This window comes from Dermochelys coriacea, chromosome 13, assembly GCF_009764565.3.
Source record: "Dermochelys coriacea isolate rDerCor1 chromosome 13, rDerCor1.pri.v4, whole genome shotgun sequence".
Classification (NCBI taxonomy): Eukaryota; Metazoa; Chordata; order Testudines; family Dermochelyidae; genus Dermochelys; species Dermochelys coriacea.
In genome coordinates this window covers 34,760,565-34,823,844 of record NC_050080.1, presented here as the reverse complement: position 1 = coordinate 34,823,844, position 63,280 = coordinate 34,760,565, and the positions used below count along the sequence as shown (strand labels likewise).

The 63,280-nt window shown below is 45.6% G+C and overlaps 2 protein-coding genes and 1 pseudogene across 2 annotated transcripts; 2 read left to right on the top strand and 1 right to left on the bottom strand.

Moving 5' to 3' along the window:
* Positions 1 to 4,057: 4,057 nt before the first annotated feature.
* LOC119842223 (cytosolic phospholipase A2 gamma-like) lies at positions 4,058 to 29,449 on the bottom strand. Its single transcript, XM_043496155.1, is given in 14 exon segments — positions 4,058 to 6,014; positions 8,744 to 8,912; positions 10,107 to 10,351; positions 12,809 to 12,931; positions 13,333 to 13,458; positions 14,134 to 14,172; positions 16,814 to 16,873; positions 18,891 to 18,944; positions 22,497 to 22,637; positions 23,520 to 23,637; positions 25,100 to 25,298; positions 26,920 to 27,062; positions 28,844 to 28,951; positions 29,296 to 29,449. Coding segments are annotated over 14 exon segments (1,716 nt in total). The 5' UTR covers positions 29,320 to 29,449; the 3' UTR covers positions 4,058 to 5,847.
* An 18,695-nt stretch (positions 29,450 to 48,144) lies between these two features.
* LOC119841868 (olfactory receptor 10A4-like) lies at positions 48,145 to 53,884 on the top strand. The gene is given in 4 exon segments (XM_043495776.1): positions 48,145 to 48,445; positions 52,109 to 52,510; positions 52,513 to 52,704; positions 53,859 to 53,884. Coding segments are annotated over 4 exon segments (870 nt in total). The 5' UTR covers positions 48,145 to 48,195.
* A 2,171-nt stretch (positions 53,885 to 56,055) lies between these two features.
* Positions 56,056 to 56,701, top strand: LOC122456546 (annotated as a pseudogene).
* Positions 56,702 to 63,280: the final 6,579 nt, after the last annotated feature.

Here is a 63,280-nt window from a genome sequence, read left to right as displayed (position 1 = left end):
CGAACGCTAGCCTTGCCTTGCCTTGCCTAGGCTAGGCTAGCCTTGCCTTGCCTAGGCTAGGCTAGCCTTGCCTTGCCTAGGCTAGGCTAGGCTAGCCTTGCCCTGCCTTGCCTTGCCTAGGCTAGCCTTGCCTTGCCTTGCCTTGCCTTGCCTAGGCTAGGCTAGGCTAGCCTTGCCTTGCCTAGATAGGCTAGGCTAGGCTAACCTGCCTTGCCTAGCCTTGCCTTGCCTTGCCTTGCCTAGGCTAGGCTAGCCTTGCCTTGCCTTGCTTGCCTAGGCTAGGCTAGCCTTGCCTTGCTTGCCTTGCCTTGCCTAGGCTAGGCTAGCCTGGCCTAGGCTAGCCTGGCCTTGCCTTGCCTTGCCTAGGCTAGGGTAGGCTAGCCTTGCCTTGCCTTGCCTTGCCCAGGCTAGCCTTGCCTTGCCTTGCCTTGCCTTGCCTTGCCTAGGCTAGGCTAGGCTAGCCTTTCCTTTCCTTGCCTTGCCTAGGCTAAGCTAGCCTTGCCTTGCCTTGCCTAGGATAGGCTAGACTAGCCTTTCCCTTGCCTTGCCTAGGCTAGGCTAGCCTTGCCTTGCCTTGCCTTGCCTTGCCTTGCCTAGGCTCGGATAGCCTTGCCTTGCCTTGCCTTGCCTAGGCTAGGCTAGCCTTGCCTTGGCGAGCCTTGCCTTGCCTGCCTTGCCTAGGCTAGCCTTGCCTTGCCTTGCCTTGCCTTGCCTTGCCTTGCCTAGGCTAACCTTGCCTTGCCTAGGCTAGGCTAGCCTTTGCCTGCCTTGCCTTGCCTTTGCCTTGCCTAGGCCAGGCTAGGCTAGCCTTGCCTTGCCTTGCCTTGCTTTGCCTTGCCTTGCCTTGCCTAGGCTAGGCTAGGCTAGCCTTGCCTTGCCTAGGCTAGGCTAGGCTAACCTTGCCTTGCCTTGCCTAGCCTTGCCTTGCCTTGCCTTGCCTAGGCTAGGCTAGGCTAGCCTTGCCTTGCCTTGCCTAGCCTTGCCTTGCCTTGCCTTGCCTGCCTTGCCTAGGCTAGGCTAGGCTAGCCTTGCCTTGCCTTGCCTTGCCTTGCCTTGCCCAGGCTAGCCTTGCCTTGCCTTGCCTTGCCTAGGCTAGGCTAGGCTAGGCTAGCCTTTCCTTTCCTTCCTTGCCTTGCCTTGCCTTGCCTTCCCTTTCCTAGGCTAGGTTAGGCTAGGCTAGCATTGCCTTGCCTGCCTTGCCTAGGCTAGGCTAGGCTAGGCTAGGCTAGCCTTGCCTTGCCTTGCCTTGCCTAGGCTAGCCTTGCCTTGCCTTGCATAGGCTAGCCTTGCCTTGCCTTGCCTTGCCTTGCCTGCCTTTGCCTTGCCTAGGCTAGCCTTGCCTTGCCTTGCCTAGGCTAGACTAGCCTTATTTTGCCTTGCCTTGCCTTGCCTTGCCTTGCCTAGGCTAGCCTTGCCTTGCCTTGCCTTGCCTTGCCTTGCCTAGGCTAGGCTAGACTAGGCTAGGCTAGCCTTGCCTTGCCTTGCCTTGCCTTGCCTTGCCTAGGCTAGGCTAGGCTAGCCTTGCCTTGCCTTGCCTTGCCTTGCCTTGGCTAGGCTTGCCTTGCCTTGCCTTGCCTTGCCTAGGCTAGCCTTGCCTTGCCTTGCCTTGCCTTGCCTTGCCTTGCCTAGGCTAGGCTAGGCTACCCTTGCCTTGCCTTGCCTTGCCTTGAAGAGGCTAGGCTAGCCTTGCCTTGCCTTGCCTTGCCTTGCCTAGGCTAGCCTTGCCTTGCCTAGGCTAGCCTTCCCTTGCCTAGGCTAGGCTAGGCTAGCCTTGCCTTGCCTTGCCTTCCCTTGCCTAGGCTAGCCTTGCCTTGCCTTGTCTAGGCTAGGCTAGCCTTGCCTAGGCTAGCCTTGCCTTGACTTGCCTTGACTTACCTTACCTTGCCTTGCCTAGGCTAGGCTAGGCTAGCCTTGCCTTGCCTTTGCCTTGCCTTTGCCTTGCCTTGCCTTGCCTAGGCTAGGCTAGCCTTGCCTTGCCTTGGCTAGGCTAGGCTAGGCTAGCCTTGCCTTGCCTTGCCTTGCCTAGGCTAGGCTAGGCTAGGCTAGCCTAGCCTTGCCTTGCCTTGGCTAGGCTAGGCTAGGCTAGGCTAGCCTTGCCTTGCCTTGCCTTGCCTTGCCTAGGCTAGCCTTGCCTTCCCTTGCCTTGCTTAGGCTAGCCTTGCCTTGCCTTGCCTAGGCTAGGCTAGCCTTGCCTTGCCTTGCCTTGCCTTGCCTTGCCTTGCCTTGCCTAGGCTAGGCTTGCCTTGCCTTGCCTTGCCTTGCTTTGCCTAGGCTAGGCTAGCCTTGCCTTGCCTTGCCTTGCCTAGGCTAGGCTAGCCTTGCCTTGCCTTGCCTTGCCTGGCTAGGCTAGCCTTGCCTTGCCTTGCCTAGGCTAGGCTAGCCTTGCCTTGCCTTGCCTTGCCTAGGCTAGCCTTGCCTTGCCTAGGCTAGGCTAGCCTTGCCTTGCCTTGCCTAGGCTAGGCTAGCCTTGCCTAGGCTAGCCTTGCCTTGCCTTGACTTGCCTTGCCTTGCCTTGCCTAGGCTAGGCTAGCCTTGCCTTGCCTTGCCTAGGCTAGCCTTGCCTTGCCTTGCCTTGCCTTGCCTTGCCTAGGCTAGGCTAGGCTAGGCTAGGCTAGGCTAGCCTTGCCTAGGCTAGGCTAGCCTTGCCTTGCCTTGCCTTGCCTTGCCTAGGCTAGGCTAGGCTAGCCTTGCCTTGCCTTGCCTAGGCTAGGCTAGCCTTGCCTTGCCTTGCCTTGCCTTGCCTTGCCTAGGCTAGGCTAGCCTTGCCTTGCCTTGCCTTGCCTTGCCTTGGCTAGGCTAGCCTTGCCTTGCCTTTCCTAGGCTAGGCTAGGCTAGCCTTGCCTAGGCTAGCCTTGCCTTGCCTTGCCTTGCCTAGGCTAGGCTAGGCTAGACTAGCCTTATCTTGCCTTGCCTTGCCTTGCTTAGCCTTGCCTAGGCTAGCCTTGCCTTGCCTTGACTTGCCTAGGCTAGGCTAGGCTAGCCTTGCCTTGCCTTGCCTTGCCTTGCCTTGCCTAGGCTAGGCTAGCCTTGCCTTGCCTTGCCTTGCCTTGCCTTGCCTTGCCTTGGCTAGGCTAGCCTTGCCTTGCCTTGCCTTGCCTTGGTTTGCCTAGGCTAGCCTTGCCTTGCCTTGCCTTGCCTAGGCTAGGCTAGCCTTGCCTTGCCTAGGCTAGGCTAGGCTAGTCTAGGCTTGCCTTGCCTTGCCTTGCCTTGCTTTGCCTAGGCTAGGCTAGCCTTGCCTTGCCTTGCCTTGCCTTTCCTAGGCTAGCCTTGCCTTGCCTTGCCTTGCCTAGGCTAGGCTAGGCTAGCCTTGCCTTGCCTTGCCTTGCCTAGGCTAGCCTTACCTTGCCTTGCCTAGGCCAAGTGCTCCACAAATAGTGCCATTGGAATGACTTACAGTGTAAAGTACAACTCAGTGTGAGCAAGAGAATCTGAATCTAGCCCTTACTCAGGCAAGTAATTTTTTCTCACAAAGAGGCAAGAGGGGCAGGGCTTAGCACACAGCTCTCTCCTTGGCATCTCCCATGGGCTAGCTTGGTCACCTCCCGGTAAGGGCTGGCTTTTATGGATCCCATTCTTAGGTGTCTATCCCTCTTCATTCATTGCATAGAAGCCTGGGCCCTCACTCAAGCTTTGTGGATCCCAGTGATTTTCTAAGCACCTAAGAGTTAGGAGTGGTGACGCTCAGCGCCTAAGGGGTGGGCTACACTGAAAACTTACATCAGCAGCGCTACGACTCTCAGGTGTAGCCATGCCGAGCTAATCCCTGGTGCAGACAGCACTAGATTGACAGAAGAATTCCTCCAGCGACCTAGCTACTGCCTCTGTGTGTGAGTTGGGGGAGAGGGGATAAATTACCTACAGAACCCCTCCCATCACTGCAGTGAGTGTCCTCACTGAAGCATTACAGCTGTGCCACCGTAGCATTTTAAGTGCAGACATATCCTACGTCCTTTTGTGAATTTAGTCCTTTGTGCACTCACTTACTGTGGAACAATCAGCCGGTGGTGGAACAAAGCTGGGCTATTTCTAGCACTGAGGCAGACGAGCTGAAATATGATGGGATATTATCGTTTATTTAATATTCATCACACAGAAGGAAAGAGTGTTGTAAAATGTTGTCACACACAGCAAGAAAAAAATGGTTTGGAAATTAATAAGCAATAAAAAATTCACTGTTAAAAATAACAGGCCAGATTCTAGCCTCCATGTAAATGGAAAGTAACATCATCAACTTCAGTAAAGTTACTCCACGTTTACCAGAGGTGTTAATGAGAATGTTTCATGGATCACAGCTCGGCACAAAATTCCTTTCTTACTTCCATTCCTTTTCTAAACTAGGAGAACCCACAGAGAAATCTTGCAGACACATTTGTGTGCCAGGCAGCTGTAATATTATCATTCTGCACAGTGTAAATTTCTGTGTGACAGTGGTGTAGGGTGACCAAATAGCAAGTGTGAAAAATCGGGACACTGTTTTTGGTGGGGTGGGGGTATAGTTGTGTATATAAGACAAAGCCCCTAATATCGGAATGGTCCCAAGAATATTGGGATGTCTGGTCAACCTAGAGTGCTGCCATGTGAGCACTGACAAACCAACATGTATGTAGGTATGATCTATCCCCATACACCCCATCTATCTATCAATCATAACCTATTATATATTAATCTATCTATCTATCACCACAAGCTATTGTGTATAAAATCTATCTAGTTATGTCATCATTATCTACCGTATATCTACTTATGTGTCTAACAATCATCACATACTATCTATCTAGGCATCTAGGAACATTTTACCAAATTCATTATTCCATAGCCAGAGCTACATTCACAAAAGGACTTGGCTCCTAGTGGCCATATTACACACCAGAAGCCCAGTATCAGGCCCCACTGGGAGTCACCAAACCCCCACTCAGCTGTCACTGAATCCTGTAGATGCCTTATCTCAGTCAAACCCCCATGTTTTGGCAGTAAGAGTTCCCTAGGTGCCTCTGGGCATGCACACGGCTGCCCTGCTCTAGGCATACAGATGCCTAAGCCCCACAGCAATGCACAAACTGCAGGAAGACAGGTGTTCCTCCACATAGCTCGTCTGTGGGGCCTACCACTGCGGACTGTAGAGCTGGGGGACTAGATCCCAGGTCTGTGATCTTAGAGGGGAGTGCTGCAGCCATCAGGCTTCTCACCCTTGCTCTCTCTCTCTCTCTCTCTCTCAAAGCACCATAACCATAACACTATCCCACTGCCCAGTGATGAGGGCCCTCACCTCAGAGGTAGAAGATGTCTCTTCTAATCCCTTTTCCCACTGAGGCAGTGAGGGGACTTGAGCTGGAGTCTCCTCTGTCCCAGCTAAGTACACTGACTACTGGGCTAACAGTTCTGAGTGGAAGCCATCTTCCTCCTTCTTGCACCACGGCTCAGGCCCCATAGGTGAGGTAGTCAGAGGAACACCTGTCTTTCCTGGGTTGAGAATCACTGTGGGGCTTAGACCCCTGGACATCAAGATGGCAGCTGCAGTGCACATGCCCCGAGGCTGAAACATAGACACCCAGGGAAACTTCACTGCAACAATTTAAATGCCAAGGGAGTTTAGACACTACAGGGTTCTGCGGCAGCTGAGCAAGAGTTTTGTGAATTCCAGGGGTGTGTAAATCTGGGACTCAGGCACCTACAGGGGCAGATAGTTGCCTAAATCCCTGTGTGAATCTTATCCAGGAAAACTAACTCCTCCCTGCTGTACTTAGCTTCTAAATGGTCACAGTAAAAAGCCTCGCTGGAAATGTGCGAGTCAGAGCCAGGCACAGTTTTTCCGCCTTTCATGAGCATGAGCCAAACCGAGATGTAGTTTTAAAACTCCTTGGTGGAGGAGGACACAATCTGCTGGATCTCTTTCAAAATCTTCTCCTTGTTGTTGGACACATTCATCTTTGCTCTTTTGAGGAGTTCTTTGACATCGTCTTCTGGGTAGGATGAAGTAAAGGTGGTAAACCTGTCTCTGAAGTGCTGTATTTCACCTAGAAAAAAAAAAGGGTGGGTAAGTGCCAAATAGAGGGAAACAGTGGTACTGCTTTTACAGTTTTACTGCTCCCAGAACCATAATACCTGAAGAGGCAGGGGAACAACATGGACAGCTGCTGAGGTTTTCATAGAATCACAGAAACATCAGGCTGAAAGGGACCTTGAGATGTCAGCACCTCCAGCTCCCTGTGCTGTGGCAGGACCACATGATCCTACTCCATCACTGACAGGTGTTTGTCCAAGCTGTTCCTAAAATCTTCAGATGGGGATTCCACTATGTGTCTTGGAAGCCTATTCCAGAGTGCAACTACTCTGAGGAGGGTAGAAATTGGTTTGAGTTTATCCTTTTAGCTTGGGATTTGTGTTGGAGGATTCCAGGGGAGAGCCCTGGCCCTGAAAGAAGGCTGAACCTACAGAGGCTGTGGAGGGAGAAGGTCTGTGAAAAAGAGTGGACCTTCACTGTTGTTTATAGGGTCCCTGGACTGGAACCCAGTGGAGTGTGAGGGCCAGGGTTCCCCTACCAGCTACAGGAGAAACTGGCATGAAGTCCTTAAGAAGGGGACAAGGATGACTGGAAGCCATGGGGCAAGGTTGTACAACATCCCTAGGACCTAGAGTTGGTGCCAGAGACCTTCTATAAGGACACTGGACTTTTATTTGTGGGACCCTGGTACACCGGAGTGGGTGGATTTACATTGTGACCTGGTCCGAGGGCTGAGTCTTGGGAAAAGGCGGTCCACCAGAGTGGCCATCAGCTGAGGGCTCCAGGTGGGGAGAGAGATGTTATGCCCACAACTGGCAACAAGGAGATGCTCTACTATTGAGTTCCCTCCCACCCCCCCATCTTCCTTACCCTCCTCAGTTTATCTATTTTATTTGCCTTCCTTTGCAAACTAGGAAAAACAAAGATCTTCCAGCCACTTTTCTTTGCTGGGCAGCTGGAAGATTGATGGGAGTTAGGTGCCCAAGTCCTTTCGAGGATCTGCATTTGCATTTACAGTGCAGCAGGTCAAAGCTGAATCTGTCCAATGAGTCCAAGAGAGTCTGTATCTCATGTAATTCACATGTCTACAGGCCAAGAGGAAGTGTAATTGACACCAGTTAGGTCCCCTTTCCACTCCCCACTGAAGGTAGCCTGTTCTGCTACATCACCTCTCAGTTATATAGGGTTGTAATCCAGAGAAATCCATTTGATTTGTGTAAATATATATTAAACAAACAATTTAAAACATTGATCAACAAGGATTTGCACTTTTGTCTTGATTAGCATGAACCAAAAGGCCTAGTTTCTGACCGTAGCATGACTCAAAATTAATTGAAAAGCAACACATTTAAAACACGTGATGGGGGAATATTTTGCAGAGCACACGAGTGTCCTGTGGAATTCATTGTCGCAGGGACCACCATGGGCCGGTCACAGTAGGATTGTAGGAAGGGTTGGATATTATGCAAACATCCATGGTTATATCAGACTGGATTAAAAGACAATGCAAGAGATATAAACCTGCCTGCATTAGCCCATACAAAAACTACTTTCCTGGGAAAGGTTTATTTATAATTGTTTATTATGGGGTTTTGTGTCCCTCCTTGTGAATCATGTGGTGATGGCAACTGTCAGAGACATGACAGAGGGCTAGATGGACCCTGCTCTGGTAGACAGTCACAATGCTTGAGCTCTTCTGCTCATTTTCACCAGTGTCACTCAGGAGTAGCTCCATTTCAATCAGCGAGCTCCGATTCAGACACATGGGGCGAGATTCACAGCGGAACTCAGGGGCTGGGTTACTGAGAGTCATGGCGCCTTTAGACCCCTGGAAAATCACTGGGATTCACAAAGGCTGAGTTAGGTGCCCAGGCTTCCTGTGCAATGAAAGAAGAGGGACAGGCTCCTGGGAAAGTGATCCACAAACACCAGTATGCTAGCCTGGGAACCACCTAAGCTAGCCCATGGGAGATGCCCAGGAGAGGGATGTGTGCTAACCGCTGAGGGAGTTCAGCGCCCAAATCCAGGCTAGAGGGAGGTGCCTGTCTCTGCATGGGGTTCTCAGCTGTGATGACAGACACTCTATAGCCTGGTGGTTACAGCACTTACACGGGCTGTGAGGGGCCTGGCATCCATTCCCCCTGTTCTGCTGACTCTCCAATTCTTTATCCAAAGTGAAACAGCTACAACATGAGATGCTGAGGGAATCCCACATCAGACTATCCCCTTGCCCAGTGGTTTTGGCATTTGCCTGAGGGATGGCACATCTCTCTTCAAATCCCTTCTCCCCCTTCAGGCTGAGAGGGAACTTGACCTGCCCCCCCATCCCAGGTGAGTGCCATAACCTTTGGGCTAAAAGTTATGAGGGAGGGCCTCCCTCTCTGCATTTGTCTGAGCGCACGTGCGGGGCCTGATCCTGCAGGCCATGCCTCAGCACGTCTGCCACAGCCAAGTGAGGCAGAGAAACGCCTCTCTTCGTGTATCTGGAAGCCTGGGATGGGGCAGCAGTGGACATGCCCAGAGACAGAAACTCAGGCACTGAGAGAACTTTTCTGCAAATCATAGGCCCTGAGCAAGTGTAGATTCCTATAGAGTCTGGTGGCAGCTGAGCAGGGGTTTTGTGATTCCCAGTGAGGCCTGGTTCTAACATTTCATTGGCTAAACTGGCAATGAGGCACCTAAGTCTGTTTGCGAATCTAGCCCGTAGAGTTTTAGAAGAGGAGTGGTGCACAATTAAGTTACCTGGACAATTTATGATGTTGAAGAGCGGGAAGTGTATGATGGTAGGAACACCTTTTCCTTTGAAGATGTAGCAATCAGAGGGGTTATCTGTGTCCTTAATCTCTTCTGGATTTATCTTGGGAAATGGGATGTTATTTGTCTTACAATAAATGGCAGTTTTCCTGACGGTCTGGGAAAGAGGGAAAAGTAATTTAAAAATAAATAAATAAATGACTGTCTCCATTAATAAAATGTGATGTCACTAATATGGCCAGGCTAGAGAGTTAAAAATACCCCTCACCTACAGTATACAAACATTCCAAGGAGTCTCTAAGGAACTGACTAATTGAAGGCCTCCATGGAAACCAGACGTGACCCTGTTGCCTTATCTGTGTAGCAGGAATCTCTGTATAACAATGCATATACTGGAGTACTTGTGGCACCTTAGAGACTAACAAATTTAGTCTAAATTTGGGTCAGAAAATTTAGACTAAATTTGTTAGTCTCTAAGGTGCCACAAGTACTCCTTTTCTTTTTGCGAATACAGACTAACACGGCTGCTACTCTGAAACAATGCATATACTGTGGCTGAGGTTTTCAAAAGCTCCTAAGGGATGTGGATGCCCAGTTCCCATTAAAATTAATCCCTTAGGTCCCTTAACCTCAGCCCAACATAATAAACAGAAATCAAAACCCAGACTTTCAGCTCCAAAAGCACAAGTTTGATTTTTGTTTTGTTTTTTTACAAATTCACCTATAGAAAAACTTGTTTGATGTAAACAAAAGTAGCAAAGTGTTATAGTAGCTGCGGCCACTAGAGGGAGACAATATCACCTATGGAGCACTGGTGATATGGGAGGCTGAGGTTAGCGAGTTTGCAAAGTTCTAACTGACTTATTGGAACTTAGTTCACATTTCTACTGACCCCATCTCCTCCTGCTAGAGCGCTCTTGGCTCGGTAGGTGCTAACAGAAATGAAAAGTGGTCAAACCTAATGACTGTCATTTAGCATGTCAGATAGGACTGTGATACACACACGGGCACATCAGTGGAGTAAGCAGTTGCCATTTTTACACAAAGTAAAACTGAATTTCAAGTTTTCTTCTTCTTCCATGACATCCACAGGGAAAGAGAGGTCATGACTGGTCACATGCCCACACCCCAATCCCAAGTGACCTTGCAGGGAATAAGGTAAATATTCCCAGTGGATCCTATACATCCACACATCTCAAATTGTGATCCCCATAGCACCTTCAGGGAATCCAAATTCCTGCTGCTAACAACAGTGTAACCCACTGGGTCATGGGCCAAGTCCTGGGTATCTTTGCAGTGCTTGATCCCGACTGGGGCATTGGGAGACATCACAATGAATAACAGAAGTTACCTTGAAAGGATCCCCGGCACTGAAGTCGAAGGAGAGGATCAGTCACACTTTCCTCTCTGGGCGCAGAACGAGGGGGTAGGCAGAATTTATGGCAATGCCGGCATCAATCAAGTAGATTAATTCATCGTTGGTCAAGCCAGTGGATTGGGCATCACCTGCGAAAGTGCATCCAAGTATTGTTTTAGGCTGTGATTTTTCCAGCGGGTCACAATGAGTGAGGTGCCCAAATCCCTCTGAATTCCATGTGCATTTTCAAAGGCATCTCAACTGGCAGATAAACTCCTAGTGGGATTTCCTAAGGCACCTAAAGAAAGTTAGGCACTCTCAGGAGAAGGGAGATGCAGCTAGCCCGCTTATGTGCTAGTTTAACCCCCCCACAGTCCAACGAGCACAGCTGGGCCCCAGCTGAGCTGCCTGATTAGCCCAAACACCCAATTGGCTGTGGGGAACTGCAAACTTGCTCTTATGACCAGTGGCAGTGCTCTGGCTGCTCAAAGAATTCACCCATGGCTGGAAGAGCTCCTTCTCCTGCCCTGTGCCCAGCCTTGTACCCACCTTGTCTTGCGCCAATAACCATCTCTGATTCCTGGCCTCTGACTCTGCCTTTGACCCTTGGCACCGGCCACTGGCCTCTGACTCTGGCACCTATTCTTGGCTCCAATTCCTGGCTACTGATGCCTGCTGTCATCACTCAGCATGACTCCTGCTCTAACCAGTAGGCATGACAAGCCCCATTCTGGTCACTGACAGGCACCTAATTCCATTTGAAACTAGTGGGAGTTAGATGCCTACCCTGCTTGGGTGCTTCTGCAGTTACCACAAGGGGCCAGACTCACAAAGATGGGTTGGTGCCTAAAGATACAGAGGCCCAGTGGGTATTCAAAGTGCCCAGGGCCCAGATTGATAAAGGTATTTAGGTACTTCTGCCCTCAGTGCCTAACAGATTTAGGAGCCCAATCTCAATTTTTAGGAGCTAAAAATCTCATTGGCAGTCCATAGTCCTAAATCAGTTTGGTGTTGTAATGCTGACCACATCAACTGCCTAAATACCTTTTATAATCTGGGCCTAGGTGTCTGAACCCTATTAATCCCAGATGTCTATCGGTATCTTTAGACACCAAAACCTTGCCCTGAGCTTCCTTGAAAAACCTAAGCTCTATTTTTGAGAAATTAGCATCTAAACCAGCTCAGTGACACATGATCTATAAACAGATATTTGAGCCAGCGTTTGGCAAGTCTCCATTTTACGAGAATCCCAGCTGCCTTATAAAGAAGTTCTGACTCAGGGCAAATTCTGAATCATATTAATACCCAGGACATTTACTGTTTGCTTTGACACTAGCTCACAACAGAGTGGGGCAAACACAGCAACAATGCGCTGACAATCATCTGTCCAAACAAAAGCACACAGTGCCTTCAGGTTTCATGTGAAGTCCCTTTTATTTACTTTCCATGAAGACCCAAAAAGGCAATTGGAGCTGGTCAAAAAAAATGAAGAATATCTGCTTCTTCCCCCTCACACCGCAAAAAGCATTGGAATTTCAAAATTGTTTCATTCCACAGGGATGGAAGCTGACTCAGAGAACAGGGCAACAGAAATGATTAGGGGTATGGGACAGCTTCCGTATGAAGAGAGATTAAAAAGACAGGGACTGTTCTGCTTGAAAAAGAGACGACTGAGGGGAGATATGACAGAGATCTATAAAATCATAAATTGTGCGGGAGAATATGAATAGGGAAGTGTTGTTTACCATTTCACATAGCACATGAACCAGGAGTCACTCAGTGAAATTAATTGGCAATAAGTTTAAAACCAACACAAGGAAATATTTCTTCAGACAATGCACAGTCAACCTGTGGAACTCATTCCCAGGGTTGTAAAGGCCAAAAGTGTAATCCGGTTCAAAAAAGATTTAGAACAGTTCATGGAGGCTAGGTCCATCAGTGGCTATTAGCCAAGATGGTCAGTAATACAGTCCAATGATCTGGGTGTCCCTAAAGCTCTGACTACTAGAAGCTGGGACTGGACGACAGGGGATAGACCAGTCAATGTGTGTGTGTATATAAATCTCTCCTCTGTTTTTTCCACCAAATGCATCCGATGAAGTGAGCTGTAGCTCACGAAAGCTTATGCTCTAATAAATTTGTTAGTCTCTAAGGTGCCACAAGTACTCCTTTTCTTTTTATCAACATTGAATTTCATCTGTAATTTTCTTGCCCTGTCACTCGGTTTTATAAGGTCCCTTTGTAACTCTTCCCAGTCTGATTTGGACCTAACTATCTTGAGTAGTTTTGTATCATCTGCAAGTTTTGCCATTATTTCCCTTTCTTCAGATTATTTATGAATATGTTGAACAGTCCTGGTCCCAGCACAGATCCCTGGGGCACCACACTATTTACCTCTCTCCATTGTGAAAAGTGACCATTTATTCCTAGTCTTTGATTCCTAACCTTTAACCAGAGACTGGTTATCATAACTTTTTGTTTTTTCCTCTTAATGTGAGGGGAGAAATAGTAGAAGAAAGAGATGACACACTTGAAATGATGAATTATGGAGGGAAATAGTTAAATGACAATTTTTCTTCCTTTTAGGGCACATCTGGTTCTTTGTTCCCACATCTGGAGCAATAATTTGGAAAGTCAATGGGCTTGATGGCTTTGAAAAACCCTGTCTAACTGAGAAAAGTTTCTATAAAACTTGCCTTCAAGTTCCTTTTCAAAAATCCATACGAGTTTAGCGAGCACCACCATTCTTTCTTTCCAGCTCAAATCCCAGGTCTCACTCACTTCACAGCACTTCAGGTAGGAATTCTTGCTGTTCTCCTCTGCATAAATATCTGGATGAAATGAGGTTAGATTTGGGACAAGCAATGGAAGGCTCATTAGATATGTTTAGAGTTTCAGGGACATTCAATGGGGGCTAAGGCATTTTTGGTGCCCAGGTCCATTGAAAAGCAATAGTATTTGGGGTCTTAATTCCCTCAGGCCCTTTTGAAAACCTCAGCCTGCGTGTATTGGAACAGCCCTGGGGATCTGTGAAAATATTGGCAAATACATGGATGTTTTCATGAAAATGAGCATGCCACAATTCATTCACAACAATTCATGAGAGCTGGCATTACCGAAGGCACCAAAGGAAGTAGACTTTGGACCTCATTTGAAAATCCAATTCTAAATGATTAGACACAGGGAGAGGCGTTAAATTTAGTCCTGCTGGTCCACTTGCCTTTCAGGACTTTCTTCAGCTGCCTGAAGATTCCCTCGCAGTCTTCCCCAGCTGAGGCATGAACGTGAAGCTCCTGGAGGAGGAGGAGGAGGACATCCTGACAGTGTTCACTAGTGTAATCAGTACCTGGGGAGGAAAGAGAACATAATATGTCCAGAAGGCAGCTGTCTACCCGGTGAGGCCCTGGGGGTGAAGAGATGAATGACTCATGTTCCCAGTGCCCAAAGTCTCTTGAGAGCAGAGATGCAACAGCCAGTGTAGGGTCAGAAACCTGGCTGCTGAATCTGTCTCTACCTGGTGTCCTAGAATGTCAGGCCCCACGTCAGTGGAAGGAGGAGTGCAATGGTTAGAACTCACCTCCCAGTGGCACCTGGCTTACGGTGTGAGCTACCTGGGGCTGATGAGGGTTTCTCACAATTTTAATTATTTATTTATTTAATGAAATATGGATGTTCAACCAAATTGGCAACCGGTTTGTGGTTTGAGCTGCTTAATGCTAACTAAGCTCTGAGGAGGTCATTTGGGCCTTCTGGTACAAATGCTCCCACCACTACCAAGCATCATCCTGTCTGGTCCTGGACCTACAGCTCTAAAGAAAAGTTCATCCCCATCTGTCAGGCAGCGGAGGTGGAGAAGTAACCACAGCCATACTGCCAAACCTGCAGTCACTGGACTCTCCAGAGGTTCAAACAGAAGGGTAGGGGGAAATTCCCCCCATGGTCAAGTGTTAGCTGGTTTGTGGTTTCATGCTGACTAAGCTCTGAGGAGGCAATTTGTGCCGACTGGGATAAGTCCACCTACCAATGACAGGCATAGAAACTGGCAGTCCTTGTAGACCTCCTATAAGAAGCAAACAAACAGCCCATTAGTACTGTAGAAATTCCCGTCTCCCCGACTACCACCTCACACATCCTACAGCCCATCAAAAATTCAGGCATCCTCATCTGTCCACCTGATTAGTTAAGCACCCTGTTTGGCCCCTCCTCTTAGCTCTCCCTTGCATCAAGTTTAAATTTCTCTTCCTCACCCATAACGCCACTCTGGCCAACTCCTAGAAGAGTTTCAGGATCCCAGTTTCAGAAACTTGATGTGGAGTTGGGTTGCAATGGAGGATGGAGCCCATAAGAAGTCACAGCTCAGACTACACTGCCAATCCTGCAGTTGCTGGATCTCGCTAGTGAATGGTTATTCCCCATTCATGTTCCAGTGCTCTCTGCTTTAGGGTATAGCTGCTTGGGGCTGGTGCATGCTAAGGAGACACCCAAAGCCCCCTATGGATCAATGGACACCTCTTCTGGACACTTAGTGCATCTAAGGAAATGTCTTCCATTGCATACAGCAAACGATTTGCAGGGTAGAAGTTAATAAATTGAACTTCGTGATTAGGGCTGGTCATGAGGTCTGGGAAGGAAACCTGTATGTCATGACTTCACAGTAGACCTGGTTTCAAATTTCCTAACAGCACATTATGCATCAGAAATCGCAACAGTGTCAAAATTTAAACTTTCCATGGAAATGTTGATTTTCACAAACTGGAACGTATCAGTTTTGGAACATATTGCTTTTGATGACATTTTTTTTTGGTGAAAAGAGAATTGAAACAAAGTGTTTTGATTTAGCCCCCAATATTTATTTTATATAGAATATAAAGTCACATTTTTAAAAAAGTCTAAATCACAACAAACCATGCCCACTTTATCAAAAGGGAGAGCTTTGATTGACCTGTAAAGATTCTTTTCCAAACATTTTGAAATTGTTTGGTTTCATTCTGATTAGATTTTGAAAAGTCAGAATTTTCCTTCTGCAGAAGATTCAACCAGCTGGACTTCACAGGGACACCTTTTAAATGCCTTCTGCTTGCAAACCTCCCACTGTGGGGAGGTTAGAAAAACACTTGGGCTCTTTTCCTGGCTCCCTTCTGATTCCCTGTCTGGCCTTGGGGTAATCATTTAGGGCCAGATTTTTAGAAGTATTTAGGCACCTAATGATATTTTCAGAAGTACCTAACTGCCTCAAAATCATTGATTTCAAAGGTAGATAATCACCTAGATGCTTTAGAAAAATCTCATTTGGTGCCTAAGTATCTTTTAAAAACTGGACTCTAGGCTGAGATTTACTACAAATACTAGGGGAGTTAGGTAGCCATAGAAGTCAGTGGCATTTGGGCACCTAACTCTCTTGATCTTCTCTGAAAATCTCAGCCAAATGACTTAAGATGAAGACTTTCAAAGGCATCAATGGGAATTGGACACTTGGCCACGATTTTTAAGGTATTGATTTGCCTAAATTTGAAAATAGGTGCCTAGTGTGATTTAAAATGTTTTTAACTTGCATTAAAATTCATTGTTGGCAGTATTGTTATATCCAGGATATGAGAGAGACAAGGTGGGTGAGGTAGTATCTGAAGGAGAGCAGGTCTCTTTCATTACAATTCATAACTTCTCAGGCCAGAAGTGTCATTGTGATAGTCTATTCTGACCTCCCATATAACATAGGCCATAAAATAACTTCTGGACACATCTGGGATTTGCTCCCCATGTAACTACTTATAGATATTTATAACAATATAACAAGATTCAATGGCTGGACGTAGAAGCTAGACAAATTCACATTGGAAATGAGGAATACATTTTTTTTTTTAAACAGTGAGAGTAATTAACCACTGGAAAAAAACTTACAAAGGGTCATGGTGGATTTTACATCTCTGGCAATTTTTAACTCAAGAGTGGATGTTTTTTTCTAAAAAGAACTGTTCTCGTAATTATTTTGGGGAAGTTCTTTGGTGTTTGTTATACTGGAGGTTGTACTACATGGTCTCAATTGTCCCTTTCTTGCCTTGTAATTTATTACTCTCTTGTGGATAGTTATTTCTGCCCTTTGTGGTTTAGCATATATCTCACTTGAAATGGTTTAAGCTAATGTGAGAAAGCCATGCTTACACCTGAACAAGAGTGTCCACATGAGGGTTATTCTGGTATACCTATACCTGGATAACTGGTAAAATTCCCCATGTAGAGAAGGTCACATATGAGCTTTCAGGGTGATTTTGTTCTGGGCAAACATTTGTCAAACAGAGACTATCAGTGTTAACATTCGTTGAGACCCATGAAAATCACATATGTCATTAATGAAAATGGCCTGATTCCCCTCTGGTTTGATCTATGCTTATAGGGCACACCTGTGTTGTTCACGGGAGTGAAAAAAAACCCCACACACATGGATATGCCAACTCCACTCTGCTCCCCGAAAACTCAGTATAGCTATGAAGATGGAAGAGTGCTTCTGTCAATATAGCTAATGTTGTTAGGGGAACTAGTGGTCATATACCACCAGAAAAACTCCTTCTGTCAGAGCAGACATAGCCTCTCCAAGTGGTACAGATCAGAAATAGCTCTCGTAATGTCAATGGAGTCATGTCAAGATAAACCCAGAGTGAGTTTAAAAAAAAAAAGCCCATGATTCCAGGAATATAATGACCCACCTGCTTCACCTACTGCATGCCAATGTTCTCTTAGTTTTTGGAGTATTTCCTTAAGAAGGTCTCAGCAATGGAAAACAGAACACAAGGGTTATGAATCAGATCTCACAGCTAAGGACACTAACCATATAATCTAGGAAATCACATTTGGGTCACGAAATTTAAAGATGAGTCATTGTTTTCTTTAAGGTTTGGTGCTCTTCGATCTAGGCATCAGGGACCTGATTTTGATATGATTTGCACTGGTGTAACTAAGAAGAAGAGTGGGTAAGAAAACTGAATTTATAACCTGTGGGATTTGTTTTCATCTCAAATTGGTTCAAAAAAGTCAAAACATCAAAATATCTTGGAGAACTGAAATTGTGAAATATTTCAATTTAGAATTGTCAAAATGACCTTACTAAAATGTTTTCTTTCAACAATGAATCATTATATAGGAAAAGAAAATGATATAAATATATAATATAAAATGTGATATTTTTAGCTACCTAGCTAAAAAAATAAATAAAAAAGTTGAAACCAAATGAAAAGATAAAGTTGAATAAAATGATAAAGTCAAAACAAAATACTCCATTTTGGTTTTTGTAGCATTTTGAAAATTTTCCATCAAATATTATATCAGAATTGACACATTCCCACAAATTTTTTTGATTGGTGGAAAACTGTTTAGACAAAATGTTTGATGTGGCTGTATTCAGAAGTAACTCCACTGACTTCACTGGCATAATTCCTGATTTATGGTAGTGTAAATTAAGACAATTTCTCACTGTGGAGTTAAACCAGTGTAAAACAAACCTGAAACCACAATCAAGCCTTTGAATTTATCATTATCTAGGTTTTATAATCTAGACATTGTCTGATCACTATTCTTTTCAAATCACCACCACAAATCTTGAGGCCAGTCCTTGAGTGTTTGCTTCCCTTTAAAATCATCAGTAACCATCATCTAATTTTGGATTTCCTCGACACCTCCATTCAATGAGTCTGATGTTACTTACACTGGTATGAAATGGAGGCAATTCCACCACTGGCTAATCATTTGCTCCTGATTTAAGCAGGTGTAAGTGAGGCCAGAATTTGCCCCAAAGGCTAAATCTTTGCAAAATGAGATTGAAGTTTGAAATCAGGATTTAATCTAAACTGAGAGTTTCAAAGATGCCTAAAGGAGTTGAATTTCATAATGTCATGGATTCGTAGAGTTTGAGACCAAGAGGCCACTAAATTTCACATAGATGTCACTGGCTGAGCCCAGTGACCTCAGTTAAACCAAGGCACTGTTCAGGAGACAGAACTGTTGGTGTGTCACAGGTAGAGAACAGGAAAGACTGAAGGGCACCTGAGGCAGAGGTCCTGGCAATGGCAGGGAATGACTAGGTGAGATTTGCCCATATAATCTCAGCAGCAGACCTGCACCCCATGTTTCTGAGAAATGTTAAGAAAACCCCATGGTTCCTGCCAATGTAAACTGGGGGAAAATTCTTTCCTGACCCCAAATCTGGTGATCAGTTGAACCCTGAACATGACTCACCAACTGGTCATCTAGAAAGAGGATTCTCAGTACCACATCAGAACATTGGCCTACCCCAGCTGTATCCCATCTCTAGTGGTGGTAAAATAAAATACAGATTACAATTATACATCTGGGAAGAAATTCCTTCCTGATTGCTGCCAGTGACTGGCTGAAGCTTTGAAGCATGAGATTAGATTATGCCCAACTCTTATTAACATTAAGGGAAATTAGCATCCAAATCCCCTCATCAGTTAAGAAAATCTCAGCCCTAGATATAATAATCTGGAAATTATCTGGAATGCTGGGATTATGAAAGGCAGAAAATGAGAGTTTGGTGCTCGATCTCCCTCATCCTTGAAAATCCAACCCATCCACAACTGGCAGACACCCATGGGCTACTTTAGGCTACTACTAAAACAGTGACTGTTTGACACATGACAGTGTCACTGTGATAAATAGTAGGGCATTGGAATCATTGCGACAGAATGGTGCAGTAGCTCCTCCATTGGGGACCTGTTCCGATTCCACTGACGACTCGACCCTACTTTCAACACACAGAAATGTCAGTACCTATAAAATAGTTTATGTTTTCCACCATGCTTCCAAGGGCACTTCCCCATAAACCTGAAAACAAGAAGGAAAAGACCTTATTTACCACAGTGGACCTAAGACAGCATCAAGGTCTTTCCCTTTAATATGATGTAAGGAGTTGCCTGGGCAGGAGCCCCATAGGTAGAAAAGTCAAGGGGGCACTGGCAGGCCAATCTCTCATGGGTTATGTGCTTTTGCAACTTGGGTCACACATTGATTCATAACTGAAAAAATTTATTGTAAGTAGAGGTGGTCAAAAATTTCTAATGTAATATACTTCGCATCAGCAAATACTCTTTTGTCAAAATGTGACCTTTCCATGGGAATTTGTTGATTTTTGACAACATTTGATTTTAAAAATAAATGTGAAATGAATCAGGTTGACCTTATCGGAGCAGAACGTTTCAATTTTTCATTTTAAAATGACCTTTCATTTCCAAATTGATTGGACTGTATAATACAGTGTAAATGAAACTATAACAGACAACACTTGAAGAGTAGAAACAGGAAGGCAACATTTTGATTTTTATAGAAATGGAACATTTCGATTGACCAAAATAGAAATCATTTTGTGGGAAAGGTTTAAATTATGTGTTTTATTTTTGATTTGGGATACAAACTAATGTCCAAATTTCCTGCGGAAAGGTAATACCACATTTCAATCAATCCTAATAATGAGTATTGGTAATTGTAGTATCATAATGCCTAGGTGACTTAGCCATGAAGAAGGACCCCATTGTGCTAAGTGCTGGACAGACACGAGACAGAAAGACAGTTCCTGCCCAGAGTGTTTGATAACTTTTGGAACATTCCTGCCCAGCAGTGAGCCGAGAGCTAGGTGAGGGCAGGGCAGGCTCAGAAGGCAGTGGTGGTCTTGTCAGTGGGTGTGTTAAATTTATTTGCTATGTTTACAATCCTGCTGGGTTTACTGTTATTCCAGGATCATAGAAATGTAGTGCTGGAAGGAACCTTGAGCTGTCATCTAGTCCATCCTCCCTCACTAAGGCATGACCAAGTAAAGCTAGACCATCCCTGACAGATGTTTGTCCAACTTCTTTAAAACCTTCAGTGCTAGGGGCTCCACAAACTCCCTTGGAAGCCTGTTCCAAAGTTTAATTACCCTTAGAGTTAGAAAAACAAACAAACATTCTAAGGATAATTAATTGCTGGATTTGTCTTACATTAGGAGATGTATGTTGAAGTATTGTCAAAGCTACCCAGAGCCTAGGATGGGCTGTGTTTGATTGGTATAGTACAAATTTGAATTAATTAATGAAGCTGCAATTTTTGAAGGGAATAAGGGAGTTAGACCCCCAGGATGGGATGTGCAAAAGTACCTAACTGACTTAGGAGCACAAATCACCCATTGACTTCAAATGATCCTTATGATCCTAAAGCACTTATGCCCTTTCAGCAAATCACAACTCTAAAACCCATGGAATTTTCCTGGGAATTGGGTACATAATTACCCTTTGTAAATCTCCCACCCCACCCTCCCACCACACACACACTTACCTAACCCTTTTAGACCCTTTGGAAATTCCCAGTCCAAATAAATATAAAATATAAAAGGCCAAGACATGCAAATACTGGATATTAACTAATAGAAAAGTGAATGTTCCTTTCTAGGATTTTCAAAGGACACTCTGTAGGAGTTAGATGTCCGAACACCACTGGAATTCAATGCAAAATTGGACTTCCTAACTCACCTAGGTTCCTCAGAAAAATCACAGCACTAGTGCCAGAGAAGTAGCATAGACATTGGAAACCTGACTTCTATTCCTTTACCTCCCATTCCCAACATTTATGATCTTAGAATAGCCATTTTCCAGTGACTCAGACTCCTTCTTTGTAAAATGGGTATGTTGATGCTCACCAAACTTTTGAAAACCGTGTTTAGATCTGTGGATAGGATCGCTATCTATACAAAAGCTAACCATGTTTCAGGAGAAGGCAATTGGGTTGAAGAATGGATGAGATGGAGGCTAAGGGTGAGCAAAAGGAGTTACATGTGAGCGAATGTCATGAGTGAGGTGGAAATAGGGGTGGGGGTACAGAAGGAAGATTGAGTTGTGGGAGGGAAGAAAAGCTGGGTAGATACAAGCAGCTGGGAAGAGAGCTCTGAGACTGGGATGAGACCTACAGGGTTGAGTGGCTGGAAACATTCCAAGCAGGTCTATAAAATGATGCATTAGAACAACATGGTGGACCTGCAATATCTATCCCCATACACCCCCTATCTATCTATCAGCAAGGAATAAATGGGCTCTCCCCTGGCAGCTAGTGATAAGATGGGGGGAAAAGGCTCCAGGACCAGACTGTATTTACATGAACACACCTAATCTGCGGAGGCATCCTGCCCAAGTGACCAGTTTTGTCTGGCATTGGGTTACAAATCACTTCAATATTGAATGCAGGGATCATGAAATGTTGTTATCCTTATTATACGAGTAAAGGGGAGCAGAACTGTGCTTAGCCTGCCCTTATGGGGTGGGGGGGGTGTCAAGCCCAAAATGAACTGAACTGTACTTGCTAAGCAGGGGGTTCTGATGCCAGATCCCAGTGGGGAGAGAGTGGGGGACGGGAACAAGTGGTTCTGCCAAGAGGGATGGGCTCTGTCTAAGAGTCATAAGCACCATTTGACCTGCTCCTCTCCTCTGTTTAAATGTAGAGCTGATTAGGCTCAGTTGAGAGCTTATTGTTTTGGCAAGTGATCACTAGAGCTAAATCACTGATAATCAAGTGCTCAGCCTTAGAGTTGATGCGGGACAGTGTTGGGGGAAGAGACTGCCCAGTCCACACTAGCAGGGAGGTTCCCCCACTAGCGGCTGAAGTCACAGAGCTGGGTGGAACCCCAAGAGACTGACTTACAGGGGTCACAGTGGGGAGGCAGGGGGCAGCAGGAGGTGAAGGCACAGGGCCATTGGTGACAGAGCAGACAATGGCGCAGCGCAGTGAACTGTGGCATGACGAATGACAGCAGCGACACAGAGTGAACAGCAGCAACTGTGAGCCCGTTGCAGTGATAGCAGCAGGTGAGTCATTGCTCCATATTCCCCACCCCGGACCCTCCCCGACCAGGATGCGAGTTCACCTGAACAGATCTCTGAACTCTGGGTCTCCATTAACCAAGGAGAGCAGCTGTGAGTGGCGTGCAGTGGAAGGAGAGGGCAGTGGTGTGTTAAAGGGACCATCAGTTTGTTGGACTTTCACATGGCAAGGTGAGAAATGGAGGCCCAGGACACTGCCCAACATGCTCTGGAACAGGAGTTTTGCTCATGGTCAGATGTGTTCGAATCACAGTGGTGGTGTTTTCTCAAATTAATGCTGGGCTTCTTTCCCCTTTTACTAAAAGTTTTCTCTGCTAGACACAGGCTCAGAGCCAGCAGGAGGGAAAGTTTTGCCTCTTAGAAGCACCCAGCAGTGGGGTAATTTGCCCAGATTGCTGGGTGGGGCTGGTTTCTGTGTTATATTGTTAAGAGGGACACCTGGATATTGAACCCAGCCCTTGCTGCTGCCGACTCCACCTGGCAGAAGGGTTACATATCTATTGATCAGCTAAGAATAAGGGGCTTCATTGCTTACCTTGCAGGTAGAAGATATTTTTCTCTTTCCTCTTTTCTTTCAGAGTCCCATCCTTGAATTTGCTTCCCAAGTCTTTTGTGCCCACAAATGCCCCCAAACCAGGAAAGCCAGATTCATGGGGGGTGAATTCGAACCAGGTCCCTGTTAAATATAGATAGTTTCTTGTTGTCCCTTTCTTGGCTGATGGCAATAATTTCTCAATTCCCATCCCCTCAATTTGTTTGCTCCACCAGTGAATCCCACCTAATTTTTTACTCTGTTCCTTCCCCCATGGTCATTTTCATGCCATTTTCTATGGTGACCTCCTTCATCTGGTGTTTCCCTCCTAAGCCAGCATCTGCTGTCCGTGGATACCCCAGAATTCCTCTTGTGGTGATCACAGCCCCTATCCACCCACCCTCCACCCATCCATCCCTAAGTCGAACCCAAAAGTATAAAGAAAAAATGAGTCATAATGAGTCAGAGCTAAAAGTGATAAATTTAACTGTAGAGCTAATCAAAAAGGCAAACAATTTCACAACATTTTCTGAAGTTTTCCAAGTTCTTTTCATTTTCAAAACTGATCCTTTTACAAATCATTGAGAAATCTATCACAAACTTATATGATAGACACTTGTATTGAAAACAGAAAAGGAGTACTTGTGGCACCTTAGAGACTAACAAATTTATTTGAGCATAAGCTTTTATGAGCTACAGCTCCCTTCATCAGATGCATTTGAGCTGTAGCTCACAAAAGCTTATGCTCAAATAAATTTGTTAGTCTCTAACAAAGTGCCACAAGTACTTCTTTTCTTTTTGTGAATACAGACTAACACGGCTGCTACTCTGAAACCTTGTATTGAAAACGTTTTCAAAGTCACTACTGAAACAATTATGGGATTCTCATTTATTGACAAACCTGGGTTTTTTTGAAAATGAAGAACATCAATAACTATTTTGGTAAAGTCATTGATAAAAAAATCAATTGAAAATGAGAGCGAGAGAGAGATTTGACAGGTTTATGCAAAACAATTTTTTTTTTACCTGGGCTGTTTTCACCTGCTTTACCCAATTGGTTTGCTTCTATTGCTGCATAGATGGGGTAAGGATTTTTCCCATTTCTGGAGGCATCGTCATGTTCAGATAATTTGGTTTCATCATACTGGAAAGGCAAGAATTGATGAGCGCAGAAAGACACAAGTTTTGGTCATGTTCCCAGCAATTCGTCCCTGACTAATTAGTTCGGGCTAGGAATTACAAAGACCCTTTTTGTTGAGACCATCATCATCTTTGTCACTGCTCCCTCATTCTAGTGTACACTGTATGGACAAACACAGTATTTACAGTCCATGGTAGAGACTTTCAAATGGGACTAAGGGAATTAGGCCCAGATTTTCAAAAATATTTAGGCATTTAAAGATGCAGATTGGCACATAAAGGACTTTTCAAAGCACCTAAGCAAGGCAAGAGCCTTCGGATATAGCTATCCTGGAGAACAAAGGTCAGATTACCAGCTCAAGGAGACATAACCACATTAGCACGGTAAGAATATCAGTGTAGCTGCAGCTGCAGCAGCAGAAGCAGAGGGAGGGTATAACCCCACTGGGTTCGTACCTAGGGTCTCCATCAGAATTTATGTGGGTGTGTCTCCTCCAGCTGGGAATTACACTTCCAGCTCCAGTGGAGACAGAGCCTGAGATCCATCAAAATGAATAGCAATTAGGGAGCAGTAAAGCCAGGCAAAAAACATTTTATGAAAAAAATTCAATGAAAAATTCATTTGCAGAGTGTTGAAATTTGTGAATTCACATCAAATTTGGTGAATTCTTTCATCTGAGAATAAATTGTGAAAAAGTTTAAATTGTTTATTTCAGCTACATTGAAGTGAAACATTTCAGCTTTGTTTTGAAATGATATTTCATCTGAAAATTTAGCTAAATTAAAAGTTAAAAAGCAAACCCAACAACTTCAAAAATGACCTGAAACCTACCAAAAATAGTTTTGGATTGAATAATCTTTTAGAAAAACATCCAATAATTATTTTAAAATGGTCAGCAATGAAGAATCTACTGCAACCCTTGGTAAGTTGTTCCAATAGTTAATTACTCTCAGTGTCAAAAATGTACACCTTCTTTCCAGTCTGAATTTCTCCAACTTCAACTTCCAGCCATTGGATCGGGTTAGACCTTTTCTCTAATAGATTGAAGACCCATTATTAAAAATTCAAGACCATGACTGAGATTTTGATGCCTTCAATTTTGGGATCAGATGCTCGGTTGAGATTTTCAAAACAATCTAAGGGATTTGGAGGCCACATTTCCACTAGTTTTAATGGAAAAAGGGTATCCAAATCCCTTAAACAGCTTTGAAGGCCTCACTTTAGAAATGTTCAGATACCACAGTGATTTTTGAGAGCTCATGGTAAGAGGCTGAGATTTATAAAGTTGCCAAAGGGTTTAGATAGCTTTAAAATATTAGCAGGAGTCAATATCCTTCCACTCTTTTGCTCCTGAATCCCAAGTACTGCGGAGACAGAGAGACAGAGAGAGAAACAACAAAGGAATATATTAAGTAAATCCAGTGATTTTTCAGTGGAACCACTCTGGATTTATACAGCAACCCACCTGCTTCAATGTTTCATAGACAAAGAAAGAGGCCCAGACATCAGTCAGACAGAAGAGTTCATCTTCAGCCGCCTTTATTGCAATAGCTAACTTCTCTAGAAAACCAACTGAAGGTTTGGAAAGTGTATCACATAGGCATTCTTCCAAGACCTGCACTTTCTCTGTCCAGTCCTTCTCTTGGTAGAGGAAAGACATGCACCTTTCAATGAACCAGAACAGATATGGCTGAGACTGAGGGAATAGGATGGGAAATTCCCCCTCCCCCTTTTAATCTTCATACCTTTTATTTTTCATGCAGGGGATTCTAATCATCCTGACGTTTTAACAAATCTATGACTTTACAAGGACTTCATCCATGGCTGTCTGTCACCGTGGCCACTGGGAAATTTATGTCAATAGCAGAGATAGAACTAAGATCTCCTGCAGAAAGCCAAGGCCCCTGCTGCTCTGAGCTATGGAGTAACTCCATTAGCTGCTTCTCTAGGACCTATGATGCATGCTAAGCAATTCTGACTCTTCCCAACAGAGGGCAGTGGTGAGCACACTAATCCAGCTATTATAAGCATGACCAGCCCCCAGGGTCCTTCTGAGCCAATGGGGAAACTACATTGGCAATACAGGGTGTATGACATGGGGAGAAGCAATTAAGATTTCACCCAGTAGAGAGAAATGGTAGCACACACATACACAGCCAATTTCACTAGGCCACCCACGCTCACCCATCTCATTTTCTGCCCCCCTCATTCACCCTGTTGGGGTGACTCTCCGAATGAGGTGCTATGCAGCAGGCACAGAGACTGATTCTGGGCCTGGGTGATCAGCTAGAAGCGCCCAAAGATTTTCCTTTCCGATCTCTTTCTCCATGGACAACTCGACTCTTCTTCCTTCTTCCCAAACCCCAATACTGAAGACCCGCTTGACTCTTCCTTCTCCTTCCCTCTGTGTATCTTCCATCTCTTGGTAAACCCCAATGAACCGCAAACACTTAACAACCCCCACAGATTGCCCTTTTCTCACTGTTCCCACTGCTGGAAGCCTGTCTTCTGTCACCTTGGTTGCTGTAAACATCACTTCTCTCATCTCCACTGAGCCTAGCTTCTCCAGCTCTCAAGTCTTCCCAGAATGTCCCTTCTAACCATGTCATCCAGTACCCTGGGTCCCCAGCATCAGATCTCCATGCCTGGCCAGGAGGCAGATGTCCAGTGAGCAGGCACTGGGTTAAGGCTCAAGACACCTACGTTCTAGTCCTAGTTCTACCACTGACCTGCTGTTTGACCTTGCATGTGTCACTTCACCTGTTTTATTTTGCATCTATTTTCTGTCATGTCTACTAAAAGGTGGGATTTCCAAAAGTGACTTAGGAGCACAAATCTCATTGCAAGTCAAGGGGTGAGTCATTTAGGGTGTGTCTGCGCTGCACTCAGAGGTGTGACAGCAGCAGGTGTAGACAGACCTGCGCTAGCTTTGATCAAGGTAGCTCGAGTGCTCATTGAAGTGAAGCTGAAGCAGCATGGATGTCAACTGTGGGTGAGCTGCATGAGAACATACTCAGGGTCCAAAACAGGCTGGTACAGCCCATGTTGTAGCATCAGATCTTCACAACTATTGGTTCCCGAGCTAGCAAGGTTAAACCTAGCTCAGGTATGTCTATGCCTGTTACATCATGCCCCCTGTTTGCAGTTTAGGCATACGCCTAGGTGCTTCTGAAAATCTCACTCATAATGCCTTTAAAATGTACAGAGCTAATTAATAATAAGAATGCCCAGTGACCAATTTTGTGCAGGAAAACTGGTACATTCTCACTTCTGACATGCACCTACCAAGTGGAACCCGATACCCCACACAGGTACATGACAGCATCCAACAGGCCCTGCTTCTTCAGCTCCACCAAGGTTCCCTGAAGGGCTATCATGGCCCGCAGACCTCCGCCTGATCCTAGGATGGCGATATTGGGCATGTTATCCTGGAGGAAGGAAAAAGAGGGAATGACAAATGAACTAAGAATGCTCAGTGGTCTCTGCTATGCAGCTCTTGGTACCGGTCCATTCAAGAAATTCACAGAGAAAGCCTCAGGTTCCAAGACTTGTTTGCCTGATGTTAGGCAGCATTCCTTATCATGTGCCCAATGACCTATGTCCCATCCTGAGTCAAGAGCAAATGCATCTTATCCTGCATTTTCAGCCATAATCACACAGTGGTAGTCCAGTATCCCTTAGGGCTCTTTGAACCTCTGGGCCTTTATGCTTAAAATCCTATGTACCAACATACAGATGAGGACCAGAATTTTCAAAGGGATGCAGTTAAGGGCCTAGAGGGCATTCCAAAAGCACCTAAGCAATTTAGGTGCCTAACTCCCTTTGATTTCCATTGGACTCGAAATATGGCTCAAACTTACTAGTGCTCTTTACTGTGTTCCATGTTCATGCCCCTTACTCTTCATGATTCACGGGAGTGAGTTTGTTTGAACAAATGTGTGTAATGTAGAAGGACTAGTCTTTGTGTCCAAAAAATAAATGTATGAAATGCAGCTGCTCAAGAAATGATTTTTATTCCTATACAAAATTTGCTCTCTTTTTTTGAAGGACCAAATTGTTCATCAAAAATGTAAGGGGTGTAGTCTGTCCAAAACATGAAAATCCACAAAATGATCCCCCCCCATCACCTGTCTACTCCCCAATACATTTTTAGGTTCTCTTTGTTTCAAAGAGATTTGAATTTGTCATCAAAAATGGACATTTCTGTTTTCACAAAATAGCAATTTTTCATTCAAAAGGCGTTGAATGTAAAAAGTCAGCCGAGTGTAGTACTAATGCACTAACAAGATTAGTGACAAGTGAGTCACCAATAGAGACTGAACCTTGAGTACCAAAAAACCCAGGTCACTCTCCCTAGTGCTGAAGGAAGAATATTGTGAGGAGGAAGCAGTTGAGGACTCTTAGGCTGACATTTGCAAAGCCCTCAGAGGGGAGATGTTCTCAAATATGTCAGGTCCACAGGAGCTCGAATCCATCCAAGGACCATCACTTTTCAATAATGAGTAACGATCCTGGGATGTGCCTCATGTTTCTCCTCCATGGCATTTAATAGAGTAACCACAGGGGGTGGGAAGCCGTGGTTGGCTTTTACCCTCTGTGTGATTCAGTCATCAGAGGGGGCTGTGATACATGTAGAAGTATGTTATATAGTCACTATTCATTATTGACATTAGTAATAAGTCAGACAAGTTATCAATAGCTCACCCAAATCTCTGTCCCTCTAAGGCTATCCATGCTCTACAGTGACAGCTCTAATGTCCCCTTCCCATCTGTTCTCTGCTTCAGGCTCTGTCTGGCTTCAAAACCACAGTGTTGTATACACACACTGCAAAGGGTCTTTAGTAAGCACTGATTGAATTCACATGAGCATGGAGCCATCTAGAGGTTAGCCCCAGAAAGCCCGTTACTGAATTCTAAGCCCATTACTGCATTACTCCTTTCGCTGAAGGGGAAGGGGCTTCTGCTTTTAGCATTGAAGGACCCCAAATTTGAGCCCTGCCAAAGGACATAAGGTCTGTATGTCTGTGTCCATGGGTTGCCCCCTGGTGCTTTGGGAATGTTGCGTTGCAAGGGGAACATCTCCATGGGGCTGGATTTTGGAGGTATTTTCTCCCACTCTGTGAGGCATCTCAGTCACCATCCATATGGCTAACATGCTAGATTGTTCTCCTTAGTGCTCTGGGGCATGATTGACTCCCCAGACACACACCTCATCACAGGCAATGTAGAGACTCTCAAGGCACTTCAGGACTTTTGCCTTTCTGTTACTAGTGGCTTCTATCTCACCATCCGAGAGCTTCTGGACATGTTCATCATCCTGCCAAAAATAAAAAAGGCATCTCTTTAAAGGCTCATCTCATCTCTTTAAAGGCTGTGAGGGAGTTGATGTGGAGTCTGGGTGCAGCTATCACAAGTACCTCAGAGATTCACTCTTTATATTTGTATTATGGCTATGCCTAGAAACCTCAGCCAAGTTTGGGGAGACAGCTGGGTGAATGACTGATATTTCAGTTCACTGGAAGTTATGAGAAATTGTGTGTGTGGGGGGGGGGGAAGAATCAGTTTGGATTGAACCAAATCCAAAAATTGCAAAAAGCTTTGTCAAATTGAAAGAAATCTACTCTGGGTCGAAGACAAGTTTCTGCATGAGAAATAATTTACCGTTCTCAGCTGAGATCTCTCCATAGCTTCTTCCAGATTTTCCTGTAGAGCTCTTGGTGATGTGTAGTGCTTCCTTCAGTGACAAATGGACTCTTTGGAGAGTGCCTAGATGGGAGGACCAAGTCAACCTCTGACAGCCGTTTTCTTCTTTCTGTGGCTGTTTCAGAGAAAAGGAACATTTAATATAGTAGCATAGGAATATTGAGTGGGAATTGCAAAGGAGTATAAGGGAGTTAGGAGCCCAAATCCTACTGAATCTCAATCTCGAAATGTAAAAGAAAATAAGCTAACATCGAGCTTGGTTAGTTTAGAGGTTCCACTTTCCAAACATAAATAAGAAGAGACAAAAGTGGCTGGTGTTGTATCAGGTTCATATTTAAAACAAAACCCTAGTAGTAACATTTCTCTCCTGCTACAAAAAAAAGTGATGATGGTTCAAGTTCCCAAGCCTAATCTTCTGATAAAGTTAGTTATAACCAACTAAAAGGAAATAACTGTTCTTTCCCCTTCAAAGATACTTTCCCCTGTATTTATAATGTTTCATTCAGTAATATGTCTGTTTGCCTGGGTTTGGAATAAAAAAATCTAGTTAACAAAAATGAATTAAGATTTCATAATTCACAACATATGCTGGCTGGGGTTGACATAGATTCATAGATACTAAGGTCAGAAGGGACCATTCTGATCATCTAGTCCGACCTCCTGCATAATGCAGGCCACAGAATCTCACCCACCTACGAAAAACCTCACCTATGTCTGAGCTATTGAAGTCCGCAAATCGTGGTTTAAAGATTTCAAGGAGCAGAGAATCCTCCCTCAAGTGACCCGTGCCCCATGCTACAGAGGAAGGCGAAAAACCTCCAGGGCCTTTTCCAATCTGCCCTGAAGGAAAATTCCTTCCCATCCCCAAATATGGCGATCAGCTAAACCCTGAGCATATGGGCAAGATTCACCAACCAGATACTACAGAAAATTCTTTCCTGGGTAACTCAGATCCCACCCATCTAATATCCCATCGCAGGGATTAAGCCTATTTACCATAAATATTTAAAGATTAATTAATTACCAAAATCACATTATCCCATCATACCATCTCCTCCATAAACTTATCAAGTTTAATCTTAAAGCCAGATAGATCTTTTGCCCCCACTGCTTCCCTTGGAAGGCTATTCCAAAACTTCACTCCTCTGCTGGTTAGAAACCTTCATCTAATTTCAAGTCTAAACTTCCCGGTGGCCAGTTTATACCCATTTGTTCTTGTGTCCACATTGGTACTGAGCTTAAATAATTCCTCTCCCTCTCCGGTATTTATCCCTCTGATATATTTATAGAGAGCAATCATATCTCCCCTCAACCTTCTTTTAGTTAGGCTAAACAAGCCAAGCTCCTTAAGTCTCCTTTCATAAGACAAGTTTTCCATTCCTCGGATCATCCTAGTAGCCCTTCTCTGTACCTGTTCCAGTTTGAATTCATCCTTTTTAAACATGGGAGACCAGAACTGCACACAGTATTCTAGGTGAGGTCTCACTAGTGCCTTGTATAACGGTACTAAAACCTCCTTATCCCTCCTGGAAATACCTCTCCTGATGCATCCCAAAACCGCATTAGCTTTTTTCACAACCATATCACATTGGCAGCTCATAGTCATCCTATGATCAACCAATACTCCAAGGTCCTTCTCCTCCTCCGTTACTTCTAATTGATGCGTCCCCAGCTTATAACTACAATTCCTGTTATTAATCCCTAAATGCATGACCTTACACTTCTCACTATTAAATTTCATCCTATTACTATTACTCCAGTTTACAAGGTCATCCAGATCTTCCTGTATGATATCTCTGAATTGGCAATACCTCCCAGAGATAATAGTAATAGGTGTATTTGCAATGTTATATTACACATATAGACACACAGCACTTATCACAAGGTGCATACTGGGGTACATAAAAACAATGCCAGGCACAGCACAGTATAACATACACATTACTGTGGCTCACTATTAAAATGTTTTTTAAAGCCTCCCTGAGCTGTATAGCTCCCCACTGAGCTCTTCTTTTAGCCCTGGTTTGTGGCTACTCAAAATCAGCAGACAGCTGTTCCACCTCTACCCTCCACCCCAGTGGAAACTTTTACCCTGGGGGGTGGGAAGCGAAATCAGACTTCAGCCCTGACCCCATTGCAGTCACTAACTCCAAGTCTACCCAAGTGTAAATGAAAGTGGGATTTTGCCCCCTAACCATAACTTCTTAGCCATAACCCTTAACCCTACTGATTTAATGGAGTTATTCCAGGCAAATAACAAATACACACACAAAATGGGAAATTAGAACAAGCAATGACTGTCAAATTACTGACAAATAACCAACACATTGAATTTCAAATCTCCAATAGAAAATTACAGTGGACAAGTTTGTGATTGAACAATAAAATTACATAATATGGAATAACAAATAATGCCCTCTTGGTATGAATAGGTGAAGCTCCAAGAAGCTATTCTGCATTTCCCTGAATACCACTGACTTTAATTATATTTCTGTCTCTCTCATAGCCGATCCCCAGAGCTTTATGAGTCTGCCAGATGGGGGACCTGAGCTTGGATTTTGAAAGGAGCCTTCCTGACTTAGATGTCCAAATTCCACAAGAAGTGGATGGGGGAAATGAGGTGAACATAATATACCTGGACTTTAGCAAAGCTTTTGACACAGTCCCACATGACATTCTGATAAGTAAGCTGGAGAAATGAAGGCTTCGTGGAACTACCATTAAGTGGATACATAATTGGTTAAGCAACCGCAAAAAAAGAGTAACTATTAATGGAATGATGTCAGATTGGAGAAATTCTCAAGTGAGGTTCCACAGGGATCTGTTCTGGGTCCAGAGTTGTTTACCATCTTTATTGATGACCAGCTGTAGGAACAGACAGCATATCAAATCTGCAAATGACACAAAGCTGGGGGGTGGGGGAGTTGCCAAAACTTTTGAGGACAGAGGTATGATTCATAGGGATCTTGATAAATTGGAGAACTGAACTATTAAGCTGAGAAGGATCAGGGAGTTGTGGGGGATCACAACCTCAATATGAGTCAGCAATGTGATGCAGTTGCAAAAAAAGCAATTGCAATTTTAGGCTGCATTAACAGATGCATAGTATGTAAGTCCTGGGAGGTGATAGTATCACTGTACTCAGCACTGGTCAGAACTCAGCTGGAGTACTGTGTCTAATTTTGGTCACTAATGTATAGAAAGGATATACAGAAGCTGGAAAGGCTCCAGAGGTGAGCGACAACAACGATTAAAGGGATGGAATGCAAGCCCTATGAGCAAAGGCTGAAGGAATTGGGTATGTTTAGTTTGGAAAGGAGGAGATTAAGCGGGGACATGACCGCGGTCTTCGAACACTTGAAAGGCTGCCATAAAAAAAAAAGCTGTTCTCTCTGGCTACAGAGGGCAGGACAAGAGGCAATGGGTTCAAACTACAGTAAAGCAGATTTCAAGAAAATCTCAAGAAAAACTTCTTAACTGTAAGAACAGTAGGACAATGGAACAGATGCCTTGGGAGGTTGTGGAAGCTCCTTCGCTGGAGGTTTTCAAAAAGAGGCTGGAGAACCGTCTGTCTTGAATGGTTTAGAAACAACAAATCCTTCATGTTGGCATGGGGTTAGACTAGGTAAACATATGATTCTAACTGATCCCCTAACTCCCTTAGTGCCTTTGGAAATCCTAGCCATGGTCCTCCAGCAGTAGCAGCTCATGCACTAAGCTCCAGTGGTCTCTTAAGTATCGCTCGGGGGACACAAGTAGCGCTGGTTGGATGATCACTCCAGATTTACACAGCATGGGACATTGACTGTCTCCCCGTGGTGGTTGTGTCCTCCCAACCAAGCCTGTTTATTTTATTCCCCTTTAAAGAGACACTTTAAAATGAGAAGAGAGCCTGAGCTCTGAGCCTCCCTCTGCATTAACCGTCCCAACTCCTCTCACCCGCTTTGTGTTTTGCAATTCTGCAGCTTAGAGATAAGAACCGAAATGGTGGAAACTCCTGCTCCAGTCCTTAGAAGAACCATAGTGGAGTCTGCTGAGCCCTCTATCTGAATATCTAGGTGACAGATTCTTTCCTAGAGGCATGAGTGCTAATTTCCAGCCCCACCACTGCTCTAACCACTGTACCCCGCTCCCTCCCAGAGCTGGGGATAAAGACCAGGAGTCCTGACTCACAGCTGCTCCAGCTATAGCCACTTGAATTTAGGAAAACATCAGCTGACCCTCATGCTGAACACTGGACACCCCTCAGAACCGGACCTCAGCTGCATCATCAACACACCTTGTCCTGGGCTGGAGCGCCTGTCTGAGAGATGGATTCAGATCACTGCTGAGATGAAAGCCGCTGAGCATCCTCTTGCTCTGGTGTCCATTATATGGAGCTGGGCCGAGCAGGTGGCCAGTCAGATATGGGAGGTGACATTCGGCAAACAAAGCCAGTCATGAGAAGTTCCTAAGAACTGGGAGTAAAAGGAAATAATCTTCCAGATAGTCTGCAGAGTAAACAAACAGGTTTGTTGGCCCAGGTGTGGGCTTCAAACAGCCCTGCTGGTGCCACTCAATCCAATCCCACTTGCCCTGCTATCCCAGCCCTGGGATCTCCCACTCTGCTCGTGCCCCTCACTCATGGGCCCGCATTCTCTTGCTTGCCCAGCCTTTCATTCCCTCCCCTGAACAACTCTGCAGACCCTGTCCTGACCCTCAAACCCCTGTTATCCAGGGCTCCCCCATCCCCACACACAGCTCCACTTGGGCACCCTAATGTCTGACTCTGAGAACTGTTTCCATTCACTACATGCTGTGTGGAGGGACACACCTTTCGCTGTGCGAGTCGCAGAGAGATGTCCATGTTGATATGCTCTGCAGGTCAGTTGGGCTCAGTGAGAACTGCCTGATTCAGATGAGAAGGTTTCACTCTCCAGTCTATGGTCATTGCATGTCCCCAGCCCATCCGGGCGGACAGGTGAACCCCTTGAGCGCTGAACCCCGTAGTCTAGTGGGAATCAAAGTCATAAGCCCTGGCTTACAAACCAAGCCCTGAGACCAGCACCCCTGTCTGATAGGCCAGAGCCAGGGGTGAGGTGCTGGCTGAGGAGCTTACCTGGGCCCCTCTGGAGTGATCCATTCCCCTCAAACCAGCCTTAATATCTGAGCAGGGACAGGTCTCTCGGTGGTGCTCTGCAGCTTCCTGAGCATTTCCGTCTCCAAAAAAGGCTCTTCATCTCATCCTCTTAGGAGGAGCTCAGAGATGGAGCCACCCCTGGGCAAACACAGTGGCACAGCCCCAGACCATGATCAGCTTAATGTCTGTTCCTGCCAGCCCTTCAGAGCAACCCCCTCACACCGAGGGATCCCCTGGATAAGGCATTTCCTTGTGGGTGCAGCAGTGGGTGGGACAGGTGAAGGCCTGATCCCGGCCCAGGTCCCTCTCCTTTAGGCCTCACTTACTGGCTTGGCAACCCAATGAAATCCACTGGGGCCTTTACCCTGGCTGTGCAACAGGCCCTTCAGAGACAAAGAGTGTGATTTTAATCCTTTTCTGAAGAGGTTCAACCTAGTGAGGCAAATTGCCAGCACTGCTATGATGGGTCTCGGGCTCTCTCTTCTTGGGGGGGGGGGGGTTTCAGGGCACTGTTTCTTGCCCCTAAACTGGGGTATTAACTGCCCCACTAGTGTCCTAGAGGAGGGCAGTGGAGAGGGAGGGACCCGGGCCCACCCTCTACTCTGGGTCCCAGCCCAGGGGCCCTAGGGATAGCGGTAAACCACTTGAACTAGCGGTACCTTCCCCTGGGCTACTTCCCTCTCCTGCCCTTCAGCTTGTGGGGCTTCCTACCCTCCCTCGGCACAAACCAGGTGTCCTTTTACTTAGGATGTTGGTCTTCTTAGCCCACCGTAACACTTCTCCAAACTTTCCTCTGCTTCCCTCCAAACTGCTCTCTGCTCTAATGCCAATCCACTCTGCTTCAACTCCTCCTCTAGTCTGATTGAAGCAGGGTTTTTTTTTATCAGGTGACTGGCTTCAGGTGCTTTAATTAATCGATAGCAAACTTTCTTCCCTCTACAGGGAATAAGGCTCTCCTGCTGCCCTCTGGCCATGCTGTATCACACTAGGCACAGAGATGTGGGGTGGCTAATGCAGCATCACACAGGGTGTGTCTACACTGCAGAGTCCACCATGGTTCTGACACTTGTTTATCACCAAACCTGTTGTCATGCACAGGGGCATGTTAATGTAGATGGAATACGTGGGCTCAGCCAGTCACAGGTGCTAACACGATCCTCTCACTGTCCAACAAGCGGGGACTGGGGAGACCCAGATAACAAGAGGCTGAGCGTCAGACTTGATGGCTACCAGCAGAGATGGGGGCAGGGGGAGAACCAAGGACTGGGCTTGCAGGGGGCAGAGGTTCAGGAGGGTCAGGGCAGTGTCAGAGCTGGGGATGGGGAAAGCTCAGGACTGGGCGAGCCAGGAGTGAGTGGCACCAGCAGAGCTGCTTGAAGTCCACACCTTGGCCAACCCACCCTGTCAATTTTCCACTCCCCAGCCCACCTGGCAGGTTATTTCCTTTTACTCCCAGTTCTGAGGAAATCTTGTGACTGGCTTTGTTTACAAACTGTATACTCCTGGCTCCCTGCCCAGTTGGGCTCCATTTCAGCCCTTGATCACAGTCTGCAGGGGAGGAGAAGCTGGAGGAAACATTGACAAATAATCTCTGGAGGCCCCAGCGGCAAAAGGGAAAGAGGCCAGATGAGCAGGGGAAAAGCCATCCCGTTGAGCTTGTTAATGGCCCGGAGGAGGGCAGGATGAGGTCTAGGGGCTTGGGAGGTGGAAAGGCATAAGGGGCTGAGGCTGATGGCTAATCAGGGGACAGGGCAGGGAGTGAGCCCCAGGGTCTGGGGAGAAGGGAAGAGGGAGACCTCGGGAGCCAGGGCGAATCAGGGTGGGAATTAGAGGGAAGGAAGAAGTGCTCCCAGAGGTCTGGAATTAAGGGGGATTTATGCTGTGGGGCAGCCCCAGGGGTTTCTACTACGCCCCACTCGAAAGTTCACCAGACTCTCCTGACACACACACCCCCAAAGCCTCACAGAGCCACTCAACTTGTGGCCAAATTGTAACTGGTGACAGCTAGACAGGAAAAGTCCTTTAACCAATTCCCCATCCCATGAGCACAGTTGCCAATTATCACGTGGTAAATAAGCACCCTGACTTTCACAGTAAGCCAAAAATCAAGCTAATCCCATTTCAAAACAAGGCTAAAACAAGCTAGGCCCTAAGAACCCCAACACTCTATGTGACTAGATCCCCCAGGCATGCAGTCTGGGACTGTGGTGGGCCCGCTGTGCACCCCTGACTCTCTCCTCCCTTTCCCCTGCTTGCTGGGAGCCAATCAAAAAAAAAAAAAAGAAGCAGCAGCAACAAGCTACAAGCCAAAAAAGCGACAAGCTACAAGGCAAAATCAGGACAACGACCTCCCATGTCTTATATCAAACACTCCTGGTAATCCACCCCAGAAGATATTAGCCTCTCTCATGGCTGCATCACTTTACTGACTCATTCAATTTGTGATCCACAATAACTCCAGATCCTTTTCAGCTATGCCACCACCCATTTATATCCCATTTTGCAGTTGTGCTTTTGATCTTTCCTTCCTAAGGGCATGTCTACACTGGCACCTTACAGTGCTGCAACTTTCTCGCTCAGAGGTGTGAAAAAACACCCCCCGAGCTCTGCAAGTTTCAGCGCTGTAACGTGCCAGTATAGACAGTGCACCAGCTCTGGGCTACACCCCTCATGGAGGTGGGTTTTTTAGAGCACTGGACGCTTGTCTAGAAGTCTCTCCCAGCGCTATGCCACGACTATACAAGCCATGTAAAAGCGTTGCTGCTGCGGTGCTTTAAAGTTGCTAATGAAAATGTGAAGCACTTTGCACTTGTCTTTACTGAATTTCATCTTCCTGAATTCAGACCAATTCTCCTATTTATCAAGGTTGTTTTGAATTCTCAAGCTGTCCTCCAAAGAACTTCTGTGACATTATCTAATTAAAATATAATCATGAAAATCATTATTGCTACCACTGTTATATAATTGCAACAAATCTCATGCAAAGTATGACACATGGCCAGAAAGCATTCAGCAGCTTGCAGGCTGATTGACTCAGAGTCAACCATTAGAGAGAGGTGAGAACAATAAATGGTAAATAAAGTCTATTCCTTGCTAGATAGGCTAGAACTTTGAAATGCAAGCCTGTGGTGCTAGAGAATTGAAGGTGATACTAATTGTATGTGTTAATTATAGTGTTGCTGGCACCAGGTGCCCGAGGCAGGCAACAGCTGGATTCCTAAGTATCCATATAGCCAATCCGGTATACCGGCCAGTTCCCCTTTTTCCTCTTATCATCTATTCCCCCATATATGGAGTTGTTCGTTCAGCATTATCTAACATTCCTGTCCTGCTTGACCTAATCTTGCTCCAGCTAGTCTGTGCCTGCAATACACTGTTACAAATCTCTCAGCCTGAAGGCTGTGAGGTTTCAGAGTAGCAGCCGTGTTAGTCTGTATTCGCAAAAAGAAAAGAAGTACTTGTGGCACCTTAGAGACTAACAAATTTATTTGAGCATAAGCTTTTGTGAGCTAAAGCTCACTTCATCGGATGCGTTTCTCCAGGCAGAAAAGGGAAGGGGGGGCCATCTGGGCCTAGAGCGAGGGGACTTCATCGACACTCATGGTCTTCCAATCCCTTGAGTTACCTAGTGGCCATGTCCGGTGTCCCCAACAACTCCCTCCTTCGAGAATACTCAACAGCCTTGTCTCTGAGTTTTCTCACTTGGGCTCTTATCTTTTTATAAGGGGACTTTGCATAAGCACTTTGTGGTAGCCCTGAAGGGAATGCATTACCATGTTTTTTACAAGGGCTCTGACACATGATATTGCACAACATAACACCATTAGTACGATTAAGACAGGAAGAAAACTTTTCAACAACAGACTAAATAAACCACCAAGCCAAGATGACAAACCCCAGTCTGAAAACAAGGTGTGCAACCAATGGCAATTTATATTTCCTGACCCTCTTTTTGTGGAAGGATCATTCGTAAGAGTTTCCCCAAAAGGGGAGGAACCATTACATCTACACTGTTGACCTTCCCTCTCGGTTTTTATCCAATATCCATCGGTCCACTGTGTAATAACACAGGAGCCCCTTCCCACAGGATGCCTATAGTGATCAGATTGGTTTCGGGTAAAACAAAACACTCCCTCAGTGAGCCCTGCAACCGAATACTCCTGATCCTGGTAGGTAGCTTGCTGCAAAGAGCTCTTATCCCAGAACGGTGAGTCCATTAGATTTCTACTTTCCTGCTCTTTGGTGGCGGCTAATTCTGCTAGTTAAGGGCAGCATGACAAAGGGCACTCCTGTTCTGGGGGAAAGTGGAGTCGGAGCTCACACTCAGCAATCAGTTTGGTTTGTTAAAGTAGCAACATGGTGTGCAAGTAAAACAAAGGAATTATGTTCCCGATATGCACAGTTTAGAAATAACAGCATAGAAAATAACAGGGTTACACCATTAATTATTACCAGGGTCCTCCCGGTCCAGGGTTTCCAGTTTTTGAGTGGGCCCATTTTGGCATTAAGGTGCCCGCTGTTTGTGTCTCTTAAACAGTAACTTTAGCCCGTGATCGTCACTAGATGAGGAGTCAACAGGGTGGAAGGTCCACTGCTCCGCTGATGAAGGGGTGGGTACTGCCTTCAGACGTGAGTGATGGATCCAGTACTTGTGTCCCTCGACCTTTGCTGCCGTATGGGAGATCAGCAGGATGATGTAGGGTCCTTTCCACTTTTCCTGGAGAGGCTCGTCTTTCCAGGTGCGAACAAGAACAGAGTCGCCGGGCTGCAAGGAATGGACGGGAGAGTCCAAGGGAAGAGGCTATGAGTCTTTAGTATACCTGTGAAGAGACAAGAGAACAGCAGACAGGGAACACATACAGTGAGACAAAAAACCATTCCCCAGCTCCCACTCCCCTGACAGAACCGGTGTGCAATTCATAGGCCATACCTTCCCAAACATAATTTCAAAGGGACTAAGCCCTAATCTACCCTTTGGGAGAGCGCAGATGCGGAGCAGGACGAGGGGTAAGGCATCAGGCCATCTCAGGGAGGCTTCTTGGCACACTTTTGAAAGATGTCGTTTAAGGGTCTGATGCTCTACTACGTCGCTGGCTTGTGGTCTACAGGGCGTGTGGAGTTCCAGGGGATCTGCAAGGCATTCGAGATGCTTTGGACAATCTTTGATGTGAAATGTGTCCCGTTGTCAGATTCCATCCACTGGGGAAGTCCGAAGCGAGGAATGACCTTCTTAACAAACTTAAGGGCCACCGTTCTGGCAGTGCAATTGTGGCATGGGAAGGCTTCTGGCCATTCGCTGAATCGATCCAGTAAGACGAGGAGATATTTGTACCTTTGGGTTCGAGGAAACTTAGTAAAATCTATTTGCCACACCCGCCCGGGGCCCGGAGTGGGTTCCAGAGCAGCGGGTGGCCCTGGATGTCCTGGTTGGGGGTTATTCTTTTGGCAGACTAAGCAGTCCGCCTGTACCTGGGTAGCCAGGGTCAGAGTCCAGAAGTTATAAAGTATTTTCCCATCAGTTGGATAAGTGCTTCCCTGCCAGCATGAGTGGTTTGATGTAATTTTTGTAAGACTGGCTGGATCAGGCCCTTCGGTAGAAGGACCTTCCCTTCCGGGGAATGGAGCCATTCCTCCTTTTCCTGGAGACCAAGTTTGTTGATTAGCTGTTTCTTCTCTCCAGAGTACTGGGGGGTTGGAAGCTTCCCCACAGATGGGATAAGGGCATGCATATGGGCATTTTTAATCTGAGGGGATATCAGGGTGGCAGCATGCTTAGCCTCTCTATCTGCCTGGGCATTACCCCTGGCCACATTTTGATCTTCCCTTTGATGGGCTTTACAGTGTACCAATGCCACTTCTGAGGGGAGTTGTACGGTTTCTAGGAGCCGGAGGATTTGGGGCCCGTACTTGCCTGGGGAGCCTTGAGCTGTCAGCATTCCCCTTTGCTTCCATAAGCCAGCATGAGCATGTAGCACTCCAAAGGCATATTTTGAATCAGTAAAAACATTGACCCGCTTTCCTTTTGACAGTTTAAGCGCATGGGTGAGGGCAACTAATTCAGTCAGCTTGGCAGAGGTCCCAGTGGGCAAACCCTTGGCTTTCACAGTGTCATGGAGGGTTACGATAGCATAGCCCGCCCTCCTTTGCCCATTTATTACAGTGCTGCTACCATCAGTATACCACTCATGATCTGCATTTAGGAGGGATATATTTTTTAAGTCTGGACGGCTAGAGTATTGGGCATCTATGATCTCTAAACAATCATGTTCCTGTTCCTCAGTCTCCGGTAAGAGGGTGGCGGGGTTAAGGGAGGGGCAAGACTGTAAGGTGACTTCGGAGTTCTCCAGAAGTTTAGCCTGGTACTTAGCCATCTGAGCCTGCGTGAGCCAAAGGCCTCCCTTTGCATCCAATAAGGCTCGGACCATATGAGGGGTATATACCTATATTGTCCCTCCCAAAGTTAGTTTCTCAGCTTCAGCCAGCGTCAGGGCTGTGGTTGCAACTGCCCGCAGGCACGCTGGCCATCCCTTTGCTACTTGGTCCAGCTGCTTAGAGAAGTAGGCCACTGGACGTTTCCATGCTCCCAACAACTGTGTGAGCACTCCTAGGGCCACCCCCTTTTGTTCATGTACATACAACTGAAATGGCTTAGTGAGATCCGGGAGGCCCAGAGCCGGAGCTTCCATCAGCTTCCTTTTCAAGATTTTAAATGCCCTGTCAGCCTCTGGGGTCCAATAGAAGGGGTCATGATCTGCTCCTTTTACACAATCATCCAGGGGTCTAGCCGACAGTCCAAATTCCGGGATCCATATCCGACAGAACCCCGCCATGCCCAGGAAGGCTCTGAGGCATTTACGATTAATGGGAACGGAAACCTGGCATCTCTCCTGGAATCCTTCCTCTCATTCGAAAGCTGACACTCCCCCTGCCTGTACTTTGAAAGCAGCCAAATCCATAGGGTTAAAGGGTACATGGGTATAGACCTGCATAGTCGTGGCCGGACGCTTACCCATGCCAGTACGGAAGATCTTAGTCTCAGTAAGTAAAGGATATAAGCCCACTGTAGGGGCCCTATCAGGTGGGGGCATGGGGGCTGAAGGGAACATCGGACCTACCATCACAGTTGGGGTGGGGGTCTGGGGACTAACATTAGCCACTACCGAACCAGTCGGAGTCAAATGACATCGCTGTAAGACATCTGATCGATTACACAAAGCCAAAAACAAATGCGCATACAGAGGTTCATTCCATTTCCCAGTTCGCTGACAGAACAAAAGTAACTGGAGGATCGTTTTGTAATTAATTGACCCTCCTGGTGGCCACTGCTCCTGGTCTTCTAGTTGATATTGAGGCCAGTCAACTGTACAGTATCTTTTTAATTTATTCTTAGTCATCGGATCCGATCCAAATACCTTCCAATTTGCTAGGATACACTCTAGGGGCGTACACTGTGCCCTCCCTCCCGAGCTCTGTCCCTGTCCCATGCCTACAGGGTAACTCTGGGCGTCCCCAGATTCAAAACAGAGCAGACAATCCGGATTTCAAAAGGTTCCTACCTTATCCGAAGATCCGGTTCCTCACCGTCGCCCGCAGCACTTCTCCACTTATCAAGCGCGTTGCACCGTTGTGCCCTATGGGGCCGGTTGGGCTATGCCCCTCCGAGGCCCCCCGGAATCACACCGGTGTGCACTGGGCATCGGTCGGAGTCCTCACCCACCGGTCCCCGCAAGGGATCCAGGCAAGGCTTGTGTTGTAGCCTCAAGCCCACCCAGGAACGCCAAAAACTGTTGCTGGCACCAAATGCCCAAGGCAGGCAACAGCTGGATTCGTTGCCCGGTGTGCATCACCCAATAATCACAACGGGGTGGAGAAGTAGAAAAGTTTATTTGAAGCTTCAAGCGGTACAGGGAGACAACAATCTCAAATCCTGCACACCAGTGCAAGCAGTTACACATATTTTATAGATTCATTCTTTAGCATACTTATCCAATAGCAAGCTGTCCTAAGTATCCATATAGCCAATCCGGTATACCAGCCAGTTCCCCTTTTTCCTCTTATCATCTATTCCCCCATATATGCAGTTGTTTGTTCAGCACTATCTAACATTCCTGTCCTGCTTGACCTAATCTTGCTCCAGCTAGTCTGTGCCTGCAATACACTGTTGCAAATTTCTCAGCCTGAAGGCTGTGAGTATCTCCAGGCAGAAAAGGGAAGGGGGGGGCCATCTGGGCCTAGAGCGAGGGGGCTTCATCGACACTCGTGGTCTTCCATCCCCTTGAGTTACCTAGTGGCCATGCCCGGTGTCCCCAACAATAGCTTCTTAAATATTAGCCATGTAAACAGACAGTTCCTATCTGTCACTATAGCTATTGATTTAGAGATCAAAAGTAACATTTAGATGAATCTTAGGTGAAATAATGTCATTGTCTATATGTCTTTTTAAAGTTTGTGATAAACTGTTTCATAGGCTCCAACGGGTGCTCAGCTCTCCCCGCCGCCCCCACCCCTACTATGCCTCCATCCCGCCCCCTCCTTCCCCTGCCCCACCCCCATTCCAACCCCTTCCCCAAAGTCCCCGCCCCAACTCCGCCCCCCACAGCACATCCCCACAAACATATACTCAGCCCTTCTGCATTTGCAGTAATGCCTTTTATTGCAGGAAATAGGATGGGAATCCACCACAGCAAGAGGTATCATGGCTCAGTCTAAGACAATCATTTCCCCACATCACCCTTAGGAACGCAGAAAGACACTAGTGGCAGCAGAGGGTGGGGCTGGGGAAGGGGCGGCTATACTGTATAATGGCACTGGGGGCAATAGAGTATGAGAGTCGGGGAAGGGGCAGCTATGCTGTATAAACACACTATATGTATGAAGAAATACTTCCTTTTTTTGTTTGAAACCTGCTGCCTATTAATTTCATTTGGTGACCCCTTTGTTCTTGTGTTAGGAGAAGGAGTAAATAACACTTCCTTATTTACTTTCCCCTTACCATTCGTGACTTTAGAGACCTCTATCATATTGCTCCATAGTCACCTCTTTTCCAAGCTGAGCAGTCCCAGTTTTATTAATCTCTCCTCAAACAGAAGCTCTTCCATACCCCTAATCATTTTTGTTGCCCTTCTCTTACCTTTTTCAATCACTGTGGGAGAGAGACAGGCATCAACATACTTATTTAACGTGTGGGGAAACTCAGAATGGGTGACTTGAACCATGGTCACACAGCCAGGACCACATCGCAGGAAAGCTGATAATGTTACAATAGCTACATCCAACCCACTAGAGCCCTTCCCAGGGCTGGGAATAGAACCCAGGAATCCTGATACACACATACACCCCTCCTGCTTTAACAACTAGACCATAAGTTGGAATTAGCAATGACAATTTCCTTTATCTATTTACGTAGGAATTTATATGCTCCCCCATCCCATGACCATAGTATCTTAGCAGCATCAATATCTTTAATGTATGTGTCTTCATAGAATCATAGAATATCAGGGTTGGAAGGGACCTCAGGAGGTCATCTAGTCCAACCCCCTGCTCAAAGCAGGACCAATCCCCAACTAAATCATCCCAGCCAGGGCCTTGTCAAGGCTGACCTTCCCAGCACCCCTGTTCACAACCAGGCCTAAAGGACTTACCCCAGGTTCCACAGATCTCTGGCAGAACTGGGAACTGAACCAGGCTGTCTTAAGTCCCAACCACAGGACTGTCCTACCTCATCAGACTATTCCCTGAGCTCAGTGTGGAGCAGAACACTTGCTCCTATTGCTACCTGTGTGTTGCCTCGTGCTCTCAGTGCAATCTCTGAAAAAAAAGCACATAGAAATCAGAAATATCAGGCTAGAAGGGACCTCAGGAATCGCCATCGAATTCACCCCCCTGCACTGAGGCAGGAGCAAGCACCCCAGATCATCCCTGACAAGTATTTGTCTAACCTGCTCTTAAAAATCCTATATGGGTGGGGATTCCAAAACCTCCTTGGTAGCCTTCTGGTAAAGCACTCTATGGTAAAACTACAACAAATCTAAACTCAGTGAGGCTGGCTCTTGAAACCCCTCACTCCCCATGCATGGAACTCCCATTAAAGGGAGGACCTGTACATCAGACAGAAAACAGCTCCTCCGCTTGAGATTTCCAAAGGCAGTTAGAGGAGTTAGGCAGCCACCTCTCCTTGAGAACCAACCCAAAGGGACACGCCGGTCTAGCTCTTTTTTCCTCAGAGGAAATGTCTGTAAGCTTCCGCTGTTAACAAGGACAACTGCAGAGTCCTACACTTAGGACGGACGAATCCCATGCACTGCTAGAGGCTGGGGATCGACTGGCTAAGCAGACATTCTGCAGAAAAGGACCTGGGGATTACAGTAGATGAGAAACTGGATATTAGTCAACAGTGTCCCCTTGTTGCCAAGAAGGCTAACAGCATATTGGGCTGCAATAGTAGAAGCATTGCCAGTAGATTGAGGGGAGTGATTATTCCCCTCTATTCAGCACTGGTGAGGCCACATCTGGAGTACTGTGTCCAGTTTTGGGGCCTCCACAACAGAAAGGATGTGGACAAATTGGAGAGAGTCCAGCGGAGGGTAATGAAAATGATTAGGGAGCTGGGGCACATGACTGAGGAGGAGAGGCCAAGGAAACTGGGCTTATTTAGTCTGCAGAAGAGAAGAGCGGGGGGGATTTGATAGGAGCCTTCAACTACCTGAAGGGGGTTCGAAAGAGGATGGAGCCAGGCTGTTCTCAGTGGTGGCAAATGACAGAACAAGGAGTAATGGTCTCAAGTTGCAGTGGGGAAGGTCTAGGTTGGATATTAGAAAAAAATATTTCACTAGAAGGATGGTGAAGCACTCTAATGGGTTACCTAAGGAGGTAGTGGAATCTCTGTCTGTAGAGGTTTTTAAGGCCAAGCTTGACAAAGCCCTGGCTGGGATGATTTAGTTGGGGTTGGTCCTGCTTTGAGCAGGGGGTTGGACTAAATGACCTCCTGAGGTTTCTTCCAACCGTAATCTTCTATGATTCTAGGATGAGCCCTCCAGGGCAGGGGAAGAGAGCTGAAACACTCTGGTTCTAACCACAAACAAGTCCTTAGCCAGCCAGGAGAATGGTGCCTTTTTCAAAGTTAGGTCCCAGAATCTGAGCTGGCTTGGCTTCTAAACAAACATGATTAGGGAAGAGCTAGGAGTAGAAAGGGACTGCGCTCACCCATTTAATGTGAAACTTCTTCGGCATGGCATGGGGTGAAAAGCAGGGCAGAATTTCTGGCACCTCCTTTGACTAGCATGGACAATCATTTGTGCTGGAATTGGCCTGAGACCAGACGCTTGCATTTGGCTTCTTTCCTACTTTCAGCCAGGAATCACTCATGGCTGAGAAATACAGTAGGTGCATTTTTATGTCAATACAAGGGACACATGATATTTCTTCTTTCCCTTCTGCTACCATATCATCTTCCACCTCCTTTTCTTTTTCTTCCTTTGATGATGATGAAGCTCTGGGGTTCAATGCAAATAGGTGAGACCGTCAAAGGGATACTGTGTACATTGGTAGTCTCCACACCTGAAAAAGGGCATTTAAAACTTGGAGATTGTTCAGGAAAGAGCCACCAAAAATATCTGAAGTCTGGAAAACCTGCCTTGCAGTTAGCCACTAAGTAAACTTAACCTGTTCAGCTTATCCTCGAGAAGGGTAAGAGGTGACATGCTCATGGGTTGCATGGAATGGCAGTTTCTCAGATTTTCTAAGGTATTTAGGCACCTAGTGAGATTTTCAAAAACATCAAGGTTTCTCAATACCATTGATTTCAATGGGTTTTAGGCATCTAACTAAAAATTTGGGTCTTAGATCTTATTTATGGGTATTTCTCTCCTCCTACGCCCCCTCTTCCCCCACATTCAAAATTGAAATAAATAAATACACAAACATTAGACCTGCTCAGAAATACTGTTTCATCTGAGCCAAAATGTTTTGTCTGTTAATCGGAATGGAACATTCTAATATGGTCAATACAGAATGTTTCAATTCTCCTTGTCAGAATGACTTTTCATTTCAGGTTTTGTGTCTCATGTGACTTGAGATGATACGGTTGAAATCAGAAGAAACATTTCAATTTCATCCAAACAAAGCATTTCATCTGACCCAAAATGACAATTTTTTTCAAAATTTTGTTCCATGGAAAAATTCAACTTCTTTTTGTTCAGTGGCATTTTGGAATGGAAACATTTGCAAAATGCAGAATTCCCCATGACACAAAAAGGCTGATTCCTGCACAGCACTCATAAATGTAATTAACATCCCAGATACCATATAGAATGTCCCAAACACTAAGTTCATTCCACTTTGGCTGTGATGCTAGGGAGTGTGGAAATAGCGGATTTGGAAGTGCACCAGTGACACACAGAGCCAATCAACCTGACACTGCCTTGCGCTTATTAATTTGTTATGAGTAATGAATTGTTAATGAATAATTCTTACTTTGCTGTACAGTGGCAATATCTTGGGGGATGGGCTCTTTGTAATATCATTTGGGACTCCGCCAAGACACAAGCAACTGTCTAAATGCCTCTGAAAAATACTAGGTATTACACAGAACATCTTTGTAACAAATGCCAAGATTCATCAGTGCGATCAACAAACCCTTTGTCTCCAAGTTAGCCAGAAAGCAGAAGAGAATCTCTAATAAAGCCAGAGTGGCTGCCTGGGGCGGTGTGCTGTTGGGTAGCAGGAGGGATAAGCACCAGGGTGTGGCACAAAGAATCCTGCTGTCAAGCATACTCAGGGAGGGGAAACTTTATGGGCCTTAGGAGGACAGGCAAAGAGCTGTCCGGGTAGACAAAGACGGCCAAGTACTGCACCTGCCCGAAGGAATGATGCGGATTCACACTTCCCAGATGTGAAAATTGTGCATTTGGGATGTTAGATGGTGACAGATCTCTGCTGATGGGAACAATGCATAAACAGAATGAAAGCAAGAAAGCTCTTCAGTGTAACTGCATCTTCACTGTCCTTTGTGCTCCTCTCTGTTGGCCATTCCCTTATTCTCAATTAAAATTACAGCAGTCTGAAGAACTAAATGTTGCTAAAGATTTTCTCCATCTGTTCTGTTTGCTGCTTCGCTAAACTGTGGCTAGTAGCTGGAGAATCTTGATCTTGATCTTTGAACGCTTGCTCATTTCCACCCAAACAGGGAGCAAATGTCTAGCTACTAGAAGGTGCAACAATTTCCCCAGCATTCAATCCCACCGAGTTCATTGCAAAGGCACAGAACAAGGGCAGAGAAGATGCAGTTCTTCTGGCTCCATGTGCGGTTCATCTGGTCCCACGGCTTAAGGGATTGTAAAGCTTTTCATCCTTTAAACTGATAGTTGCTGGATGAAATCTATCCCCAGTGACCAGCAAATGAAAATTATTAGCATCAGTCGTGTGGCTGTTAGCAGGTGTAAAATGATTTGGTTGGTCTTAGTAAAATGTTTCGAATACCTTGGAGGTAAAAACTATTAAGCCGTGAATAGGCCAAGAACAAAGCACCATGATATGATTTGCAGAACCGGTTCTGACAGTTAGAACTACAGTTGTGCAAATAATAGAGTTTTGGTTAAATGAAGGAAATTCCAAAACAAAAAGTCATGTCAACCCAAAACCCAAAATCTCTCATTTTGGAAATGTCACAATGAAACATTTTATCTTTATCCAAGGGAAATCAGACCGAAGTAACCGAGTCCATCTTTGTGGGATTTTCCCGGATGGTGGAGCTGCAAGTGCTGCTCTTTGTGATGGTTCTGTCTATGTATGCGGTGTCCCTGATGGGGAATGTTCTCATCACGGCCGTCATAAAAGCCAACCCGTCCCTCCACACGCCAATGTATTTTTTCCTCGCCAACCTGTCCCTGCTGGAGATCTACTACACAACATCCATTGTGCCTAAGATGCTGGTGAGCCTGGTGTCAGAAAACAGAAGGATCTCACTATGGGGTTGTGCCATGCAGATGTATTTTTTCATAGATTCATAGATACTAAGGTCAGAAGGGACCATTCTGATCATCTAGTCCGACCTCCTGCACAACGCAGACCTCAGAATCTCACCCACCCACTCCTACAAAAAACCTCACCTATGTCTGAGCTATTGAAGTTCTCAAATCATGGTTTAAAGACTTCAAGGAGCAGAGAAGCCTCCAGCAAGTGACCTGTGCCCCATGCTACAGAGGAAGGCGAAAAACCTCCAGGGCCTCTCCAATCTGCCCTGAAGGAAAATTCCTTCCCGACCCCAAATATGGCAATCAGCTAAACCCTGAGCATATGGGCAAGATTCACCAGCCAGATACTACAGAAAATTCTTTCCTGGGTAACTCAGATCCCATCCATCTAATATCCCATCTCAGGGGATTAGGCCTATTTACCCTGAATATTTAAAGATCAATTAATTACCAAAATCACATTATCCCATCATACCATCTCCTCCATAAACTTATTGTGTAGAATCTTAAAGCCAGATAGATCTTTTGCCCCCACTGCTTCCCTTGGAAGGCTATTCCAAAACTTCACTCCTCTGATGGTTAGAAACCTTCGTCTAATTTCAAATCTAAACTTCCTGGTGGCCAGTTTATACCCATTTGTTCTTGTGTCCACATTGGTCCTGAGCTTAAATAATTCCTCTCCCTCGCCTGTATTTATCCCTCTGATATATTTATAGAGAGCAATCATATCTCCCCTCAACCTTCTTTTTGTTAGGCTAAACAAGCCAAGCTCCTTGAGTCTCCTTTCATAAGACAAGTTTTCCATTCCTCGGATCATCCTAGTATAGAATCATAGAATCATAGAATATCAGGGTTGGAAGGGACCCCAGAAGGTCATCTAGTCCAACCCCCTGCTCAAAGCAGGACCAAGTCCCAGTTAAATCATCCCAGCCAGGGCTTTGTCAAGCCTGACCTTAAAAACCTCTAAGGAAGGAGATTCTACCACCTCCCTAGGTAACGCATTCCAGTGTTTCACCACCCTCTTAGTGAAAAAGTTTTTCCTAATATCCAATCTAATCCTCCCCCATTGCAACTTGAGACCATTACTCCTCGTTCTGTCATCTGCTACCATTGAGAACAGTCTAGAGCCATCCTCTTTGAAACCCCCTTTCAGGTAGTTGAAAGCAGCTATCAAATCCCCCCTCATTCTTCTCTTCTGCAGACTAAACAATCCCAGCTCCCTCAGCCTCTCCTCATAAGTCATGTGCTCTAGACCCCTAATCATTTTCGTTGCCCTTCGTTGTACTCTTTCCAATTTATCCACATCCTTCCTGTAGTGTGGGGCCCAAAACTGGACACAGTACTCCAGATGAGGCCTCACCAGTGTCGAATAGAGGGGAACGATCACGTCCCTCGATCTGCTCGCTATGCCCCTACTTATACATCCCAAAATGCCATTGGCCTTCTTGGCAACAAGGGCACACTGCTGACTCATATCCAGCTTCTCGTCCACTGTCACCCCTAGGTCCTTTTCCGCAGAACTGCTGCCGAGCCATTCGGTCCCTAGTCTGTAGCGGTGCATTGGATTCTTCCATCCTAAGTGCAGGACCCTGCACTTATCCTTATTGAACCTCATTAGATTTCTTTTGGCCCAATCCTCCAATTTGTCTAGGTCCTTCTGTATCCTATCCCTCCCCTCCAGCGTATCTACCACTCCTCCCAGTTTAGTATCATCCGCAAATTTGCTGAGAGTGCAATCCACACCATCCTCCAGATCATTTATGAAGATATTGAACAAAACGGGCCCCAGGACCGACCCCTGGGGCACTCCACTTGACACCGGCTGCCAACTAGACATGGAGCCATTGATCACTACCCGTTGAGCCCGACAATCTAGCCAGCTTTCTACCCACCTTATAGTGCATTCATCCAGCCCATACTTCCTTAACTTGCTGACAAGAATGCTGTGGGAGACCGTGTCAAAAGCTTTGCTAAAGTCAAGAAACAATACATCCACTGCTTTCCCTTCATCCACAGAACCAGTAATCTCATCATAAAAGGCAATTAGATTAGTCAGGCATGACCTTCCCTTGGTGAATCCATGCTGACTGTTCCTGATCACTTTCCTCTCCTCTAAGTGCTTCAGGATTGATTCTTTGAGGACCTGCTCCATGATTTTTCCAGGGACTGAGGTGAGGCTGACCGGCCTGTAGTTCCCAGGATCCTCCTTCTTCCCTTTTTTAAAGATGGGCACTACATTAGCCTTTTTCCAGTCATCCGGGACTTCCCCCGTTCGCCACGAGTTTTCAAAGATAATGGCCAAGGGCTCTGCAATCACAGTAGCCCTTCTCTGTACCTGTTCCAGTTTGAATTCATCCTTTTTAAACATGGGAGACCAGAACTGCACACAGTATTCTAGGTGAGGTCTCACCAGTGCCTTGTATAATGGTACTAAAACCTCCTTATCCCTCCTGGAAATGCCTCTCCTGATGCATCCCAAAACCGCATTAGCTTTTTTCACAGCCATATCACATTGGCAGCTCATAGTCATCCTATGATCAACCAATACTCCAAGGTCCTTCCCCTCTTCTGTTACTTCTAATTGATGCATCCCCAGCTTATAGCTTAAATTCTTGTTATTAATCCCTAAATGCATAACCTTGCACTTCTCACTATTAAATTTCATCCTATTTCTATTACTCCAGTTTACAAGGTCATCCAGATCCTCATGTATAATATCCTGACCCTTCTCTGAATTGGCAATACCTCCCAGCTTTGTATCATCTGCAAACTTTATTAGCACACTCCCACTATTTGTGCCAAGGTCAGTAATAAAAAGATTAAATAAGATTGGTCCCAAAACTTATCCCTGAGGAACTCCACTGGTAACCTCCCTCCAGCCTGACATTTCGCCTTTCAGTAGGACCCATTGTAGTCTCCCCTTTAACCAATTTCTTATCCACCTTTTGATGTTCATATTGATCCCCATCTTTTCCAATTTAACTAATAATTCCCCATGTGGCACGGTATCAAATGCCTTACTGAAATCTAGGTAAATTAGATCCACTGCATTTTCTTTGTCTAAAAAATCTGTTACTTTCTCAAAGAAGGAGATCAGGTTGGTTTGGCACGACCTACCTTTTGTAAAACCATGTTGTATTTTGTCCCATTTACCATTGACTTCAATGTCCTTAACTAATTTCTCCTTCAAAATTTTTTCCAGGACCTTGCATACTACAGATGTCAAACTAACTGGCCTGTAGTTACCTGGATCACTTTTTTTCCCTTTCTTAAAAATACGAACTATATTAGCAATTCTCCAATCATTCGGTACTACTCCTGAGTTTACAGATTCATTAAAAATTCTTGCTAATAGGCTTGCAATTTCATGTGCCAATTCCTTTAATATTCTTGGATGAAGATTATCTGGGCCCCCCGATTAGTCCCATTAAGCTGTTTGAGTTTCGCTTCTACCTCAGATGTGGTAATATCTACCTTCATGTCCTCATTCCCATTTGTCATGCTACCATTATCCCTAAGATCCTCTTTAGCCTTATTAAAGACTGAGGCAAAGTATTTGTTTAGATATTGGTCCATGCCTAGATTATCTTTAACCTCCACTCCATCCTCAGTGTTTAGCGGCCCCACTTCTTCTTTCTTAGTTTTCTTCTTATTTATATTCTTCTTATTTATATTATTTATATTTTCACCCTCTTTGGCATCACTGAGTGCTGCCTCTTGGCTGCCTTGGCCTATGACCGCTACATGGCCATCTGCAACCCGCTGCACTACTCATTCGTCATGAGAAAGGGGGCCTGCGCCCAGCTAGCCATAGCCTCCTGGATGGTGGGCTTGAGCCAGACCAGTTATGTCTTCAGTCTGACGTATTGTGGGGCCAACAAGATCAACCACTTCTTCTGTGACATCACGCCCCTCCTGAAGCTGGCCTGCGGAGACACCTCCATGAACGTGTTGGCCATGTACCTGGTGGCTCCTCTTTTCATAACCTCCCCCTTCACACTCATCCTGGTCTCCTACCTCTTCATCATCGCCTCCATCCTGTGGATGCCATCAGCTGAGGGGAAGCACAAGGCCTTCTCCACCTGCTTCCCCACCTTATCGTAGTCTTGCTCTTCTATGGCTCTGGCATCATCACCTACCTCAGGCCCAAGTCCAGATACTTGATGGAGAGCGACAAGCTCCTGGCCCTCTTCTACACAGTGGTGACATCCATGCTGAACCCCATTGTCTACAGCCTGAGGAATAAAGAGGTCAAGGAGGCCATGAGGAGGGCGCTGGGTGGGATGACGTTCCCTCTGCGAATGTAGGGGGAGGTTTCCCAAGGACACAAATGATTTTCAGTGTGGTCTGGGGGGATGTAAGTGGGTGGGGCTGACTCAGTGACTGATGAGCCAAACGCAGCTCCCAAAACTAGCAGGATTTCAGCCCCTGTGTCCAGGCATGGGTTTATTTTCTAAAACCAGCACAGCCCACATTGCCAGTCAGAACAGACTGGTCCTGCCTGGCCCATCCTGCAGCCCCTCTTTCTCCAGCCAGGGCTCCCAGCTGGTGGGTTTGGAGAGTCTCCTTCTAGGTCCTTTCTCCTGGGTCTGTCTCCCTAACTGAGCTGGCCTCTTGCCTATGGAGCAAGCAACCTGCAGGCTGTCACCTGATCCCTGGCCCAAGATACATCCTCTGAGAGGCTGATAATTAGTAACAGGTAGAGCTAAGCCCACCTCCCATCAATGGCCAGGCCCCCTTGTGACAGGCACCCAACCACCTCTGTACTTTTGGAAATCTGCCCTGTAAATGTTTGAATGTCAACAAAATTCCAAATATCCTGAAGACTCTCTTCCATCAGGTGGGAATGAGAGTCATGGGCAATCATGAGTTGTCATCCAATCTTGATTTTAAAATGGTCAGTGACAGAAAATTGACCACAACCTTTGGTAAATTGTTCCAATGGGTAATTACTCTCACTGTTAAAAATGTGTGCCATATTTCCTGTCTGAATTTGTCTAGCTTCAACTTCCAGCCTTTGGATCCTGTTAGACCTTTCTCTGCTAGATTGAAAAGCCCATTATCAATGTTTAGTCCCCCATGTAGCTACTTATAGATGGCGATCTAGTCATACTCTCTCTTTTTTAAGCTAACCAGATTGTGCTCCTGGAGTGTATCACTAGAAGTCATGTTTTCCAATCCTTTAATTATTCTGTGGCTCTGCTCTGAGCCCCCTCCAATTTATTAACAACCTTCTTGAATTGTGGGCACCAGAACTGGACACCGTATTCCAACAGTGGTCGCACCAGTGCCAAATACAGACATAAAATTATTTCTCTGCTCCTATTCAAGCTTCCCCTATTTATGCATCCCAGTATCACATCAGACTTTTGGCCACAGTATCACAGTGGGAGCACATGTTCCGCTGAACTTAATTATATTTTATCACAGAGACATACAAAAGGCAATAAATAAATAAATAAATTATCCCAAATCCCACCATCATCAGCAGTGGTTCAGGCCATAATTCTCCAGCCTTGAATTGTGATCTTGTACTCTTTTATGACTATCTTAACATCTACTATCTTTCCCATGGACAAATAGCAAGCATATAGTCTCCAGGTGAGCTTTTCCAAGCTGTCTAGGAGATTTAGACCCATAATTGCCATTGGTTTTAATGGGAACAAGGTGATCAAATCCCTTAAGCAGCTTTGAAAATCACAACCTCTGTCTAAATGAGATTATATTTTATATTAAAGGTTAACCATGAGAGAAGAACAAACAAAAGCAAGAGCACAGTGTGTGTGTCTCCTCATTAACTGTTTGCGTCGGAAGTGAGTGCAACATGGTAGCTGTCCCAAGCAGACTCCAAACACTTTAGTCCCCAATTTAGCACAATGCTTGAACATGTGTTTAATTTTAGGCATGTGAGAATTCCCATTGAGTTCCATGGGACTAAGAATATGCTTAAAAACTAGATGCACTAATGGTACCTTCCTGAATTGGGGCCTTAAAGAACAATACCCAGACAAGGTCAGGAGTGGGGTGTGGTAGATTAGGATCTGGATTCCATCCAGCCATAGGACCATCAACAAAGCAAAGAGTTTATGACCTTTCTGGCTCAACAGTCTGCCAGTGATGTCCCCTTAGCACATTCCAATACTCTCTGGCAGTAGGCAACTTCTGTTATATACTTGGGCATTCGCCCATTGTAGGCACTGAATCCATGGATCCTGTCTTAATCCAGTCCTGGTTACAGAGCCATATACATGAGAGCTACATGGGACTTTTTCCAGTCAGGGAGCAAGGGTCTTATCCTCAGCATGACAAGTGATGTGCCACATTCTCCATTTCTTTAAATCTTAGAATCCACGTTAGTGAGGTGACCAAATCCCATTAAAATTCAGTCAGAATCAGGCACTAAATCCCTCCAGGTCTCTTGAAAATACCAGCTTCATGAAGATCAGATACCTTTCTGAACAACACACTCATATTAAGCCATAATTTGCTGGGCTGGAGGCAAGAAACGCTGGATGAAGTTTGTTACCCTGTGTTATCATAGAATCATAGAATATCAGGTTGGAAGGGACCTCAGGATGTCATCTATTCCAACCCCCTTGCCAAGCCGGCAAGATGTAAGCCTTGGGCTCTCCCCAGGCAAACTCCCTCTGTTAGCCTCTCTGCTGTTCGCCGTTCAGCTGGTTCGCAGCTGACTGGCTTTTTATAACAGTCAGGCCCACTCAAGGCTTATCTGGAACAAAGCACTCCCAAATTCACACTTTTCAAACAAACAACCAATCAAGCACACAGTCAAACTGATAAACTGTCCCCGCAACAGATACTCAGATACTCACCGACACAGCCCCCCTAATACAGCACTTAGCGTACCTCTTCTCAGACATTGTTATGCCAAAGGTCAGATGAAATGGGCCCTTAAAATATATGTGGTGGAATTGGAATGGCTCTGTAATAATTTCTGCACACTGTGTTTTGACCTGGTCACTGGGCCATTTACTATACGAATATGCTGGCTTAGTTTACTTAATGGGCAGTAAGGGTAATTAAGCATGAAAGGAAAAAGAACGGCTCACGATAAGCCACTTTTCAGCAAACACCTGAGATCTAATATTGACTATGTTAGGACAGGTAAAAGCCTGGGAACCAGAGAATCAGACGAATGCTGGCAGAATTATAAAGCAAGTTGTCTGGAGGAACCAGGGAAAGGAAGCAGAGAGACAGGCTCCCACTGGGGTGTCTGAAGAAGTAAGGCCACTAGTTAAGATAGATTGTGCTGTTTTAAGATTCATATTTTTCCTTCTAAAGGCCTGGTATCTAGTGTTAAAAGAAACCAAACTTTGGTTTCAGAATGCTATCTGATCATTCTATACCCCATCCCTAGGACAGTGCGTCTCCATGCATTCCAAATGATCCTTCTGAGTTTGTTTGGTTTTCCCTTAGCCAAAACCCATGGCAGATGCAGAAGAGGGAAATCAATCGTCGGTCACAGAATTCATCCTCCTGGGATTCAGGTATACCCCAGAGCTGTAGACCCTTCTCTTCCTATTGTTTCTGGTGATCTACGTTGTGATTATGACCGGGAACATCCTCATCCTGGTTGTAGTTGTGGCTGATTAGTACCTTCACACCTCCATGTACTTCTTTCTGGGTAACTTGTCCTGCTTGGAGACCTGCTACACCTCTACCATCCTGCCCAGGCTGCTGGCCAGTCTCCTGACTGGGGACAGAACCATTTCTTTCTATGCCTGCATCACACAATATTATATCTTTGGCTGCTTAGCAGCTACAGAATATTATCTCCTAGCAGCCATATCTTATGATCGTTATTTAGCAATATATAAACCCCTGCATTATACAATAATTATGAACGGCAGGTTCTGCCTCCAGCTAGCAGTCAGGTCTTGGGTGAGTGGGTTACTGGCTAGTTCCATGGTAACTGGAATGATTTTACAATTAACTTTCTGTGGCCCCAATGAAATTGATCATTTTTTATGCGATTTCAACCCATTGCTGAACGGCTCCTGCAGTGACACCTGCCTTGTGGAACTTTGGCTTCCACCCTGCCTTTAATATTCACCCTGCCCCCATTTCTACTCACTGTGACATCCTATGTCTGTATAATCTTTGCCATCCTGCAAATCCCTTCCACCAACTGGAGGTCATTGCGGTGACCATTTTCTATTGGACCATCACTATTGTGTATGTGTTACCAAAAACCGATACACTGAGAGACCTGAACAAAGCATTCTCTCTCCTCTACAAAGTCCTGACCCCCTAGTCAATCCCCTCATTTACTTCCTGAGAAATAAAAAGGTCAAGGAGGCCCTGAGGAAAGCTCCTGGTAAATGTATAGATTTCAGAAGAATTCAGGCCATCCAAGATAATTTGTGTAAGATAAATCAAAAGGGAGAGAATCTGAATCCAAGCATAGCAGTCTGGGTTGCCCCCTTCAATCGGCTATTCACTCATGCCAGGGGAAAGAGAAGAGGTTCCACAGAACGATGTAATCAATAAACATAATGTCTTTGTTTGTGAATTCTCCGTGGGTGAATTTTGGTCAGAAATGGAAAAAAAACAAAGAACCAGTTTAATGAAAAATCTCCTTATTTTGAGGTTGTTACTATTTGGAGGGGGTTGAAATCAGAGCCACTGTTTAATATTTTTAAATTCATTTTTTTTTAATTTATATAGAAATCATGATGAAGTTGGTTACTGCTTTTTAAATGTACTATACACCTGTATATGTATGTATATATTTAATGAAGTTATGATTTTTAGTAAATGATAAATTTCAACAGCCATTTCTGTAATGGTATCTATCTAATCTATCTATTGATCAATCGATCAATCTATGTGTGTTTGTTTACTGAATATGTTTCTTTCCCTTAAAGTCTAGATAATTTTTAACAAGATTTAGTTTGGAACAAAAGGTCATTTTTTTCTATTAAAACAATGTTTTGCTCCAATTTTTTCATCAGCTGCATCCTTGAGTAGATCAGTTTTTTCACATTTTATCATCCTTTTCCAGGACTGGGCTGAAAATATGTTCTAAGAAACCTCAGAATAAATTCACAAATGGACTTTTAGTCAACTAACTGCCACTCATCATAACTGGTAGCCAACTGGTTAGAGCATTCATCTGGGATGTTGGAGACCCCTATAGCTTCTGCCTCTCGCAGAGGTGGAGTAAATTATGCTGACAGGAGAGGGCTCTCCTGTTGGAATAGCACGTCTTCACCAGATGTGTTACAGCGGCGCAGCTGTGCCAATGTAGTGCTTCTAGTGTAGACCTGCCTTCAGTCTTTCCTGTTGGGCCAGAAAGAAAGTGAAAGAGTATGAGACTGACTCTACAGCCAGCTGCTTTGAGCACCCACCTGGAATGCAGTGGATCTAGCCCCACTGCTCCCAGGTCTCTTTAATTATTAATTCAATCATCCCTCCACCTTGTCATGGTCCAAGAAACAGACACTTTAAAAGTCCTTTCTCAAGGGGTCCTACGCAGAGTCTGCCAGGAAGCAGCATAGACAGAGAACAGCGAGGGAATCACATAGACAGAGATCTGGATAGAGAAGGGGTGTTCAGGGGCCATGAGCCACTCCCTCCCTGCTATGCTGGGGAAAGTGTGATCGGATTCAGCATCTGGCCTGAAAGAAAGGGCTATGTAATGGGAACTATCTGACGGGATGGGGGCCTGTTAAGGTTCCTTCCCCACTCTGAACTTTGGGGTACAGATGTGGCGACCCACATGAAAGACCCCCTAAGCTTATTTTTACCAGCTTAGGTTAAAAACTTCCCCAAGGCACAAAATTTTTGCCCTTGGACTAGGATATGCTGCCACCACCAAGCACTTTAACAAAGAACCAGGGAAAAGGACCACTTGGAGTTCCTTTCTCCCAGAAATCCCCCCAAGCCCTTACACCCCCTTTTCTGGGGAGGCTTGAGAATAAACAAGTTGAGCACAGACCAGCTTGGGTTGCTTAGGATCCTAAAAACCCAATCAGATTCTTAAAAAACAGAACTTTATTAGAAGAACAAAACAAAGATAAAAGAAAACACTTTGTAAGATTAGAATGGAAGATAACCAGTTAGATTCAAAACAGAGAATTTTTTTAGGCAAAGCCTTAAGTTACAAAAAGACACAAAAACAGGAATACACATTCCCTCCAGCACAGCAAATTTACAAGCCAAAAAAAGAAAACCTAACACTTTTTTTTTGTGGCAAAAACTGCCTTGGAAATCTTTGTTATTTTTCTCAAAATATTCCAGCCATAAAACAAAAGACTTTGGCCAAAAAATGGGAGCTGTACTTTTCTCCTCACACCTCTCTCAATGGGGCAGGGCCTCCATGATACTCATCTCGCCCTCACCGGAAAGGGAGACTGAGGTGCATTGTGGGAGATGGAGTCCAGCTATCCCCCACTTCATTTATCACATGCTCCTACAAATCACAGATGGTGTTGGCCAGCCTGGTTCAGGTCAGGTCCACACTGGCTGGGATTTTTTCCTGGATATTTAGGAAAATAGAGTGAATAAGATACAGACACCTCTAATTTTACTAATAATTACATGAAGAACTAAACAGGGGGGTTTTTTCTCTTTTTTTTTCATTTCAAGGACTACAATGACTTAGAATACAGGGACATTTTCACCCAGCTGATTCTGGGAAACCTTCCCAGGAGAGTGCATCAGCCACTTCGTTAGAGGCTCATGAAATGTATTGTATTTCAAAATTAAAGTCTTGAAGAGCTAAATTCCACCAAAGAAGTTTTTTGTTAGTCTCTGACTGTGTGAAGCCACTTCAGTGCAGCATGGTCAGTCTGCAGGTGGAAACGCCATCCCCAAATGTATGGGCATAACTTCTCCAGAGCATACACAATGGAATAACATTCTTTTTCTGAGACTTACCAGTGGCTTTCCCCATCAGAAAGTTTTTTTTTGCTGAGGAACACGACAGGATGGAATTGTTGATCTGGTTCTTCCTGCATTAAAACTGCTCCTACACCACACTTGGATGCATCTATGGTTACAACAAATGGTTGGTTGAAGTCCAAGGCCCTGAGTACAGGATCAGACGTAAGGGCTGCCTTAAGCTGGTTAAAGCTTTCTGACACTTTTTAGTCCACTGAACTGCATTTGGCTGTTTTTTCATGATTAGGTCAGTCAGTGTGGTGTTAATTTGGCTGTAGTGTGGTACAAATAATCGGTAATACCTGGCCAAGCCCAAGAAGGATTGCACCTGCTTCTTTGATTTAGGGATAGGTCAATTTTGGATAGCATTTACTTTAGCCTGTAGGGGGTTGATAGTTCCTTGTCCCATCTGGTGTCCAAGGTACATTACCCTGTTTAGCCCTATTTGACATTTTTTGGCCTTAATGGTTAATCATGCCTCCCTTATGCCCTGGAAAACAGCTTGGAGGTGTTCCACATGTTCTGCCCATGAATCTGAGAATATAGCCACATCGTCAAGGCAGGCGACTGCAAATTTCCCAAATCTAGACAGAAGGTTATCTACCAGTTTTTGGAAGGTGGCAGATGCATTTTGCAGTCTGAAAGGGAGCACATTAAATTCATACAGCCCTACATGGGTGATGAAGGCTGACCTTTCCTTGGCTGGGTCATCTAGCGGCACTTGCCAGTACCCCTTAGTTAAGTCTAAGATGGAGATGAACTGGGAACATCCCAGTTTCTCCAATAGCTCATCTGTGCATGGCATTGGAGAGTTCTCTGGGCGAGTTACAGCATTTAGCTTACAGTAGTCCATGCAAATATGCATTTCCCCATCATGGGAACCAGAACCACTGGCAAGGCCCAGGCACCCTCAGAAGGGCAGATTATACCCATCTGTAACATGTCCTTGATCTCCCTTTCTATTGCAGTTTTGGCTTGAGAAGCCATCCGGTAGGGTTGGGCTCTAATTGGGCGAGCATCACCTGTGTCAATGGAGTGGTATGCCTCTTTTGTCCGTCCTGGGATGGCTGAAAACATGGGTGCAAAGCTGGTGCACAGCTCCTGGATTTGCTGTCGCTGCTTACACCCAAAGGTTATGGAAAGGCTCACCTCCTCTTCGCCACCATTGCTTTTTCCTTCATAGTAGACTTCATCAGACCACTCAGCATCGTCTCTTTCCAGGGCTGTAAATTGGAGCACTTTGATTTCTCGGGAACAAAAAGGCTTTAGAGAGTTAACATGGTATACTTTAGGTTTTAGGGTAGGGTCTGAGAATGCTATGAGGTAATTAACAGCTCCCAGGAGCTCTCAGACCATAAATGGCCCCTTCCATGACACTTCCATCTTATTGGCCTGGAGCACTTTCAGGACCTGACTTGCTCACCTACTCTGAAGGAATGCTGTCTGTCATATTTATCATACCAGCCTTTTGCTCTTGTTGAGCATTCTGTAGGTTTTCTCGAGCAAGGACTAGAGAGACTTTGAGGGTGTTTTGCAGGTTGTTTACAAAGTTCAAAATGTTAGTTCCTGGAGAAGATATAACCCCCTCCTATTGCTGCATCATCAACTGTAATGGCCCCTTAACCTCGTGGCCATACACAAGTTCAAATGGTAAAAAGCCCAAACTGGGATTTGGTATAGCCCTGTAGGCAAAGAGAAACTGCTGCAACACTAGGTCCCAATCACTGGAATGCTCATTCACTAATTTACGTATCATGGCCTCCAAAGTCCCATTAAACTTTTCCACTAGGCCATTTGTTTGATGGTGGTAAGGGGTGGCAACCAAGTAGTTTGACTCATGAGATTCCCAAAGACATTTCATGGTCCCTGCCAGGAAGTTAGTTCCCAAATCCATAAGGATGTCTGAGGGCTAACCTACCCTGACGAAAATGTACACCAGTGCCTGGCTTACACTTTTAGCCCTGGTGTTCCTTAGAGCTACTGCTTCCAGCCATCAGGTGGCAAAATCCATGCCAGTTAGTATGTACATCTTTCCTCTGGGGGGGTCTTCTTAGGAAAAGGACCCAGAATATCCACAGCTACTCGCTGAAATGGAACCTCAATGACAGGGAGTGTCTGGAGAGGGGCCTTGACCTGGTCTTGGGGCTTTCCCACACTCTGGAACACCTCACAAGACCGGACATAGGTAGAAATGTCCTTGCTCATTCCCTTCCACTGGAATGACTTCCCCAAACAGTCCTTGGTCCTGTTCACTCCATCATGGTCACTAGGGTGAACATGGGCTAAGCTCAAGAGCTTTTCCGTATACTTAGTTGGAACTTCCAACTGTCTCTGAGGATGCCAGTCCTCCTTGTGTCCACCGCAAAGGGTTTCCTTTTATAAAAGTCCCACTTCTATAACAAACCTGGACCTACTCAAAGAGCTGAGAGGTGGTGGGTCACTCTGTGCCACTGTCCAAGTTCCCTTGAGGCTTTCATCCACTTCCTGCTCTGCCTGGAGACATTAGTTCCTCACTGGGTTGTGGACTTGGGCGTGGTCCCACTGGAAGCAATGCAGGTGATGAGGGTTTCTCCGTCGACTGCTCTCTGCTGGTGCACTAAGTTGTATTTCAGGCTCCAGTTGAGCTTCTTGCGCCAGTTTAGCTGCTGCTGCAGGTACAAGCTCTGTGGCGCCCTTTGGTGCTGGCTCCCCTGACTCTGGTGGTGGGCTCTGGTGCTGACGGCTCTGCCAGTTCCGATTCTTGGGTTGGTTCTTGCTGGGTCCCAGGAACTGGATCTACAACTGCTGCCATAGACTCTGGTTTGGGCTCGGGTTCCACCACCTCTGGCTGGGTCCCTGTAACAGGCTCAGGAATGGAGTTAGGTGTGGAGGCCTGTTTAGTCTGACTGCGGGTGACCAGCCCCACCCTTTTTGTTAGCCTTACTTGGTTGGCTAAGTCTTCTCCCAGCAGCATGGGAATAGGATAATCATCATAGACTGCAAATGTCCATATTTCTGACCAGCCCTTGTAATGGACAGGCTACTTGGCTGAAGGCAAGTTAAAAGAGTTGGCCTTAAAGGGTTTCACTGTCACTTGGGCCTCTGGGTTGATGAATTTGGCGTCCGCTAGGGATTGGTGGATAGCTGACACCTGTGCTCGAGTGTCTCTCCATGCAGTAATCTTCCTCACACCCACACTTACATTTTCCCTTCATTCTGGGGGTATTTGCAGGACATCTGTGCCTAAAGGCTCTCGGGGTGATTCCGGGGTGATTAGTTGCAGTCGGCTGGTGCTTTTGGTGAAGTTGCCCTTTACATGCTTCAGCACATTACATTTGAAGAATTGCCCAGCTGACTGTGGGCTAGAGCGAAGTGGGTGGTTGGAGAGTAGGGTGGGAGACAAGAGGGCATCGGAGTTTCCCTGGCTGTGTGGAGGGCTCCTTCTTGTGAGGTGGGGCCTTGCGCTTACTCCGATGTTGGGGTTTTGTCTCAGGTTGCCCCTTTTGCTATCCACACTAACTGCTACTATCTTTCTTCTTCTCCGCCACCTCCATCTCGATTACAGTTTTGGGCTTCCCATCTAGGATGTACCATTCTATTTCCTCAGGAACACCCTGTAAGAACTGCTCCATTTGCATTAGGGGAGACAGAGCCTCCCGCAATTTAACGCTTGCTCCTTATATCCAGGCATCCCAATTTTTCACAATGTGGTCGGCGTGTCAGGAAAATGCCACATCTGGTTTCCACCTTAGGTATCTGAACCGCTGACAGGCATGCCCGGGTGTTAGCCCCATCCTAATTCTGGCCTTTAGTTTAAAAAGTTTGTATTTGTTCATCTGTTCTTTAGGCATTTCAGCTGCCACCTCTGCTAAGGGTCCACTGAGTTGTAGCCTAAGCTCCACCATAGACTGTTCTATAGGGATGTTGTACCCAAGGCAGGTCCTTTCAAAATTTACTAAGAAAGCCTCTG